Below are 72,089 nucleotides of genomic sequence, written 5' to 3'. Positions count from 1 at the left end.
TATTTTTTCCTTCTAATTCTTTATTCTTTTCTCTTCCCTTCCCTTCTTCCTTCTTTGCTCCCTCTCTTCCTGTTTTTCTTCTTTATTTCTTTCAAAAAATGAAGGAAACTTCTTTCTTTCTCCCTGCTTTTTCCTTATTTTCTTTTTTTTCTTTCTCTCCTTTATTTTTCTTTCACACATTCATCTTCCCTTCCTTTCTTTTTTCATTTCAAAGAATGGTGCAAACCTTTTTTCATTCTTCTTTTATTTTTTCTTTCATTTTCCCCTTAATCTTTTCTTTCTTTCCTCTCAAATCATCTCTTTTCTTTCTCTTCTTCATTCTTTTGTTCAATCACTCTTAATTCCTTTCTTTATATTCTTTTACAAGTCTAACATTGTGTAGAATTACCTTTATTTATTTTTTAAACAAAAACCTGGCTCAGTCTATCCGCTCGCGCATTGTCCCGTATTTCATTTTGTGTAGTCACCCATGGCCGATTCATTCGTGGCAGATGCGAACAAGGACCACTGACAATAAATAAACTTTGTAAAGATCAAGTCCACGCACATGCATACTCTTATTCTGAAGTCACGAGACATGAAGATTCATAATGGCTTCCAGAATTGAAAAGGGAAAAATAATTTCGTTAAAGGAGTCTGGGGCGCGGGAGATCAATCAATCAAGTGCTTGCTACACTGCTAGCTAGTACGGTACTAGCATTGCAAACGCAAATATTAATGAATGGGACCGCACGAATTACAGGCGCTTACAGTATTTCGTTTTCGCACGTCTTCGTTTCCTTGAATTTCAATAAAACGCAGTTATATCTGCTTTATAATTCATTATTGATAGATCTTGAGAATGAAATCATATGAGACAGGAGCAAACCACTTACCAAACAGACTGGGGAAAGACTTTGCTCCTCCTACATTCCTATCTCAGAATCACTCTGGACATACCGGTATACAAAGCACGATCCTCACGTTATCGGTCGCCATCTCTTTACCGACTCTGTACATACACCATTACCGTAATCGGTAGTTAATATCAGTCATGGTGACCAATAACTTACTAATCTGAATTAAGCGAATATTTTATATTGCTGATGATCAAGTACTGTAGTAATCAACGTTATAATAACGCAAAAGAAGAAAAAAGGGAGTGCTCGAATTCGAGAGGATGAAATAAATTAGCTAATGAGTAAACTTTCAACTTCATAACCTACCAACCTGTGTTAAAAGTCAATGGCAGAAATTAGACGAACCTTAGTTTTCAGTTTTTACCAGAGTTTTCTCAAGTAAAAACTTTTATGCAACAGACCTCTGGTGTTACAACTTGCAAGACATTTATAGGTCCCAGCAATCAGTTATAGATTTTGCAATTAATGATTTCTGGTCATGGTTAATTGATCTACAAATGGCAAATTTGGAATTATTGTTCATTGATTGGCTAAATGGTAAAACTTTTAATAGGGTAGGAAACCTTTCATTGTACAAGCTTACAGGGTCGTGTATTTGAATTCCACCATGTCCTAGCATCATTTGGCAAGGCATCAATCCAAACATTGCCACTCTCACCCAGGTTCTAATTGGGTACCGGTAGAAAACAACCCTCATCGTGGTTGGTTTAGCAAGCTGCAATAAAAGCTGAGAATCAAGTGGAATCGTGCAATATAAAAGTCTTATTATCAATCAAAGCAGCCCCCCACACCAACCTGCACTTTTTACCCTCAGCTGGTATGACTGAAACCTACATTTATAAAGGCAGGTATATGGATCAGTAATTGTAATGAACAATTTGTTGTTGCAACATCTTGAAATAAATTTCTTAAACAATGGCCTAAAACAATAAATACAAAATATAGTTATATGGTTGGCTGTTGGAGACCTGAAAATTTACATGATTTGGATCTATAACACGTTTATAGTTAAGATCATTCATTTACAAATTTCTCCCAGAAAGAATATTAATAATGTACATCCACGGTTGAGGCTGCATAAATTGACCTTTCCTAAATGGAATTACCACCCGAGTAGATGAAAATTTTCAGAATAGATTATGGAATTGATATTCTATTTATCTCCACCAAGTGAAAAACGGGCCCGTTTTATAGAGACTTGCACAATTTTTATAACAAATGATTTCAGTAGCTTTTACTGTTAATGCAAATTCATCACAAGTTTAATGAAACAGGCCCTAAGTATTTGTGTGGTCCAAAAATATTTTACTTAGGCAGACACAGCAGTATATACTAGTTCAAAAATGGAATAAAACAACTAAACAAGCATCAAGGTGACTATCATGTATAATTAATCATTTATTTTTCTTCAATTATTTTGTTTCCAACAAATGCAATCACAAAACATACAAATTTAGTATCAAATATGCTCTCTTTGAAAGTTAAAACATAAAAGACCGTACTAATCCTCCAAAAAAGGGTGTACACAAATCTTTGATAAAACAATAACTGTTTTCAAACACCAGTATTGCTTCAAGCACGACATATTAAAAACATCCCCCATTCAGGCCTCACAAGGAAAAAATCTACACACATAACTTTATAAACTGAAATGGTACATGAAATAAATAAGAGATTTTTCGTGGAAACTCATAAGTCTGGAAACATACAAACATGTACTACCACTACACCCTCCACAGGAATATTAGAAGGTTCAAGAGCAGTACTAGATTACAAAATAAGAACAAAAGAGAAAAGAACAATTACCCAACATAATTCACATATCTTGTCCACATGACACTTTTATAATTCTAGTTAATGAACCTGTATATCCACTTAGAGTGTTATATTTGTTAAATCAGAACGACTGCATTACCATCTGCTTCGAGCAGAAAAAAAACATACAACCAAGATCTTCTTTGCTTGGAGTGTGAAAAAAAAGGGTCTTTACATATGCAAGTGAATTGAATCCCACTGCATAATCATTCACAATGACTGAGGCAACAAACGTTTACAGGTTTAAACCAATGCATTCTATACGATTAAAGCATACATATTCAAAACATGTTCGGCTCTCAATATGAGAAGTTTCATGACTGTGGATAGTCATCTTGTAGAGGTCTGATAAAATGATTCTGATATGAAAAAAAATACTCAAGCTATGAAAATGATAAATGATATATTTGTTGCTCAAACTTTTAAGTGAACAGAGAGTGAAATCAAGAAAGAAGAAAACAAGATGAGAGTTTTTCTTTTGATAAAGACATGAAACATGAAAAGTATACATACAGAATAAAAAATATATTGGTCAAAATATTAGACAAGTCCTACTTGTGAACATAAATTCAAATTTCAAGTACTACCTAAGTGATATTCCAATCTTCATAATCAAGTTTTAACATTCTGACTGAGATAGACATTATACATTAGATGAAATGAATAGGTAATCAAATTAGACATTGATTTCATTGCAGAAAGATACATTGCTATCTCATCATAATTTTAGAAGATTGTTAATGCAAATTCCTATAAAAATAACATGTTTGAACTTTCAAAACTGTGATTATAGAATCCAGTTGGGTTTGCCTAGTGAGAAGAGAAGGCCAATGAATAATTATCCCCCAATACATAATTGGAATAATTATGTTCGGAGTGCATGAATCTTAGAATAGCCTATTTTAATATGGAAATAACTTGTATTTTCTTGTACACTGCAATGAGTGAGAGCTTTAAAACACACCACAGAGTTGTTTTTTTGTGTGTGATTAATTTTATTGAAACATCCTCATCTGGAATATACAATTAAATTCTAATTCATCAACTCATTTATTTCATTTTTCTACTTCTTTCAAAATGAAAAACCAGGAGGACTTTCAATTACATGATTTCCTCGATTAAAAGATCTGCGCAAGAGTGACCTTCATGAATATATCTAGTTTTACTAAAAACTCTTCCATTAACATAGGTAATATACTTAAATTTGTCATATTAGTTATCCCATGAATTAAATGAATGTCTACAGGTGATAAATTCTGTTTACAGGTGGATTTACAACTCGGTCTTTCCTCCGGTGTTGACAGGCTTTCTTGTCGCTTCCTTATTAATGAACTTGACAAAATCATCAACCTCACGACCACCCTCATATTTCTTTGGACTTGACTTGCCGTTCATTGGTGCCCAATATAGAGTTGGGAATCTGAAATGAGTAGATATAAATGCAATTAGTCATGAAATGCAAGTGAGCCATCACCATCCTCATCATTATACATATCATTATCATCATCATAATCATTATCATCATCATCACCACCACCACCACCACCATCATCATTAACACCATAATAATAATCATCATCACCATCATCATCACCTCCATCATCAATATTATCACATCATTATTTTTACTAGAAGAGAAATGAGGCCTTTCCCCTAGAATAGCTGTAGGTTAGGATGCAGAGAGAACTTAAAACATCATGCAATAATGCTTGAGAGCACAGAATACAGGTAGAAGCCTACATGACTAGATTATTATAGTAGTACTATAATTTACCTACAATGTACTATAAATATGATAGGAAAAAAGGTTCTTATAAAAATCAGATAAAACTATTTTTAAGGTCCCAGCCCTAAATATTTTTAAAAGTTGAAGTTTCGTCCAAGTATTGTAATTTTGATAGTCCCAAGGGCACTAAGTTTCAACTGAAAAAGAAAGATTGCTGAAAGAGTTGATCTATTGTCTCACGATAAAGCAAACTGTTATTGTGACGTTTTGGCTGCACCTGCTAGTCTTCATCAGGCAATGTGGACAATCGACGCTGCGCGCGCCTTTTATAGCATAAGCTGCATGCCGACAGTACCAAAACCGCCGCGCTGTGATAATCAAAGGAAGATTTACAGGAGACACTTTGTACATAAGCTGAGCCCTAATTAATCACATTTCATATATAATTTATCTTTACTGTCCTCAGATCCTGGAATTTAGTCATTCAATAATGTATTGCTATTAAGGAATAATACATAATTCAGTGTTTCATACTGACGGCATCATTCATGAAATATGGCACTGGAAAGATTTCATGAAGTATCTTTTCAATGATTTTCACCAACCTATTTGGCTCTCATCCAATCATATGAGAGTGTTTTAGTAGCTTATAACATTTGCCATTTGAATTCTCCCCTTGTAAAGCTGTGAGATACTTACCCTTTGACGTCATATGGTTGTGGTACATCATTGGCAGTGGCATCCATCTTGGCTATTACAATATTTTCATCTCCACTAAGCTATAATAATAAAACAATGAACACAGTGAAAATTATCTAATTGTTTACAAAAAAATGTATGAGGCGCAATATGTACATATACCATTAAATAGTTATGGCATTGGATGTTGTCTTTTTTTTCTTCAAACTCTTCATCTATAAAAACAAAATACAACAATACATTTCAAGAAGGTCTGAACACAAAATAGAAAATGGAAATTAGAGAAATCAATCAACATCCCTGACCTAGAGACAATACATCTTTGCTGATGGTTGGCTGAGCAGTCAGTATCTCAAAGGCTTAAAGAGAAATTCTAGTAGTTGCAGTAAACACTGATTTCATGAGAAAATCTGTAAAACAAGGCTCAATTTTCAGTATATCGAGGATCTAGATCTGGTACAGTTACATTAACTGAACTTTGTGAAATCTTGAAATCAACGCTGAAAAATGTTCACACCGAAGATCCCCAACACAGATAAGCGCACGTGGGGCAATGTATAATTATTGCTTAGAGCGTCGGGTCGACGCTCTACCCCAATCCTGTGCTTATTTGCTGATTTCTCAGCAATTACACAATTTCTTCCAGAATCCTTCGGCACATGCGTTTTATTTATACAGACACTTTGGTGGTCATTTCATTGGATTCTGTACAAACTCATTTTGATATCGTTACCAAAACTAGCAGTTACCTTTGAAGTGGTGATAGAAGATGGGAAAACAGTCTACCTGTCCATTTGATGCAACAGAGGTGTTAAAATAAAAGCATATTTCTCTACAAAAATGCAGTATAAACATTTTTGTCTGCATAACCAGAATTTTTTTACTCTTTCTTCAATAGTTAGGTGTAGTCATTAACAACTGATAACAAAGCAATAACACTTGCAATGAAAATTGAGGCATCATCATATTTGCTAAAAAAAAGTACTCAATAAATGTCTAGATACGATTCTATGCCACACAGAGTGACAAATACAGCAGAGATGTGAGTGATGAGACAAGTGATTCATACTACATCTATTATGCACAAAATACACATATTCATACCAATGGTGGAACATGGCAATGTATGGCCATCACCTAATAGCTGCATCCTGTTCCAACCACACTCTTTAATAATGTTCTCACCTTTTCTCCCAGTTCATTGTATTTTGGTTCCAAGCTCTTACAATGTCCACACCAAGGAGCATAGAACTCAATAAGGACGTCTTTTGTTTCATCATTAACTATTTCATCAAAGGTTTTACCGACAACCACCTGACAAACGAAAAGGATAAAAACATGAAAATGAGCAATGAAATACAATGACCCTTATTCTGAAATCTAATTTAACTTGGTCTAGCTCAGTTCTCAAATGATGGGTAAGCAAAATATCTAATTTTGGGGGGAATTATTATGTGCTTGTGTTTACTTTGTTTCCCCTTGCTTAGAAATAAAAAATCATTTTAGTTACCAACCAAAGACTATTATGAATGAAGTGAGTACCAAATATGATGACAAATGTGTATCACAATTTGCTGGTCATATTCAAACCACAAATTTAGACCCCGAGTTTGAATTAAATGCAAGTTAAGAGAACAGCCCATTATATTTCAATCCATAGTTCTTCCAAGTAGAAATATAGACATATACATGCTGAAACCAGAACAAAGATAAAACTTGTACCAAACTTTACACCAACCCTAATCAATATTACAATATTGAAGACAAGAAGCCCTGTTATAACCTTACATATTTGGATGAATTAAAACAGAAGCGATTGGTTTATGAGCAAATTTCAGGTCATTTTCTGATAAAGTTAAGGAACAATCAGGAAATGCAAAGAATTGATGATATTCAAAATAAGCCTTTAATCAGCTGGAGAAAGTGCATACATTGTGTGTGGGAAAAAGAAGTATCTGGATTGTAATACGCAGTATCTGTTAAGTGCTCAGAAACATTTTTTTCCAGTGTATTAAATGGTATATAAAAGCGCAACATTATCATTGACAGTTAACTACATCATCTACTACTTAACACTTAAACATTTTTTTTTTGCAAACAGTTTATTTTCACAAATTATGCAACTTACTGAACTTAAACAAGGCAAAAGCGATTTTCTGTCTCGCCCACTTATGAAAATAACCAGAAACGTGATTTGCGAGGGCAAGCAACAGCTGCAACAGAATTGTATCAAAACTTCATTGTGAAATGACTGGGAAGGAATAACACTTGCCATAAGAACCTTGCACGTAAACTTTAACGTTGACCTGAAAATGACCTTTGACCTTACCATGTGACCTCCGACTGCAGCATAACATGCAGGTCCCACAAGTCCATCTACCATCCAAGTTTGGTTGAAAAGCGACTTATGGTTGTGGAGTTATGTGTCATTAGATTTGTGATGGACGGACGGGGGACGCCGGACGGAAGGTCGACATTTGGATCTCTAAGTCTCACCTTCACCTCTGGTGGGCGAGACAAAAATTGTCACTTTCTGATATTTCTGTACATAGTGAATGCAAATACACTAAATTATTATAATTAATTATCATACTCTTGCCATTCCCCACCATGAAGCAAAATCACTAAACTAAGGAAGCAAAATTTCTGGCGTATGTAATATCATTAACCGGTTTTCATATTCAAAAGGTTGCCTTTATACCTTGCCCCTCCCCTTGTAACGTGATAGGTGGGAGTGGGAAGGGGGAGGGATGTACTCACCTTAACTGGGCCATCATTGGAGGCTGGTATAGGTTCACTCTTGATATATGGCTCCAACTCTCCATCCACGAAAGCCTGGATGAATGTTCGTAACGTTGTTAATCTGTAAAAAATAAAAATAAAAACATACAGGTGATATTATGGTAAATATGTCAGCCAATATCTTCTGTAATCTTACTTATTTACAGAAGATAATGGCAATGGTAATTTACTCTTTTTTTACATTTTCACCACACAAATATTCATATCTATTTTTTTTTACATTTCAATATAGAGCTGGCAACCTTAATTGTGAAAAAATCCTATTCTTTATTTCTTTCATCCTATTTTCAAGCCTAGAATCCTATTTTCTTTAAAATTGGAAAAACACAAAAAAATCATTATTGTTACAAGTTTAAAAAATCATATTTTTAGGGGAAATCTAATTTACTGTCACTTTCCCCCTTAACCCTAAAAAGACTGGGGGGGGGGGCTGATTTAGCCCCCCAAAAAAAATTTTCGGGATAAAGCCGATGTGCAATTTTTTCAACACGTTGCTCACTGACTTTACTTTCAAGTCTTGCACAACTTTTGAGACCAACACTGCGACCCCCGGGTATGTACCGAAATTCCACAACATTTTGTAAGTGCATGCAGACCCAAAATTGCTCAGAACCATGAATTCATGTAAAAATCCAATGCAAATAGTGTTTTTAGCCAAAATTCATAAATGTATCATGATTTTTCATTTCACAGATTAAAATTAATTAGCTTTATCGTTTATGGTCAAAATAAAGTTCCCAACAACTTCCATTGAAAAAAACAATGAAAAAATAAGTAAAAAAACAAAAAAAATACATAAGAAATTTAGAAAACAATAAAATACAAAGGTAGAAAATATAGGTGATGTTGAAATTTTTTTAAAGTGCATTTGATCAGATTCCTTTAAAGACTCTGTGAACCGACAATTAGCATTTTAGGGGCATTATTTACTTAATTAGAATTTACTAATTGTTCCATGATAAATTACATAATATAATCAGAAATCACCTCACAAATACTAGTATCTTAAATGATTTCTGATTACCTTCCAGAAGATATCAGTTATAAGCTCACCCCTTACATTTACCATCAAGAAATGAACAAAAAAAAAATCATCCCCCCACTGGCCATGCACTTCCCGAGACATGAACACTGCTATACACTCCATTAAAGTTTGGTTCAATTTTGTTCCAAGCTTACAGAGTTATTACAGAAACAAACACGAATACGATCCTATAGTGACTACCTCCATTAATCTGAGGAATTAAAATACTTGGAGACAACAACATGATTACTCACGAGAAATTCTCTGACATGACAAACTTTTCGCCCTTTGATCCCTGAATAACAACTTTTGGAGCTTGTTCACCTTTGATGGGGCTAATATCATAGTCATCCAGCTGGCGACGAAAACTTTCTGCTGATGCGATGGAAAGGTAGATCTGACCCGCAAATTCTTTACCAACTTTCATTACTCTGGAGTGGAATATCAAACATTAAAATTGAAGAAAAAATATATTAAGCTTGATTTCATGTTTGTGAGTTTCTATGACAAACATTAACTCATATCAATATGAGAACTATTCTTCAAATTGTAAAACTAAGCATAATTATTCTTTTACATCGTCTAGTGCATTACATTCAATTTCATATATATGAGGTTGAAAAAAATAATTCCATTGATTTCATAGGGGGTATGCGAAATGAACATAACAATTATACATGTACTTCCATATATTCTGACAGAAAAAAACCACATCTAAATGTATGAATAGATTCATGTGATTAGTCTGAGATGGAAAAGAATTCTCTGTGAAAAAAAATCTTTTGAAAGAAATTTTTTTTCTAATGACATACAAAAAATTTATGGCAAATTATGAAAATAACAACACCAACCTGTTTCTCCAATAATTGGTTCCTGTACATGAAAGAAAAGGAAAAAAAATAAGAACAATTATTTTTTTTCATTAGCACGATTTCACAACACAATAAGCAAAAAAACAAAAATGGACACCCATACATATTCACTGGTTTATGCATTAAATCAGTAAAACAAGATGGATTCCAAACAACCGCAATAAACTTTATGCTGCAGCAAATGCCAGACCAGAAATGAATTATGTACCTGTTAGTATAACGGCTCAACTGTTTTTAATAATGAACTGTCAACTTTGAACTTGCGGCCCAAACCTACTATGATCCTTACTCACATATACTCACAAATACCCCTACATGGTCAAAGTTCATTGACCCTAAAAGACCCTTGACATTGGTCATGTGACCTGAATCACAGGCATATAGTCAAGACCCCCCCAAATAAAAATCACCTTGAAGGTCCACCATGAAACTTGAGTTCCACAAACTAGTCTACTAACCTTTTACATTACGCGTATAGTCCACATCGTAATAAGCAGTCAAGAGTGGCCTCAAATTGGCAAACTGGGCTTCATTATCTGGTGTCATCACACCACACAATCCATGGCTGCAAGGTATTCAAATAAAACAGATGAGATATTATAACAATAACTGGACTTTATATAAAAGAATTTTTGGAATTTTCAGATTGGCAAGATCAACATCTTATACATGAATTTTCAGAACCAATAATGTAGTAATTTCTAATTCATTTTACTCAATAATACAGGGACCGATTGCACGAAAGGGTCTTTCCAACGACAGTCTTTCATGTCGCCCATCTTTTATGATACGATACAGGCGGGGTGTTTCTGAAATTTATGATAAAGAATAAGATTCGTTAGTTTGCTTTTAAAGATAAATTCCAGTTTTGGTAACGATCTCAAAATGACTTTTTACAGAATCTAATATAATGACCACCCAAGTGTCTGTTTGTATGAATAAAAAATATGTGCCAAAGGATTCTGGGAGAAACTGTGTAATTGCTGAGAAATAAGCAAAATAAGCGCGGATTCGGTCACTTCCGTCGGGTCTTTATTCCAGCAATAATAATACACTGTCCCACGTGTGCCTATCTGTGTTGGTGATCTTCAGTGTGAACGTTTTTCAGCATAGATTTCAAGATTTCACAAAGTTCAGTTTATGTAACTGTACCAGATCTTCATCCTCGATGATATACTGACAATTAAGCCTGGTTTTACAGACTTTCTCATGAAATCAGTGTTTACTGCAACTACTGGAATTTCTCTTTAAATCAAATTTTATACACTTTCATGATATATCACATCATTTTATAAACAAATATTTTGTTTAATTTAACGGACGAATGAAATATGTTTGCAGATGATTTATTTAAAATGCGGTTCACATGGCGCATCATAAAAGATGGGCGGCACGAAAGACGGTCCTTGCAAAGACCCTTTCGTGCAATCGGCCCCCGGTTCATTAGGTGTGATAAATTCAGTCTTGGAGAGAGATGCATGCACTCACATTAAAATGAGTATATAGGACAAAGCACAAACATACATGGTGGGCAGGGCAACAAAGATTAATATAAAACAGACCTCGACTTTCTGTTCACCAGCATAAATGCACCATCAATCAATATATAATTAGGTAGAAATGTTTGCTCTTGAAAGGTCAACACTTCTAATGTTTTATCAGCTCAAAGCATGGGCCCTCCAAATGAAAATGGCAGAAGGTACTTGGGAAACTTGCTTGCTTTTACACACCTTTCAAGGGAAAATGAAATTTTATAGAAGGTAGAAAAGGGGTATTTTAAAGGGATGATCCAGGATGGAAATTTTTATATCTCAATAATTAGAATAAAATTCACAAAGCAAAATGCAGAAAATTTGAGCAAAATCGGATAACAAATAACAAAGTTATTGAATTTTAAAGATTTGTTTCACTGAACATTAGTTCAGTGAAACAGTTCTAAGCAGGTAGTTATGAATATTCAATAGATGGGCTGGTGATGTATTTTCCCCATTTGTTCTTTTGTATTTTATTATATGAAATTAGGTTTATTCAAAACTTTTCTACCAATTGAATTGACAACTAATAAAGTGCAATAGTTATTTATTGCTGCAACTTATTTCATCATAATGGAGACATGCCATTTAAACATGTATGAAAAAATGAAACATTTATCATTTCATGTAATAATATAAGAAAAATGAAAGTGGGGATATGACATCAGCCAACAAAATGTATATTCATGATGATGTGCATGTAACTGTTCTCACAAAATATTCATAAACATCAAAATACAATAACTTTGTTACTTGTTAACCAATTTTAATGAAATTTTCAGCATTTTGCTGTGCAAATTTTACTTCATTTATTTAGAAATAAATATCTTCAGCCTGGACCATTCCTTTGAAGGACAAGTCCACCCCAACAAAAACTTGATTTGAATAAAAAGAGAAAAATTCAACAAGCATAACACTGAAAATTTCATCAAAATCGGATGTAAAATAAGAAAGTTATGGCATTTTAAACTTTCGCTTATTTTCAACAAAATAGTTACATGAACGAGCCAGTTACATCCAAATGAGAGAGTTGATGACATCACTCACTCACTATTTCTTTTGTATTTTATTATATGAAATAGGATATATTTTTATTTTCTCGTCATTGTCATGTAAAATGAAGTTTCATTCCTCCCTAAACACGTGGAATTCCATTATTTTAACATTATGTGCTTGAAGCAAAGAAGGTCCTAACTGTCAAATTTGTAAAAATTGAAATATTGTATAATTCAAACAATAAAAAACAAAAGAAATAGTGAGTGACATCATCGACTCTCTCATTTGGATGTAACTGGCTCGTTCATATAACTATTTTGTTGAAAATAAGCGAAACTTTGAAATGTCATAACTTTCTTATTTTACATCCGATTTTGATGAAATTTTCAACATTGTGCTTGTCTGATTTTTCTCTATTGATTCAAATCAACATTTTTCTGAGGTGGACTTGACCTTTAATTAGGCAATTTCATAGAATATGTATGCCCGACCCTCCTAATGATTCATCTCCACTTTCAGATTTGTATGAAATGTACAATGCCCTCAAATTGGCAGAGCTCAAGAAGGTCAAAAAATCACAGGAAAATAGGGGGTTGAACGATCAAAACAGTTAATTATATTATAGCACATCCATTAGGTTTTTTTTTGCCAAATAGGAATATTAATGTGAACTCTTGTAAACTTTCATTTACTTACATACTACTTTTGACGAATTTCTCCATCTCATTCTTGTTGATAGGTCCATCATACACCATCTGACTATCTTCAAATTTATTGTTTAGTTTTGAAGGTCTGAATATGATGACTTTACTGCAAGACAGAGAGGGTGACAGAGTAACAAAAATATTTATATATATATATATATATATATATATATATATATATATATATATATATATATATATATATATATATATATATATATATATATGTATACATATATATGAACACAATGATTCCTATTTGATACACAATTTCAGATTCTATATATGAGGAATGCACTTGTTATTCAAACCAAACCCTTTGTTTCAAAGTCCGGAGACTAATCCACTGGGCAAAAATGTTCCATATTTGTACTGTAATATAGAAATGTACCCTCGCTAACGTGGCCCTATCATAAAAATACTGAAGCAAAGGCTCTATCATCAATGAGAATATAAATGGATAAAGTGGAATTTGAAATTCTTCTATTTTTCTCTTCACTGAGAGCATCGAATGCTACTAGATAAACATTACAAAATACATACAACTACTTGTATTAGATCTGAATTATTATGATTTGTTTTTCATATGACTAAAATCAAGGGAACCTATTAAGGAAATATTAGACATTAATATGTGGGGTTTTTTGCCACTAAGAATACTTAGTGGGGAATTTAGTTCGAATGGCAAAGAAAATTTTCATTTGTTATTGATAAGCAGTTTTATAAGATTGAGGTGTTTAGCACCATCGTATTACAAACTTACCCAACTCCAGAGTATTTATCAGCAAGACCAGAGTCCAGGGTGTAAGCAAATCTGAATTCCTCAAAGAGTGCATTAGACAGTTTCTTGAATTCTTTATATTCACTGCTAGATTCATCGGTAAAAAAACCTGTTAAAATTCAATGGGGAAAGCAGGAATTAAATGTAGGAATGAAAACATCATCCACAATTTTAGCAAGGTATTTGACTTCATCTTTTCTTCTCTATCCATGTGTAATTTATTCCTCTGGATTAACCCTATCTAGGCCGGGGGGAGGGGGGGCCTCGGAGGCCCCCCCTCAACGAATCACGTGATATTTTCGCCGTGCAAAATTTTTTGACCACGCCGCTCGCTGACTTTTTACTTTCAAGTCTTGTGCAACTTTTGAGACCAATTTTGCGTCACCCGGGTACGTAGTTCTGAAATTACGCGACATTATGTAAGTGCATGTCAGACCGAAAATTGCTCAAAAACCTGATTTCGTGTACAAAGTCAATGCAAATTGTGTTTTCAACCAAAATTCATAAATGTATGATTATTTTTAGTTTTCCTCTTCTAAATGCATTCATTTTATGCTTTTTATGATCACAGAAGAGTCCCCAACAAATTTCATTGAAAAAACAATGAAAATCAAAAGGTCAAGAAAATCAAAGAAATACATAACAAATTGCAAAAAACAATATAATACATAAGAAAATGATTTGATATCACAATTTTTTCATGTACACTTGCTAAGGATACCACAAAGAGTTTCTATACCAAAAATTAGTACATTTGGAGCTCTATTTAGGGAGTTAGAGAAAAAAGTATGATTTCGCATACTAATTACGCATAAATTAGCATAATCACTAAATATAGTGATTCGCATGAAAAAAATTACTATACAATCTTGTAGATTATGTCCCAGGCAACCCGCGTGCCAATTTTCAGCACGACCGCGCGGTCGACGGCCAAAATCTTATGGGGGGCCTGGGAGCCCCCCCCCCCGGCCATAGGAACTCCCAAAATACTCCGGCCTAGATAGGGTTAAAATCCCTCCCTTATCAATTTGTCTAGTCTGATATGCACCTGGTGTTGATTCATCACCTCAAAGACATTCAAACTTTCTTAAACTTTGAAATATTAACCAAACAAAAATCTTCCTTCATCTGTATGGAAACTTGCAGTATCCCGTTTATCATTTACCGGTAATAACAAAAATTTCCTTCCATACTTGACTGAATGAAGAAATAACATGAAAACAAAGGTTTGAAGACCCGCCAATCTTTGAAAGAACAAATCACTATTACTTCTCTGTAACTTCATAATTTAGGTGTTGTTTTTTTATATAGGCTTTCCCAGGGCTGCACATTCAACCCACTCACATATATGAAAACGATAAAGAAAAAATAATTTTCCAGATAATCAAAGACTTTCTTACCAACAGTCACTGCGAATTCAGTTTCAGAGAGAATATTATTTAATTGTTCTTCTGATGTAATGACGGTAGACTTTGGTCCAGCCTGCTTCTTCATGTATGTGACAATGCCAGCTGTTATAAACACACAAAGTTTGGTATTCATAATTTAAGACCATCAGCTCATTCTGCAATGGGTTGATATGCTCAGCTATTACTGGCCTCTAGATTAATTTCTTTAAAGGAAAGTATCATTTTGCATTTATCATTTGGTGCTTTTACATTAGCACAATATATCTAAGCAAATGTATGTTATAGATTTCTAGCTTGCCTGCCTATCTAAAACTGTAGTGTTTTCCTTGTATACAATTCCAGCAAGAGCCTCTATGTTCAAATGTTTGTTTGAGAAAATGCCTTCAAATTCAACTTTCTTTATCTAGAGCATCTCAATGTGCTATTCATTATACTGTATCATGAATCTTGTACAGAGATCGCCATTAAGTAGAATATCACATCTCGGGATTGGACGAAAGCCACATTTTTAAACAATAAGAACAGTTCTAAATGAAAGACAAAGTAAATTTTCAATGGCAATTTTATGAAAGCAGTAGTCAATAACATTAATTGATATATTCTCCACTGTTCAAATTTCATGGAGTGGAAAATTTTGAATACACTTTGCTTTATCACCACAAACATATGTGCAGCGAAAATAAAACCAGAGTCTGCGATTAGACTAAATTCAGATTGTAAAGGTTTTAATTCCATTTATTCCAATGCAAAACATTATTAAAAGTCCCTTACTACTTCAGCTATTATCATATCAGAACTTCTATTGCCCTCAATGGTACCATAACAATAGGGGTAAATACAACCAATCAAAATGAAGTTTTCTGTGGTTAAATAAGACAAAAGTATTTAAGCAATGAAGTCAGCCATTTTATCAACATCAAATGAGAAGTGTTTGAAAAGTAAGCGAATACTCACCGGAGTCTCTGGGTCCTTGGTAGTCAGATGGTGATCCTTTACGGAAGACTTTAAGAGTTGGGTATCCAGATACACCATGTTTACCACATGATTGCTTCCCGCTTTCTGTGCAGTCAACCTGAAGAAAAAAAGGAATGGAGGGGAGGGGGAGGATAAGAAATTTTATATAACGCACGTTCAATAATGAAATCATGCCATTTGTGACAGATCTCCTTTTCATTTAATAGGCCTACTCCTTCATGGGAATTGTACAGCAGTATCTAGTAAACAAGTAATGGCAATTATTTTTGAATAAATCACAAACAAAAAGATATGAAAATCACCAGACACAATTACAATAATGAAAGCAAGCAACAAAAATGAAATTTCCTGCAAGACAGGAGATATAAAATAATTCACACTGATGTGACACCACAAATGTTTATCAAACCTGAATAGGTTCAGTACAACAGCATATACTCCAATTTAATACGAAGTATGTGTACCATTATTGCTAAAACTGTTTTAATACCCAAATCATTGATTTCTTCCCTGGGTGGAGTGACAATGGGTGATTTCAAGTACGGTGTTGAAATCTGGTGCTGTGACAACACCAACACAGACCTTCATTTTTGAGGAGCATGATTGCACTGGAGCTCCTACCACGCTCCTAAAAAAAAATAAGGAGAGCAAAAAATCACGCTCCTAAAAAAAAAAATGAAAAAAAAATTGCTAAAATTTCACATTTTTACATCTTTGAATCCATGAAATTGCCATCTGTTTTCCATAATACCTTGAAATTATTTTTGATTTCGTTGAAAAAACTATCAATAAAATAAAGAATATTCACCTCTTTCTCGACCCTGATTTGATTTGAACTCTGTAAATATTGTAGTCCCATATGTAGATTGTCATGGCAACACCATTGAAGTCTACATGTGGGACTACAATATTTACAGAGAGTAAGTTCAAATCAGAGTCGGCAAAGAGGTGAATATTCTTCATTTTTCTCGTTTCAGCTAAATCAAAATAAATTTAAGGAATTATGGAAAACAGATGACCATTTCATAGATTTTAAGATGTAAAATGTGAAATTTCAGCAATTTTTTTTTTCATTTTTTTTTAGCAGGAGGGCAATATTTTGTAAACGAATTGACCCAGGCCAAGTTTCACCACAGATTGATTAATAGCTACACAGCTATTGCATCTACAATGTTACGAAAAAATCTACAATTTATCATGTTTATTGTATTGAATTAATTTGAGCTCCTAAAGGAGAGCGATTCTGAGGAGCTCAATTGAGCTCGTCAAAAAATTAAGGAGAGCGATTTATTGAGCTCCACGAAATTATAAACCTGAAGGACTGCAACACCAGCCACAACACCGTACTTGAAATCAGGCTGGTGTTGGGATTGACCTCGAAAAAATGACGTATTTCCGGCAGTTCGTGTTGAAAAATGGTGTTGAATGTCGTCTGCTAAACCCAGCATTGCACCTGGTGTTGACGATCTACGTGCAATTTCCCCATTCACCAACACCCACCCCCAATTTTCTTACCTTTGCCAAAGGGATTGGTGGACTTTCCCTCTGAAGTTTTGTGGCAGCAGTTTCGTACTCGGGTGCCAGTCTCTTACAGTGACCACACCTGAATTTAAAAAAAAAAAAAAAACATTTGCAAATGAATTTTCGGTACAATGGCAATATGATTGAAATTATTATTGGAGAATGCTTAAATTCAGACTAGATCAGGTAAGTGATTAAAGCTCAGTTACAAATCTGGGTAATCATAATCCTTCCCCTGCAATTCCAGACATAACTGAAGACGTCCTCTAGTTTGAACCTTCACTTTAGCTTTCTACAATGGCTATAGGGAAAAGGCAGTCCTTCACGTTTATAATTTCTTGGAGCTCAATAAATCGCTCTCCTTATTTTTTGAGGAGCTCAATTGAGCTCCTCAGAATCGCTCTCCGTGAGGAGCTCAAATCAATGCATTACAATACATATATGATAAATTGTAGATTTTTCTTAACATTTTATATATGCAATAGCTGTGTTAGCTATTAATCAATCTGTGGTGAAACTAGGCCTGGGGCACGTCAATACGTTTACAAGATGTCGAAAGCGCTCCTGCTAAAAAAAAAAAAAAAAAATGCTAAAATTTCACATTTTACATCTTTAAATCCATGAAATGGGCTTCTTTTTTCCATAATTCCTTGAAATTACTTTGATTTAGTTTAAAACTATCAGAAAAATGAAGAATATTCACCACTTTCCCGACTCTGATTTTAACTTACCTCGGTAAATATTGTAGTCCCACATGTAGACTTCCATGGTGTTGCCATGAAAATCTACATATGGGATTACATGGGACAGCAATATTTACCGAGATTAAATTAAAATCAGAGTCAGGAAAGAGATGAATATTCTTCATTTTTCTGATAGATTTCAACTAAATCAAAGTAATTTCAAGGAATTATGGATAAAAGAAGGCTATTTCATGGGTTTAAAGATGTGAAATTTGAAATTTTAGCAATTTTTTTTTTTTGAGGAGCGCGATTTTTTGCTCTCCTTATTTTTTCTAAGGAGCGCGGTAGGACCGCCGGCGCGATCGCGCTCCTCAAAAATGAAGGTCTGAAAAGGGCGAGCTTGCCCCATCCTCTTCCATTACTCACTGCTAAATCCCACTTTTAATGGGGAAAACTGCAAAGTGCATGAGTGAAAAGTACTCTTTTTTTATGAATATAATTATCTCACCAGTTTATTGAAATATGTGATGTAAAGTACAAAATTTTGATTCCAAAGAGGAAGATGCTCTATTTTGCTCTTTTCATATTTTAGGTGTTGAGGAAGACAGAGGAAGTATTGCGGTCCTACTCCTATCTAACCCAAGGAGCTCCCTGGGTTAACTCCTACCTACATCTACCTTCACCGACTAAAAGCTTCAGTCTCTGTATTTTGGTTGTTCCGCTGAACTGCGTTGGCTCACTCACCAATACATAGACTGAAGAGCTTGGAGGCCCGTACGTACAGACAACGTATTAGCAGTAACGTTACATCTAACATTCGGAGGAAACCCAATTTTCCGATCATTTTTTTGTACATAAAATGTCACATTATGAAAAAGAAATCACATCCACATTTATGAAAAAATGTTTAAAATTCAGAAATATCATACCTTACACCGCTAATTTCTTTCAAATGATGATCGAAACATCGTCATCTTCGATCCTTTCATTGGTCAACGTAAGTTGCCATCTTGGATGACGTCATCATCATTACAGGCGAATTTACCAGTCGCTATATATCGCGATTTGCGCCGCTGCTTTGCGCTTGTAGATGTGCGTGCATTCAGAACTTGTCGCTAGGATATCTAAAATCTAATCGGAAAGCCTTGATAAAAGCACAACTCGTTAAACGTTAAGGACAACACAGGGCTGCCATTTTTTCCTCTCCAGCAGAAAATAAAAAAAAATAAGGAATAACTCATCGGTAACATATATTTTCGATATATTTTTAATATTATCTTAGAACGTACATAGTAATATCATAAGAAAGATTAGAGTCTAATGAAAATAGTGGGCCTTCGTTCAAGATAGAATTACTGTATGTCATTTAGAATCTAAAAAAAAATTAAAATCTGGACAAAACCCGTCCTCCGAATGGGTGACATGATTACACATGCAGGCTCGCACTAACACACTACCGTCTGTGAATGGGGATTATAGTAAAATGTCAGAAACTGTTGAATAAATCCCCAGAAATGATGCCATCAATGGATATTCCTGTCTACCTTCAATTGGCAATACTTTTGATTATTTTTTCTGTTATTTTTACAATAAACTTTTTGTCAGGGTGAACTTCCCCTTAATTGTGCGACAGCAATTGACAGCTGAAAATGGGTGGTGATCATAAAATTCTCTTGTTGAATGTCCATTTGAAGTCAAGTAACGTACCCAGAAGGGCAGACCATGGTACCTCGTTTCGGCATCCCACTAACTTTCCTCACTCCATCCACATCTATGCATGGAGGTCATTCTCAGAAGATCCTTGTTCCCTTTGCCAGAACACTTGTCTACCAGAGGAGCTTCTTCCCAGGACCCAGATTCGATAAGACTTTGGAACTCCCTCCCCCAAAGCACAGTTAATTGTACCTCTCTACACATCTTTAAACAAGAGGTACAAAAGACCCAGCTACGTTAATAACGGTGGTTGTTTTTACTTGCACGCTATAAGCAATTTTTTATCGGATAATGTACATACACTTGCACGCTGCACTTCACCAGTACGACAATACACCAGACGGTGGACTGTACTGTTTCCAGAAGAAGGTATTGCCTATTGCCTTGGTAAACTTAAGGCTAAGCCAGCACAAACACAACACACACCAAACACAGGCACTATTGCTCACAACATGCAAGTGCCGATTTGAACTCCAAAAACCCTTTTACTTTTAATTTAATTTTAAATGTCAAAATTTCCCATCAGAAATGCAGAATCTGTGCCATATTTCCAGAGCGCACAGCGGGCCTAAGTAAGGGTAGGGTGTCTGGAGAAAAAAATTATTTTTCTTATTTCAAGACAATATCACATTTTCTTTGTGAATTTGAAGAGAAATTACCTTCACTTCAGACTGACAGAAATGTAAAATTTTTGAAAAAAATCCAATTATTGGCTGCAAAAAAGAAGAATGAAATTAGGTCAATTTTCAGCATTTCTCTGCCATAGACTGTGTAGTTAACAAATGGACACACACAAATCAATTTTTTTGCTTCCGAGAGCTGTTATAAATTTATTATTTATGCCAAAAACTTGTCCATAATTTTTATGCTCTTTCTGATGGTATAATTTTTATAAAGATTTGGAAACCAGGGGCCCGTTTCTCAACACATGGACAAGTTAGTTATATCTTTATCCACCAACCACGGAGTTAGTTCCAATCTTACTAAACCCATTTCTCGAAAGGCTTCCTAACTAGACTACCTTGATATCGATACTATCGGTAAAAAGAGGAGACGAGACGTAGCCTTAGTCACAAAATAGCATGATTTTCAAAAATAAAAATTATGACAAAATTGCAAATATTGTGATGAATTGGGAAATACATCTTTTCAAAATAATAGCACGGGTAAATTATGCATCATACATATTTAGGCCATGAAGACTGGAGCAATCAATTGCTGAGAAAATGAAATTATGAATAATTCATTTCATGACTAAGAAATCACATATGGACGTTGAGATGGGTACCCCCGGGATATTCAATTTTAATAGTTTACGAAAGTAAACCAAAACGGTTTTCTTTGTAAAATTATGATAATGATGCGGTATTTTATGATTCCAAACATCATCAAAAGATAGTTTAACATAAACTTTTTAAATATTTGATACCGAAGCATACGATTTGACGAATTCTATGCATGAATTAGAGATATATTTTATCCAAATGGTAATAGGGGTCTGAAAACGACGAGCGTAGTTATGGATGGTCTGACGTGGTAGAATCTTTGATTAAATTATTTTACTATTTCAAAATGAATGGTTTTGTGGTGTTTTACCAACAGTTTTTATAGTTTCTTTGCATTACAATTATCATTGAATGCATTATCCCACTTGTTTTGTGATGTAATTTCAACCTCTATGATTGATTACGTAAGATTAAAATTTTCAAATTTCTAGGCACTTTTGCACGTCATAGTCTAACCATGTGATGCCACTACGTCACTAAGAAAGAAGTTGTGACAGGTTCGGAGTTGTCATAAATATTTAGTGAGGTTGTTGTACCCGAACTTGGCAAAGAGGGCTTCGTGAAGCGGTTAGCGGACAAGTAGCTCACTATCTCCGATTTAGTCAAGAAGTTAGACTTATGACGGTGTTGAGAAACGGGCCCCAGATCACAATGAAAAATTGCGACAAAGTGAAAAAAATTGTGCAAAAACAGAAATTTCATTTTCCCATAGAAAACGCATGGGGAAATGGCAATCTCAACACACACAAAGGGTTTGCAATTTATCTCTAACTTGTCCTTACTGTCAGAAGAAGCCCCTGAATTTTCTCTTTCCATACATGCCAAACACAAGTTAATACCGGTAATCGATTCAGATCATCTTTTTCTAGCAGCCTGAACTTGCCGAAAAAAATGGGCCATATTTTCCCCTAAATCAGCCTGTTTTATGCTGACACTTTTCAGTGTGGCTTCAGACACCCTAGTAAGGGCTAAGGCTAAGCTCAGATCTATTTAACTTAGTTTAAGTCAAGCAGGGTTGCTGAAAAATGAAGAAATCTCTCATTCTCTGGTTTTGTTCAGAGTTCGCTTACGTCCTCACAAATTAGGATCATAATTCATATCTTCAAAATTAGCCGGAATCATGATTAAACTTACATTACGTCGTTAGTTCAAGTTGTCTGGTAATAAATTAGGCTTAGCTGAGCTAGACAACATCTAACCCAGGGTTATTGTTACGATTCATAACAAAAATGGCCGATCGAGACGGGGGTAGGAGAGAACTTTTCGTTTTTTTGAGGTTCCAGTTTGTGCCCAGATGTCAGGAAACTGCCACTCGTTAGACCTTCATCCATATAATCGTGTTTAGGGCGCTAATGCAGTTTCGCACCGGCCGGTTACCGGCATACCTCATCACCAATATTTGTTCCCAAATGTCATGACAAGTCTCTCAGTCACATTTCGATGTCAATGAATATATCACCACTTTTCAAAATATCGTGATCGGGAATGGCTGTATTTCGGCTTCGATCTTAACGTCGTTGATCGACACGGCGTAGACATCACTTCGCAGATCGCTTGGATTCACCGTGCACCGTAATGTTGATATGAACTGAAGTTAGCAACCAAATCATGAAAAAATGTGGCGAACAAACTGCCAGCATGCCGCATGCGAATCTATGTTCGCATGATTTGGTTGCTAACTTCAGTTCATATCAACATTACGGTGCACGGTGAATCCAAGCGATCCGCGAAGCGATGTCGATCAACGACATTGAGATCGAAGCCGAAATACAGCCATTCCCGATCACAATATTTTGAAAAGTGGTGGATATATTGACATCGAAATGTGACTGAGAGTGAGAAAGTGAGATGAGACTAAGTGAGAGACTTGTCATTTTGGTAACATAAACAAGTATTGGTGTTGTAATCGGCCGGTGCAAAACTGCATTAGCGCCCGTGGTAAGTGCTTGATTTCTGTTTTAACTATTTATTCGGAGAATTATTTTGACCATACTTCAAGCTAGTCACTCCTAGTACCAATGAGGTCCAAACATTACATGTATGGACCTCATAGGCGACATCAGTGCTAAAATTGGGTTAGAGATTTATGTGGATCTAAATTTATTGTAATTTCAACAAAAGTACTAGCTAAATTTGAGGCTTTTGTTGAAATTTTGCTTTAATGATACATTAATGCTTCAATAAGTAACAAAAAATTGAAAGAAATGAAGGGGAACTTACATTTTGACGACTTTTTCCTGATTTTCTTGGCAGTTGTCCTTCACTTCTGACTCTCGATCGGACCTGATATGCAGATCACGTATACGCGTTCTCGTCAGGTGATCGGTCGGTTATTCTTTTCGCCAGATGTTGATAATTATATATTTCATAACGCAGCGTTCATCGCAAATTTAGCTGAAAGAGATTGAAGTTGAACAGCGCAAGCTTTAATTTATTCAGAAATAACGTTTGATTGCACAAGTTTCGCCTCGGACATTTAGGATCATTTGGTCCCATATTGGCGTAACTACGGGGGGGGGGGGGGGGTGTCCCTACCACCGTCCACACCGGGCGTCCACAAGCCAGCAATTATCTTTTTTCTCTTTTTTTAACCAAAATGCTTCCCCCCAGAAAAAAAGAACCAGGGTTAAAGAGAAAGACAATTATGATAGAGGAACACAAAATACTTTATTTTTTCAGCTTTTAATGCATCGACTTATAATCAAATATTAAATGGGGCTTAGAACATTTTTTTAAAAAGTCAATTAATAAAAATATTCCGCTCTTCGGGATTTGAGCTTTCATGAAATATCCGATCTTTTTCATGATTACCGAAAATACTTCAAATGTCAAAAAAAAAATTATCGGTGTAGTAGCTGATACCTTGCGCCCGCCTTAATTATTTTAATGTTGAGATACTTTGCTTTAATTTAATGAATTCCTAAAAGCATTAATTCTCAGATCATTTGTCGCAATCGAATGATTCGATTGGTAAGCTAGTTGTATAATTATTATGATTCATGAATTGTTTAAAATGTGTCTCTCTATCAGTTTGGAATATTTAAAAAAATGTCAGCTCGTGCTTTTTGCTCGCAATATTTTGATTAGTAAGAAATTCTTGTGTATGCGAGTTTGATACATAAATAACTAGAGAGAGGGGGGGGGGGGTGTCCCTCAGCTACTTGTCCTTGCTTATTCCAATTTTTTTTATTATGCTCGTGTTGTGAGTATTTCAAAGTCTTTTCTTTTTCTCACCCTTTTTATTGTCTCGGAGCTTCCCTCTATTTCTTTGCTACGATGTATAGCCCATCTTACTTGTTTCATTTTTTTATGTTCTCATTTCATTGAAAACATAATTATTAAACTGACGTAGAAGACTTTACAACAAAATTTTGATATTGTTTTTTCTTGTTTGTTTGGCTTTCTTTTTTCTTCTCCTCAGTCCTTTTTCTAATTAGTTTCCCTTTCCTTATTTTATATTATTTCATTTCATGAGGCATCCGCCAACTTATATACAACAACAAACGTTAGAGGCGGATATCCAGTAAGGGGGCGTGGTGGTGTGCCCTCTAAAAAGAGGAAAATAGGAAGGAAAAAAAGCAGGATTTATCTTGGTGAAGATGATAGTGGTGGTGATGGTGGCGGTGATGATGATGATGATGATGATAATAATGATGGTGGTAGTGGTGATAAAGATGAGAATGAAGTTGGTGACGATGATATGATGATGATGTAATTTTGTCTTTAAAAAAATAATAGTGCAAAGGCGAAATCATTTAAAGTTTATTATGAAAATAGCAGAAAAAAATAATTTGAAAAATTGTACGTATGCGTATGGAAAATCTATCCCCCACCAAAAAAGAAAAAAAAGTGAGATTTTGTTTTGTTATTTGTGACGGCGTAGGCCTATGCGAACAGCTGTGTGATATAATTATGGTAAAAAAAGTAAATGAAATGCCAAGAAATACATGATAATGACTTTTATTGTACATTCAGTATATCAGTAGATAAATTCATACTCGTTCCAAAAAAAGAAGAAAGTGGGTATATTATGGACCATTAAAAATGGGCAGTTGCTCTATATATTATATTACATAGAATATATAGAGCAACTGCTCGTGTGTAGCGGTAAGTTATTCACCTGATCTACATAATTCATGCGGCGCACGGCGCGTGCGCAATGTTTAATAATTATTGTTGTGAATACAATGAATGTCATCAAAAACATAATAACACAGATCAAATAGTGCCAGCTCGACGCGCAAAATGAGAAAAAAATATATATTTTCTGCCCTGATAATTTGATAACCCTAACCTAACCCAATTTCTAAGTATTTTTATCATAAACAGGATAACTATATACAATGATTGAAATTAACTTTATATTCTTTTGCGAACAAAATGAATATGAAAGACAGCTTTTTGATAAAGAACACAGTTTTAGAGCGTTAGAGCGCGATTTATACCTACAACCGCTAACATAGGCGGATCCAGGGGGGCCGAGGGGCCCGGGCCCCCCTATTGGAGAAACAAAAAAGGAAAAAAAAAGAAAGGAAAAAAGAAAAGGAAGGGAAAAGAGAGGAAAAAAGAAGAAAGGCAAACATAAGAGGAGGAACATGATTAAATGAAATAACATTAGGGGAAGACTCTGAAAATAATTTTTTTTTAAATCTATTTGTTAGGATAAAAAATTTTCGCTCGCGCTTCGCGCCTTATTGTCTTTTAGGGTATTTGCATATCTTGCTCAATATGGAGCTTGAAAAATCAAACTTTGAAGTCATTATACAAAACATATTTCAGCTGGGAAATTGAACTTTCATTATTTTGTTTCATTTACAAATTGATTTTTAAAAAGTGCTCTGTAAAAATGTCTGTGATATCATCTGAACATTATCATTTTCTGCTTGCGCTGCGCGCTCGCAAAATTTGAATTTTCAGGTACGTATTATTTTCCTGTATTCCATAAAGTTCTCAAAAAGTTCCCTATTCAGGTCAGATTGTTAAAACGTATCAGCTAGCGCCGCACGCTATAGCATTTGGATTAGTCGGTTATGTATATCCCAATATTAATTCTAAATCAAACTAATTTGATGACAGTTTATCAAAAACTTCGACTCGCGATTTCTGCTCGCATTGATAGATATATAATGCCTCTTATGCATAATTACAAAGTGCTTTAAATGTCCAGTTTTCAGGCCATAAAATTAACACATTTCGCGCTCCCATGCGAGAGAAATAGGAAGATGGTCATCAATTTCATATGATGACATAATGCCCTCATAGCATGTTCCGGTCCTATGTAAAAACTCAAAGTAATAAAAATAAAATACATCAGCTCTTTTTTAACTGTGATCCATCACAATTCACAATTTTCCCACAAAGTGTTTGCATTACAGAGCTTAAATTCACCCTTTGTTATATCATATATTTTTAGCTCACGCTTTGCGCTCTCTTTATTGATTTTCATGATAAGAAAGTTACTTAGAATACCCAAATTCTAGGTCGAAATCTAAAACACACGTTAATTCAGATACGCAGATTGTTCTCTATTTAAATCATTATCCAGTTTCAGATCACAATATCAAAAAGTGTCTGCTCGCGGATAAATAACTTATCCTTTTCATGATAAAACATGAATAGTGCGTCCAGAATCTTTCCCCATAATTTTGTTTACCCATCACATTTCTCCTATTTTCTCCTCCCTTTTATTTTCCATTAATTTTTCTTTCGTTCACTTTTTTTCTGTCCTCTTTTCCCATAATTTATTTTACCCATCACATTTCTCCCTATTTACTCTTCCCTTTTATTTTCCATTAATTTTTCTTTCGTTCACTTTTTTTCTGTCGCCTTTCCCCTTCTAAGTTCTATTTTTTTTCTCGTCTCACCGCTTTTCCTCATCCCCAGCCCTCGATCGACGCCCGTGCAGATTCGCAAACAATATCAAGAGTATATGTCTACTTGCAAGGGCGGAAATCTCTCCCCAAAGGTAGGGGGACCAGGGGCTGGAAAATTTGACAAGCAAAAAACAAACAAAAAAAGAAGGTTTATCACCCTCTAAAGAAGGTCATCTTGACCAAAAGAAATTTGACAAGCAAACAAGCAAAAAAAAGGGGGCATGCCAAAAGTAAGATCGTCTCTTCCAAAATACATTTCGAATTTGAACGACATGACCAAAAATAGTAGGGGGACATTTCATAATGTGCCCCCTACTATTTTGGGTGAGGGGACATGTCCCCCGGCCCTGGGGTTTGCGCCCATGTGGGTGGGGGTGTTGCGCCTCCCTATCGGGATCATATCACAGCGAGTATACACTCTTCCATATTGGAAGAGTGTTTACTCGCTGAGATTTCGATCTCACACATAATTTTATAAAAAAATATAGAACAGCTACGCCTTGAACACAGGCCAAAATGCCTAACGATTTCTCCGCGGCATTAACAACTCTCGTAAAGGGCGCTCCATTTATAAATAACGTTGCATGAACAGCTCTCTATGGCGACGAAATTTACCGCGGAATTGCAGCCAGCAGCGTGGGAAATTGGCAGAAAATTCAAGAAGAGAACCGGTGAGTACCGATTTAACAGTATTCATGTATTAATTAATATTTATTTAATCATAAGAATAATTTTTTTTTACGGAAAGAAAGCTTAGTTCTAAGCTAGGGCGGCCCAAATGCGCGTGAGTGGAGTCCCAGTTTCTTAACACGGGTAAGTATTGCGGTGTCGCCTAGAGTGAAGCTAGTCAGGTGAGTATGGTCAATTACACGTAAGGTCCTGGGCTCCCGCCCGCGGGTTAGACAACATCGAGTCCAATTAATGGGACTACATTATAAGTTACAATTTCTAAAGGCTAAACTTCCTTACCATGGAGCAAAAAATTCCACCAATATCAATTCAGCATCTTGAACATGGTCATCGAAATCTGAGTCTGATAGCTCTATAACATCACTACCATAAGCAACTCCAAATAGGAGCAACAAAAGCAAAATAGCGTTCATTTTGAAGGTTTTTATTTCACTTTCGGGTTTCGTACCGAACCAAAAATGATCTGTCCAAGGTCTGTCGATGGAGCGATCGCGATCATATAACGCGTCAAGATGGCGATCCACGTGTACTTGTGTTGGCGGCCTGTGATTGGTCGAGAGCACCGAGTGAGACCCCCCCCCCCTCCCCTTTTTGATCGATGCCCCTCTCTTGGACCCCGATATATCTGCTTATGATCTGGAGTTCAAAGATTCTGTAAATAAACACTACACACTATTTGGGGACCAAAGTAGAGGTCAGTTGGTCTGCTGTGCAATTAAACCCTTCACTCGAGTTAAGGGTCTGAATTGCAGCCTACACATGCCTCGTGTACGGACAGGCCCTCACTTTAGTCTGCTGGGCAAACCCTTCACTCGAAATAAGGGTCTGAATGTGCAGCCTACTCATGCCTTGTGTACTGAAGGCTCTCTCGCTCAGGGAACAGCAAGTTTTGTATGTGCTAGTCTTTGCGTGGAGGCACACTTGTTGATCAAAGTTCCAATGAGGGTCTGTGCCTGCAGACTACCCTCACTTTGTGCTAGTCTTTGTGTGGAGCATAGAGATGATATACATCTCTATGGTGTGGAGACACACTCGTTGTTCAAAGTTTCAATCAGGGTCTGTGCCTGCACACTATAGAGGCCCGACTACAGTGCGTATAAAAAAAAACGGGACAGTTTTGAAAAGTCTATAAAAAAATTGTTTCAAATTATTATAGCTATATTTTGATGTTAATAGATGCCCTAAGATCTTATCTTTGAATGCCATTTAAAAAATGAATTTTGTTTATGCTTGAGCGAACACGGGACGTTTTTGTCGGGGGTTCAAAAAGAAGCTGTTCCAAAATGGCAGAAATGAGAAATTTGATGATTATACTTTTGGCTAATCAGCAGACTTCCTCTTAATCTTTTCATTATCTTTGCCAAAATCATGCTGTCAAATTTCATTTACAAATTAATTTATCTACCTGAATTATATTGTTTTTCATTTAAACTCTTTTACCTTTCCTTCAGAAGTAAGAAAAGAAGAGACTTTTTTGTCAACCCAAGTAAGAAGATTTGCATTATTAATTGAAAGAATTTGTAATTATTCAAATCCTTTTATTATGTGAAACAAATTATGTTATGGTACCTTTAGTAATTATTATGTGAAACAAATTATGCTATGGTACCTATAAAAGACATGAGGCTATTTTCAAGGGGCTATTGAATCCTTCACCAAGTTTAATTATGTGCTTGGCAGGACAAACAGGAAAGGATTCATGTCTTTCAATGGCAATGGTGTATTGAGTCAATTTTGAAGGAGCAAGGTATGGCAGATCGGGTAAAATGTAAAAAGTTGTGAAGCGAGCAAGCAAAAAATTAAACTTGTTTATTAAAATATCAAATCTTGTGATTTTGACATGAATGATATCATATTTCACTTTCTAAGTTTTCTGTTATTTTCTTTTCCACTTTTTCCTTGGTCATAATTGTTTATTGGGGGGAGCACCCCGAGCCCCCACCCTCAGTATGTCACTGTTCAAATGCACCATATAACCTTTGAAACACACAATGAAAGGATTTGAAAAAAACACGCTCTCCCATACTTTGGGTAAAAAAATGTTCTTGCCTAAAGAAGGAATTTTAAAAGCTAAAAGAGAACATATTAAAAAGGAACAACAGCAGAAATATTCAAGCAAATAAGTAGATTTGGAAATGAATTTTGACCGCATAACAGTTCGAAAATTATATGGCAAAGATAGTGAAAAGGTTAAGAGGAAGTCTGCTGATTAGCAAGAAGTCCGACCATCATATTCATCATTTTATGCCATTTTGGCGCAAGCCTCATTTTTTACCCCAGACAAAAACATTCCGTGTTCGCTCAAGCATGAACAAAACTAAATTATTTTAATGGTATTTGAAGGATAAGACTCCAAAGCAAGTATTGACACCAAAATATAGAGATCACAATTTGAAACAAAAATTTTAGAGACTTTTCAAATCTGTCCCGTTTTTTGATACGCACTGTAGAGGTCAGTAAAAAGGGGCAGGGGCCGGGGTGTATGGTGAGAATGGTTACACTTCGTAATTCCGAAACACGTAAATTGCCTTTATACCTCGATGTTCGTTAATCCGAAAACGTAAAAGGGTTCGTTAATCCGAACATTTGTGGCGCCAGGTTTGATAATCCGAAAACGAAATAAGGTTCAATGTTCCGAAGGTTCGTTAGTCCAAAAACAAAATAAGGTAATTTGTCGTTACCCAGGACCAAAATCCAATTGAAACCAGTTGGATTTCCAACTGGTTTCAATTGGTTTCAATTGGTTTTAACTGGAATTTAACAATTTCCAGTTGAAACCAGTTGGGCAACTGGAAATCCTAACTGGAACCAGTTGGGCAACTGGAAATCCTAACTGGAACCAGTTGGGTAACTGGAAATCCTAACTGGAACCAGTTGGGCAACTGGAAATCCTAACTGGAACCAGTTGGGTAACTGGAAATGACTTCCAACTGGAAATGATTTCTAACTGGAACCAGTTGGGTAACTGGAAATCCTAACTGGAACCAGTTGGGCAACTGGAAATCCTAACTGGAACCAGTTGGGTAACTGGAAATGACTTCCAACTGGAAATGATTTCTAACTGGAACCAGTTGGGTAACTGGAGATGACTTCTAACTGGAAAGATGGGTAAAGAACTGAATTCTAATTGGAACCAGTTGGGTAACTGGAAATAAAACTGGAACCAGTTGGGTAACTGGAAATCCTAACTGGATCCAGTTGGGTAACTGGAAATGATTTCCAATTGGTTTCCAATTGGAAATTTTCCAGTTACCCAACTGGATCCAATTGAAACCAGTTAATTTGCATATTTTCTGCCAGTGTGCACAGATTAATGTTTTATGAGATTCATCATAATTTACAATGTATCTATTTAATATTTTTCAATTTGAAGTTCCACACTTTTTTCAGATAAGTGTTTCCAATACTTAGCAGTGAAAACCATGTTCATAAATGTTAAAGATTATAATTAAAACAGATTCAAAGATAATTAGTACACCACTAACTGTTACCAAATTACATCAAATAAAAATACATATATTTGAAGAACTCCAATATGAATATAAATATATGAAAGTCTGCGCCAAGGGTTAATGCAGTAGGACTTAAGTAAATAAACTAGACAACTTTGAGGTTACGTGTGAATGTCTTTAATGACCATGGCCAAGAGACCAACACAAGGTGGCGCGCTTACAATTTGCGGTTGCAACATCAAATCATCATTATTTACTAATACAACATACTGGCGTAACTGCCTTTTACTTTTCTCTCCCTTTTTACAATATAATCTGTATAACAAAATCGTGATGACTCGTAACTAGCTCACTATTGAATAAAAAGGTTAGATCTCCGTTGGTGTAAGACTCTGATAAATCTAGACACCAATGTATCATAACGAGTTGAATGCTAAACAAACATATTAATAGATCAAAGGTCACAATTCAAATAACACTACATGGCATCACCACTTCCCATCTCCCTCCATCATCCAGAACGGGGAAAAACACATTAATGGGCTAAAAAAAAGTGGCTAACAACATCATCCCTATCTAGGCAGCAAAAATCCGACCCAAATCTACTCAAAAATACAAGGCGTAATTAAGGTTGTGCACTAAAAACAATTATATACACAAATCAATCGACCATAATCCTGCCACAAAAAAGAAAACATACACATTGGCGAATACTTCAAGTAATGAAACAAGAGCAATATAGTGACCTCAGAATAACATGTCCACATAACAACTAAGTGCACAGTTCGACAGTCTCACCCTAATAGCAATGGCATTATTTTGTGGATCATCAAAAAGAATGGCACAAAAAGACAAAAAATACTAAATTATAAGCAGTCTCATACCATCTCAATGAATTCAAAAAGCTTTAAAAAAAGGGAGATAAACCAAATACAAAAAACAGTGACTTACCCACATTTTATGATTGTTCAACATTACTAGGCATAACGCATGATACACATAAACGTATACACAATGTATGTCAAGCATATAAATCTTTATGTAAAACAAAAGTACAGAAATATCAGGACGAAACAGAAATCATTTTCTCAAATATCACTGAGGCACATGTATACTGTATACATGAAAGGATTATATTAGCAAATGTCAAATAATCATCACCAGCATAAAATCATAAGAACATACATTCATGAAATCAACAAAACTCACAACTGGCAAAATCACTCACCCAAAATACACCACACAAATCAACGACAAACATCATGAAGCTGTTTATTGTGATCAACCAAAATCATTATCAAAATGCAATCCTGTAACATAAAATTACCTGAAAATTAAACATTTCGACATAAAATCACAATCAATAATATAAAGAAAGCATTTTAAAGCCAGTTGATCGCAGCGAAATATACCTGCAAATAAACATAAAACAAATCAACATGGTAATCTGTAAATAAAATCAATTAGGCATCAGTTGACAACTCAAAAAGATAATCCAAATAAAGCGATAAAACTCCTGTTAGTCCATTCCTCATGATCACATGGTAAAATTGAAAGTCCAATCAAAATAAACACATATTGTTCACATCTGTAATGGTCATTATGCAACACATCACTCTGTCAATTCTTGGGAGGGCTAGCCGAGCGGAAATGGACTAATGTATAACAAGTCTTTGAACCGTTGATATTTAGGCGAAGATGGCCTAAACCGCGAAGCGCTTCCACTGGGAGAGACAGACCAGCAGGACCATGCCCTAGGTTAGCATGGGGCCGGTCTGGTGGACGAGTGTGACGACAACCTCCAGGGACCAAGGCAGACAGACCAGCAGGACCATGCCCTGGACTAGCATGGGGCTGATCTGGCGGACGAGCACATCCTTCAGGGACAGACAGATCAGCAGGACCATGCCCTGGAATAGCATGGGGCTGATCCGGCGGACGAGCATGATGACATCCTTCAGGAGTGGACAGTTCAGCAAGGCCAAGCTCTAAGGCAGCAATGGGCTGATCTGGAGGACGAGTATGGCAAGCGACATCCACCCAGATGGACTGAACTTGCTTACTAGCGATCGAGATGCTGGCCGAGTCTGGACATTCAGTTGAAAGTGACGCTTGCAGGGTGAACGACTGAAAGTTCTGCGAAATCAACCCTTCCACGACAAATGGTACCCTTGCAAGATAGATAGCTTGCGAAGTAGAGCTACTGCTGCTGACGTTAGCCGGGCACAGAGGCATAGCGGTTACCCCAGTGTTTGCTCTGTGGCCGTGACTCGCGACGAAGGGTAACACCGAATCGACCGATGCTGTAACGGTAACGGGCACGCTATCAACACATCCAGGAGTGTCACACCTTTGATCATGAGGCAGCACGGTACCTCCACGGTCAACGACACGGTTGCTAGCAATGCAATGATCCAGTAGCATATCAGGCGACATGTTAGGCAAAGTCAGGTTAGGCAATACTGTCACGTCAGGCAAATTTGTCACATCGGGCAAAGTCAAGGTAGGCGAAACTGTCACATCAGACAAAGTCAAGGTAGGCGAAACTGTCACATCCGGCAAAGTCAAGTTAGACAAAATTGTCACATCAGACAAAGAGTGAGAACAATAGTTCAGACTAAGATCAAAATCAAGCGACTCAGTGAAACTATAGATCACGTTGGATTGGCAACAATCCCAAAGTAACAAAGACTGAAAATCATCGGCAGAAAGTGGAGAGCGACTCGATCCACTTGAAGTAGGAGAGGCAACATTGCCATGCCAACAATCAATGCAATGAAGTGAAGAAGACGTTCTGAAATCATGCAAACGCAAAACTGGATGAGGACATAACCTGCTTTCATGAGTGTCTGCAACTCTACACTCTTGGAACAATGAAGGCTCACTGGCCTTGATATCATGACCAGTTACTTCACTGATATTCAACACTATGACATTTTTCTTTGTTTCATTCGCACCTGTTATGTGATCAATAGGCACATCATCTCCATTAGCATTATTAATCACACCGACATTAGCTTCATGTCCATTTTCCTCATTACGTTGTTTTACATCACCTCGGTCACTTTCATAAACCAAACCATCACCAGCTGCATACTCAACCTCTTCATTCCATCCTTTCATGTCAGCATTGTTTGTTACATTCACCTCATCACTAGTCATGTATCCATCATCTGCATTACATTGTTTCACATCAACTATGTTCGAGTCATGACCTTCACCATAACTACTCTCATAACCATCATCTACATTGCATGGTTTCATTTCACCTTTGCTAGTTTCATGCACCTCACCATCACTAGTCTCATCTCTTCGGTCTTCATTCCGAGAATTACAACAATTACTTTTAGCTTCATTCATCTCTCTATCACTAGTCTCAAATCGAACATCTTCTTTGTGTATGTTAGTGTTTACTGGTGTGACCGTGATCCCTAATGTAACATGATTGTGAAATCCATGACTATCATTCATTTTACTCTCATTCTCTTCACGTTCCCGATCAATGAGAGTGTGCATTGGAATTGAATGTATGCCGGCGAGATCAACATCACGAAAACATGGCGGAGCCGCTTGCGATGAGGAAGCATAGCAGAAAGTAGCACTGTCTGCAAACATGATCAACTGCTTGGAGGGGCGAACCGAAATATCGTTCCGCTCCATAAATGGAGCCCCAGCAACAATACTGCGAGAACCATGCAAGTAGTCATCATGGACTACCACACCATCAAACCAAAGCTCACAATCATCATACAATAATGTGAACTGAGTCACACCAACAATGTGGGTCTGATCGACGAGACTAACAATGGAAACATCGTCAACATAGTAATCATCAAAACTGAAATCATCAATAAGAATCTCAACACCAATATCATCTGCTACAGATTCCGTGATTAAATTGAGCTGTGATCCGCTCTTCAATTCCACATTAATCCGCAAATTATCAATTGTACGGGCACAAAAACAAGGTTTAAGCAACATCTGCCTGTTAGCAGAAAACTGGCGCAACCCTGATGGTTGCGACGACCTGCTAGCCGCATCGTGAACGGCTGCCGCGGTGGTCAACGCGGCCCTGGCCATGGTATATGTGGGACTACACAAATTTATCTTCCGACTTCGGGAAGTAACCCAACCTCTCGTCTACCACCGATAATATAAAACACGGCGTGCCTAGCCCCTATTTACAGGATTGAATTAAACTTAGGAAGGCCTATTCATCATCGATGGGTGGATAGAATACAGCTGCCACCACGCCAAGGGTTAATACAGTAGGACTTAAGTAAATAAACTAGACAACTTTGAGGTTACGTGTGAATGTCTTTAATGACCATGGCCAAGAGACCAACACAAGGTGGCGCGCTTACAATTTGCGGTTGCAACATCAAATCATCATTATTTACTAATACAACATACTGGCGCAGTATTTTATCAATGCCCTTTACATTGGTATTAATAGACAAATAACATTGCTTCTGTGTTGGCATGAACAATAGTTAGTGCAAATGCTAATTAATTTGTAACTAATTAAGTTCATTCCAACTGGAAGTTCCAATTGGATCCAGTTGGAAACCAATAGGTTTCAACTGGTTCCAGTTGAAAACCAGTTGCCTCCAATTGGTTTCAACTGGAACCAATTGAAACCAGTTGCCTCCAATTGGATTCAACTGGTTTTAATAGGGAAATTGGAACAACTGGAACCAATTGAAAACCAATTGAAACCAATAGCCAACTGGTTCCAGTTGCCCAATTGGTTTTAACTGGAACCAGTTGGCAAATGGTTTTCAATTGGAACCAGTTGTTCCAATTTCCCTATTGAAACCAGTTGGCCAACTGGTTTCAATTGGTTTTGCTCTAATTGGTTTCAACTGGATTTTGGTCCTGGGTAATCATTACGTTTTCGGACTAACGAACCTTTGGAATTGGAATGCGGGTAAGAATGATGATGTTTCCAATGGGCGAAATCTGACAATTAATATTTTTATCTCATGAAAAGGCGCTGTATTAAAAATGTACATAAACTAGATCGAGTACTCCATTAACTGATGGTTTTATTTTGTGGTATATGTATTTATCTATTTATTTATTTCATAGAATGGTTAGTCACATGCATTTGAGAGTCCGAAAGTCCACACACACAGCTTCAACACAGGAACAGTGCATGGTTTGCATATTTGAAAGTGTCCATGTTCTCAACTCTTATTAATTGCTATATGGCAAACGGTCTGAAAGCACCCATATTTTCGAGACGCTCGCACCTTTATTTTCCCACTGGAATATCCCTAAAGGTCAAACAGGTCGAGATTGATTGTCACTTCAATGCTATAATAGATTACCTACAGTTTGATATATAATTCTTTATGACTGGTATAATGGTTACATCCCTCATTTTTCTCCCAAACTTTGAGATCAAGCAGGCAGAACATGGCATATTTCTGTGTACAACGTCACGTGACTAACGTATGGTAGTTTTTATTCCTATATAGACCCTTTTCGTTTGAAGCAATTAATACAGTCCAAACAAACTTACCGCATTTAATGTTGAATGTAACAATGTTTTTGTACTTAAATCTTTGCCTACTGATATTTATATAGCTACAGTTTGAGGAAGCAAATTATCGAGTCCGGAATTGATTTTGATTTGCAATAGGCTAGGGTCTGCGTATATACTGTATATACTGGCAGGCTAGCATCGTCTGCTACGTAAACCAAATACAACCATGACCGAAACTAACCATAATGATTTATTTATTCAATAATGTATTTATTTATTTTTTTATCTATTTTGTTTTATTTTTTTCTTTTATTTATTCATTCATTCATTTCTGATATTTATACAGGGTTTCACATCAAATAATTCACAAGTAAAGCAGTAATAAACGATGTACAGACACCGTTAATTGTATGCATGACAAAATGAGAAACTCATCAGCTTTCCATTGATATCCTATTTGTACCATTTGTGCCATGCATGACCAAATCAATCGGTGTTAAGAGACCACTTTTTCCTAGTTTTGGTAAAATGGGTAAAATGTGCACTTAATTGATAGATTAAAAAATAAAATTTTGAGAAATTGGAGGGATCGATCCACTAAAAAATGCGAAGTACATATCTATATAAAAAAAAACTTACCTGAGAAACTGGACAGTTTGGCACTTTTTGTAATAATATTGACTCAACCAAAAATTATTGAGAACGCGAAGCTCGAGCTAAAACTTTTTTTAGAGTACGGGAATAAGCACCTTATACTAATTTTATCAACCATGACACTGAGGATGCGTAGTTATAGACTAAAAAAGTTAATGTGACTGAAAAGTGGTTATGGGAATAAATCAACTTTATATGCCTACAAGTAAGCAAAGCGCGAGCTTGAAACTTTGATATTTTAGCACTCTTTTGTAATCATGAACAGCTAGAATGCATATTTCGCTGATTCAAAATAATAAAACATCTCTCACTCCCCTAGCTGAATAAAAAAAAAACTAGTGTATTTGTTGGTCTATTTAACATGCTTAATTTATTTTGTACAGGACAACGGTAATTGCTATAGCCGCTCAGAACAGGAGCCGCGGAAGGCCCGGGGGGGGGGGTCCAAAACTGTGTACGAAAACGTAAAAATTACCATATCATAATTATGATTTTTTTTTGCATGGTGGCAGCCCCCCCCCCCCCCTCCCCTCACTTTGTTTGAAAACCTTTCCGCGCAGGCCCCTGCATCAGAATGTGTGTATTTATATGCTGTTATAATACAATTACTTTTAATTTATTACATAGAAACTAATATTCACAAGTTTTTTTTTTATAAACTTTTCTGTAGTTTCCATTTTTCTTGCATGAGTAAACATTATTCCTGTATTGTATTGGCCTCTATCATTTTTATGCTCAGGCTGAGAGAAAACACTAAAGTGAACTGAATATTGTCCCGGGATATTGTCATGTTAAATTCATCATGTTGTGAGAGAAATGAAAAAAAAAAAATGTGTAGAAAAAAGAGTAATCAGACACCTTTCATAGTACCATTCCCTCCCGAATTTTCGTCGGTTTTTTGTCAAATACTAGTACGTTTTGTTGAATTTGAATATAGGACTTGTTTGAGTCCCTGTTTCACTGTATCTCGCTACCTCGAGCATCGCGATCTCTCCAGCGCTAGAACTTTTTTTCATATCGCCATCTACGTTGAAGAGTCTCTTGCTTCAACGCTGTTATCAAAATGGTCAGTGGAAATGAATTCCAAAGATATATCCTTGTAATCAGAATTATGCTGACAGCCCACATTTTTTCAATTAGTACTGAAATATCAATCGATATTTCAAATACCCTTTTATTCTGTCTTTGTCATCGTTTTATTTAATGTTAATGAAAATTTTCATTATTGTGTAGGTGGGTCGCTACCAAGTGCAGAAATGTTATTATTCAGCCCCATACATAGGAAACGGTGTTATGCCTCCTCGTCATCGCTAGTCCTCGGAGACGAGATCGCGAGACGTGCCCCAGTTTCAGGGTTATCACTGTTTGGACAGATATTCTACTATCCATTTAATCGTTCGGTCAGGAATTATTGTGAAGGCATAAGAATTAAGATTTTTGTGATGGTTTGAGTCAGTGATATGGTGACGGCTAATTCGTTTAGGGCTAGGCCCATCTCATCTGAGCTGAGGAAATCAAAATTGCATGCTCAGTCTTTTGAACTTTACCTCTGGCTCAATTATTTCAAGTTTTCAACTTGATGTTCGTTCGTGGAGGCACCACCCCACTTCTACTACCACTACACTATGATAGTACGTTCGACCTACTCTAGTCGGTGAACCACTTCGCCTTCGGATACTCTGAGTGGCAAAGGTGGAAAATATTAAAAGATGTAAAAATTATAGAAAAAAAATACAATGAGCAGTAGAGACGCACGGCCAATATGGGAGACTCTTTCCAAAATGGGAGACAATCTCCCATATTGGAGACTTTGCAAAAGGACAAAAGAAACAACACCAACAAAAGCATGATTTTTTCCACCTAAAATTTTGTATCACTGAGCTGAGTGAGGTCAGAAGCCCATTTGTTTTGTGTGTGATCGACATAAAAAATCCTTACCAAAACAAAAGTAGATGGTGAATTTTTGAAGTAGACAGTGAAAAGGGCCAGGGGTAATTTTTCATGAGGAATCTGCTTATCACATTTTTATTTGCCGCCAAGGTAATCCTTTTGCAGCAAATGTAAACAAAGGAAATTGGTCTCCAAAACTGGAGACTGTCTCTGAAATTGGATACCCAAATTCTTTACAAAAGTCTCTGATAACAGTGATAATGGAGATAATCTCCCACATTGGAGACAGTCTCCAATATTGGCCGTGCGCCTCTACTGATGGGAAGGAATAAAACATGTAACAGCTTAATCAATTCTCAATCTACACCCTTGCCAAGCCTTCACTCCGTGCCCATCCCCCAGTTGTCCTCAAAGTGGTGATACTAATTCCTCGCAAGTATTATTCACGGTCGATTTCAAAACATCGCATGCGCGAGGGTCGCAGGTCAAATATAGCATGAATATTTATGGATGGCTCAGAATGGAATTCCAGAAATATTCCAAGATTTTGGGAAAGTATTGCACAAATCAGTGGAATATTTTCCCAATCTTATAATATATCTGGTATTCCATTCTGAGCCATCCAATATAATATAAATATAAATATTCATGCTGTTTTGCCTGCGACCCTCGCGCATGCGATATGTTTAAATCGGCCGTGAATAATACGAGTGAGGAGCTTAACACTGGCCCAAAATTACCAATTGTGAGGATAACCGGAGGATGGACATGGAGTGACATAGGGGTGTAGAGTAAGAAATTCAGCTTTATTCCTTCTCATATTTTTTTCTATAAATTTTACAATAAATATCACTTTTTCCCCACCTTTGCCACTCGGAGTATCACTGACTTGAGTATGTTCACCGACTTGAGGTTCGGGTAGGTAGAGCGTAGAGTAGCAGTAGTGAAGTGGTGTGGAGCCTGCATGAACATCACTTGAGGTAGCTGTAGCTCTCATTAAGACTCCACTCAAAAGTCACTCAAATCAGCTCAACCAAAACTGCTCTAGGATCAGCGATTAATGCTATCAATATCAAACGTGTTTCAGAGCGGCCGTTGCTGTGTTTGCCGATGCATGGATATGCATCATGACGTTTCTGCGCGATGAACCAATTAGCGGTCTCGGAATAATTATGTACTAAGCTGTCCGTTGAATTCACGCAGTCTGCAATTTGCCATCATGCTGTGCTGAGTCTGAGCAGGCACTGGAACAAGAAATCTCTGGAACGAAGGGGGGGAGTAAGACTAATTTCTAATTTTGTAACTGATGCATAGGTTAATTTCCAATTTGTCTAATACTCTAATGCCAATTCATCTGATTGCCAACTCGCCTTCTACCATTTGGTCTATCATCAGTTCGTCTAATCACCACATGGTCTTCTTTCATTTAGTCTAATGCCATTTTGTCTAATAACCAGTTTGTCCAATAGCCATTTAGTCCATTTACCATTTGGTCTAATTAAACTAAAGTGTTAATTGTGCAAAATGAATGAAAAGAAGATGGGTATTAGACCAACTGGTTTTTAGACAAAATGGTAATAGACAAAATGGTGATAAGAAGAAGTGATGATTGGACCAAATGGTTGTTAGACAAAATGTTGGATGGAATGGCATTAGACTACATGAAGGTAGACCATGTGGTAAGTGGACAAGTTGGCAATTTACCTCATATATGTATCATACTGCATATATATACTATTACTAAGTACCTTGCCTAGGGGGAAGTTCACTCTGAAGGCCTGATGAAAAGTTTGTTAACAAAACCAGAAAAAATAGCCCCCCCCCCTCCATTAAAGAAATATTGATGGTTTGACGAAAATCCATTAAGTTGAAAATTAAGTTTGTAATTTGTGACATCACAAGCAACTGCAATGTATACATTACATAAGTAAAATGTATAGCTGAGATCTAAATTTCAATTCTTTTAATGGTTCATGAAGATTAACAAATTCTATTAAGAGCAGGTGCCAAATAATTTCAATTTAATTTTTTTTTTTTCAGATCCAATTTTGGTAGAGCAGTTTATAACTGGAAGGGCTTACACCCTGATCCCTAGACCTAGAGTCCCTGTTAAAATGAAATGAAAAAAAAAGGTCTAAAATGAAATATTGTGACGTTCACATCTGTAAATATAATTTACTCATAAAAGTGTCGTAGCTTAGCCTTGACTCACAGGCACAGCCATAGGCCTCTTCATTTTCAGAAAAAATAAAATTTCATTTTTTTTTTAGTGTTTTATCAATCCATGATAACAAAAAGAATATTGTTGGCAATAAAAATATAACCTTTTTTATATCTACATATTATAAGCTGAAAAAAAAGAATCATTTAAATTTCTTAGAGCAAAGTTTGAGACTAAATGGTTACATGTCAGATTCCAAGATGGCTACTGGCATAAAAAGTTGATTTCAAGTGATGCTTTGGATTTTTTTATGTGGGTAGCATAATATTTCAACTGTCACAAAATATTTAGGGAATATTGGATGGCTTTAATGGGATGCATAGAAAGATTGTACAAACTGGATTCGTCTCTGACTCATCCAGTATTGTTCTTCAGCGAGTAACTATTTCTACGCATCCCACAAAAATTGGTCATCCAATATTATCAAGCTAAACATAAATTAATAAAGAAAACAAATTGTTTTTACTCGCCATTTTATGTCAATCCTGTAAATCATGGGCACGACGACTGAGTATTATAATTTTCTTTAAGAAATCTCTGTAAAGATGCGCTAGTTTATAGTGCAAGCACATTTGAATTCAATGAATTATACCAATCTGTGTGATTTAGTTTTATATGTCCCCCCATGCTCATATTACATTTTGGTATTGTAGATGTTAGATGTAGACTTGAAAATGCAAATCTTCCGTCTTTTTTGGACGGAAATTTTTCATAGTTCACTTCATTTCTATTTAGATGAGAATTATTTATTACTGAAATATACATTCTAGATCCATTTCAAGATGGTATGATATGAATTTGGGAATATTTTGGCAATTATAAGGGTGTTTTTCAGTGATTTCATTTTTCCTTTTTCCACTTAGGCTTAAAGGTTAAACATAAGCTCCCAATTTATTTGAAACATATAAACTTTTTTTTAGATAAGCATAATGACTCTGTCCTTATCTCAACCACTATCTGGACGAACCCCTGAATACTCAGTGCAATTTTTTTTAATGGCTACTTGCTATCTTTCCTACTTGACAATTTGCAGGGTCGTGTAAGGACAAAGACGGTGAAGAAAGCCTCCCGGGTGATCATTGAGAAGTACTACACCCGGCTTACTCTTGATTTCCACACAAACAAGAGAGTATGTGAGGAGATTGCTATCATCCCCAGTAAGCGTCTACGAAACCAGATTGCTGGGTAGGTAAATCTACTTAGAGATGAATGGAAGTTGTAGATGGGAGAGATGGAAATAATCATCATGAACCCAACTCTGTTAGGATATTTAGGAAAATGTCATTGGGAAAGGGATCCACTGCAAAGAGGAATTACTCTTCTATATCTTCACTCAAATTAAAACAAATATCAGGGACTCTGTTATAAGGGGAGTGAGAGTGATCACTTGCTACCACTCTCCGTAATCCATTTTTGGTAGAGCGATTAATCACTCGCCTCAGCAATTGCTGAACAAGATTGTCGGTGGGTGACCAAACTGTTCGAGTCATCTTTGAAAACTTCATTCGCTGTCAAGGCTGTGTAGATAACACAATTATATTGTAAGCAATTAAACACAGTTCAAGAATGACATCAAATAATTCAATGAGATAAATATTGCATAGATCTATATCTGATTGTTTGTCTCCTTTAGTTGTGGGTTGTAACTTAGCATACGTTCCTCCATCCATTTTGAAATCGGACAAGAGAGCTCCCCTTGTATGTTAAAGAAGAGCTTTTTATAGTGCTCCGCTAATGCTCCCCTTGAAAGTTTTGGGAGAGCTCGTAATTATGAAACTGAGTCCCTGAAATAAGAGCTGATTTGGGTGTAGTTCCAATGTGTGTGCCATTCACTCAGAAGTCTGTATTCAATATCATCTTGCAGATTTGTAACACATCTGATGAAGCGTATCCAGAAAGGTGCTGTCCGTGGTATCTCCATCAAGCTGCAAGAAGAGGAGCGTGAGAGGAGAGATAACTACGTTCCTGAAGTCTCCGCCTTGGAACAGGACATCATTGAGGTTGACCCCGACACCAAGGACATGCTTAAACTTCTGGTAAATTGCTTCCTATGTGGTATACCTTTTCTGTCCTAAAAGCTCTCAACATATCAATAGTTCGGCAAATGTGTCTTTTGGGAAAAAGTATTTTGGTAATATTGTCCAGACTTAACTGGAGGTCATGATTCTCCAAGACTAAAGTCAAAGATTATTTTCTTGTGAAGTTTTTTTGGCACACAGTACATCCATGTCTGTGTCAAAAAAGGGTCTCTTATCTTAGGTTCTGCGGACCCTTGGGTGAGAGAAAGATTTCCACCTGGAGCGATTTGTTAAGAATGCAGCACATTACATAACTTTTGGTATTGGTCTGTAGGATAAGACCAATATCCAATCAAACTTGCTTTAGCAACCACGTGCCAATGAAGAGATTTTGTTTTCCCATCAATTTTGGTTCCTTATTAGATCATGTACAAAATCAGTCTGTATTTAAATAAAGACTATTTTCTGGTATGTTCCTTGGGGCCAGAGATTTAGCCCCATGGAATCATTGTAAATTTGCCCGGTTCCAAATAATTATTAACCAAATTTACATTTATTTAACGGGACTAATGTGGCCATACATATGGTAACCATGGACAGTTGCATGTCAAATTTGATATGTGGGGAGCCAATTCTTCATGCCCTTATCAAAATTGTTATTTAATAAAAAGATGTCTCACCTTAGTTCTTTAAACCATTACTAAAATATTATAGACTTTTTATTATATCAACATCTCTGGACATGCATATAGCCTGTGATATTTTATGGTGGTTTTTCTTGTTTTCCTCTCATGTAGGATTTCAACATCACCAACCTTCAAGTCACCGAGCCAGCAGCCCCTGGTATGGCCTTCCGTGGTCCTCGCCTGTAAAATACATCTTGCACTCGATCGCTAGCTACTCAAACTACAGTAACATGTCTAATCTCAAACATGGACTGCTGCAAGCTGTCTCCATGAATCTCTACATCCCAGCACACCCGATAGATACCAAGCGATAAAGCGTCTAACTCATTTTGTCATCGGTAGTTTCCACCATGTCATTGTCATCTTAAAGGTGTTCATGAACAAGTGAAGAACTTTGTGATAAGAATCTACCATGGCATCAATATGGAATTCTCACATGTAATAAAGTGAAACTATTCAACAGCAGTACTCTGGGTTGAAATTAGTATTTATTTGTGTTTTGGTTAGACTTCTGAGGTCGAGTTCACCCTGATAAAAGTTGATTTGAATAAATAGGAGAAAATCATACCAGCATTAACACTGAAATTTTATCAAACAAAGATGTGAAAAAGAAAGCTAGGTTATACTTATACAAAACAGGGATAGGCACATATTAGGGGAAATTCAAATATGGGAACTAATTACGATTAGACACTCATTTCATGTGGATTTCATGATATGAAATATGATTAAACCAATATACTCCAATGATGTAAAAAACTATGGTTCCTCATGTAAATCTTCATTATCATAATTTACTGTAATTTGATAAGATATCCTCTTTATCGTCGAATCTATGAAAATTTATTCGCCCCCATATTTTGTGTGAAAAATGATATGATACAAATACGAGTGTATGATATTAAATCACTCATTTCCATACTGATCTCATTGTTCTGTAAAAAGAGGTGAATCTTCAAAATGCCATAACTTCTTTTATACATCCAATTTTGATGGGCTTTTTGTTTTAGTGTTGTCTGATTTTCTTCTTGATGTCCATTGTCCAAATCAACATTTTTTAAGAATGGACTCCTCTATTGAGTCAATATCTGGAGTGATTAGACCGGGATATGTTGGTCATTTGGCCATCTAAACTGATCTGGGTTGAGGAAGGTTCATAATTTGCAGTAGATGCGATTCAAACAAGGTTGACGGTATATGGAATTACTTATGGAATGATCAGTAGAATTTACATGTGATTCATACTTCGTGACTTGTGCAATTACTACAACAAAAACTTGGAAAAGATGTGAATACAGTGAAAAGTTGGTATTGCTACACAGGCACTCAGCTGGCTCCTTTTCATAATTGCATATCTTTTCTAAAAGTTCATCTAATTTGAGCAGCTATTGTGAAAGATCTGCAATATCTTTTGCTGAAAACATAATGATGCAATCATATCTCATGTAAAAAGATGCATCTTAATTGTCTGAATATCAGAACTTTTACATTTTGCTATACCAAGTTTTCACTGTGATTGTGTATTCATGTGTGAGTGAGGGTGTGGGGGAAAGGGAGGGTTAGGAGTCCTCAACTATATGCACTTTCCATGAAATAACGGGTATTGTCTTGCAAAAGACTGCTCAAAGACCATTTGACCTGATACTTTGGAGGCTGGGGTTCGTTTTAAGTTAGTTTGTTCCACGAAACAAATTTTGCAATAACAGTGAAAGCTATGGAAATCATTCAGTCTGATTGGCTGATAGTTAATTTGTGAGAGAAATCGTGCATTTGTTATTTCAACAAGTCCCTGTAAAATAGGACCGGGGTGTGTTTCACAAATATTGAAGTATGACTTAGGGGGTGTTGCAAGAAAATATTTGCAATCTATTGCAAATATTCTGTTGCAATTTTACAATTGGTTGATCAATTCTAGCTATAGCAAATCAGATTACACTCCTTGTTTCATGGAACAGATTAGCAATCAATCGCAAATTTGCAATTAATTGCATGGCATATGCTTGATTTCGGGAACAAAAATATACTTGCAATTTGATCACAAGTTTCTTGCAATGCCCCATTAGAGTCGCACTTAAATGCCTATTTGCATGCGGTATAAAAAGGCATGACCGCATTGGTCAGATTATGCAAAGAGTACGCACACTACTGCGTATTGATCAATTAGATTGCTTGTTGCATTTCAGATATACGTCTGCATTTAAGCGCATTTTAAGTCATACTTAAATCTTTGTGAAACACCCCCAGGTATACAAATTTTGTTCATTATAGGCCTTAACTATAAACCATATGTACAGTATCCCTGTCGGGTCAGGGTCCCATTTTATAAAGATTTGTTATAACAAATTCACAATTTTATAACAACTTTACTATTATCAGCCAAATAAATTGAAAAATTTAGGTAGCTTTCAACTGCTATAGTAAGTTTTATGAAATGGGTCCCAGATCTGCTCTCCATTATTTTACTTATTTCCTATCTGGGTCTATCTCTTAATAAAATTTGCTATCAATTTAAATATAGATAATATTATTTCATGGTTAATTCTCCCTTGGCTAATTCCAAGAATACCAAAGTGAATTAGTTCCATTTTAGATGAACAATGGGGTATTATATAGTTACATGACATTTCTTTTCCATTTTCCCCCCCATCTTTTTCTTTCTATTCCCCTTTTTATTTTCCAAACTTGAAGAAATATAGAGGCAGTCACTCAAAAACTCCACCAGTACAGTAGCTCCCCGGGGAGGGGGGGGGGCACTTACATTGACGAGTTGATACCATGCGCGACCAGAAAAACATGTAAAAAGGATGTCTGTTTCAAGATAAGGCATTTTCAATTCGTCTAATGCCAATTCGTCCAATTGCCAACTCATCTGCTATCATTTGGTCTACCATTAGTTAATCCACTATCCATGTGGTCCCGGGGAAGCCACTTACATTGACGAGTAGATACCATGCGCGAACAAAGAAACACGTAAAAAGATGTCTTTTTCACGATAGGGCATGTTACGTACGTAACGTGATAAGGGTGTCAAAAACACAAAAATAATGAAAAAAGGGTATCTATTTCACTAGGAAAATTACGTGTTTAGGGTCGAATTTGCGGGATGATAAAACAAAATTAAAATGTTAGTAAAGGATGTCCTTTTTGCCCCAACACTTTGTGTTTAGAGTCCGATTTGCGCGAGGTGTAGAAGGTGGGGTCGTACTAAACCAAATAAGGTAAAGCCGACGCCGAAGGACCCGTAAGAATAAAACAATCCTGTACTTGTTTAGGGGTTCATTTCAAGGAATATTTGCCAAGAACGGTTTTGTTTCCAATACTTGTTAAGGGTAGGGTTTCACATGCCAATCCTTGTTTAGGGGTGCATTTTCAGAATATAGAAATTACGTGTTTAGGGTGCTCAGTTTTCGAGACTCCATGGTCGCGCATGGTATCCACTCGTGAATGGAAGTGCCCCCCCCCCCCCAGGATGTGGTGTCATTTCAAATTCATCCATTCACCAGTTGGTCCAATAGTAGTTGGTCCAATATGGAAATATATGGAAATATAAGCATTTATTTTATTTAGAAATTCAGAGCATCAAAATCTTGAATGTGTTCCCAAATGAAATCAAACTTGTCTTTATTGACTTGCATTAAAATGAAAGTCCAACCAAGTCTCACAGTGTCTCCCAATGTCTCATCTGGGGAATGTTTCAATTCATCAACATTTTTATCAGCTGACAAGATGACAGATCTGATAATTTTCATTGATTTTTGATGGTTGACAAGGATCATTACTATCGTTAATGTCGGATAAAATGTTCGTATCGATACGTACTTTCATAAAATGTGCCACTAAGCTAGCTGTGTACGAATTGCACCACCTGCCTGAAATATCGATCGGCTAACTTCAGTTTTCCGCAGCAAGGGGGCACATGCATGTCGTTTTTCCACCTCGAGTTTTCGTAGTAGAAATTAAAAATGCCCGAAGCTAAGTGTCATTATGAAGTGTTGGGTGTTCCTAGAGACGTTGAAGATGATGACCTAAAAAAGGCCTACCGTAAAATGGCTCTTAAGTGGCATCCTGGTAAGTAAACTGAAAGCAATTTTCCCCGTTTTGTTATTACAGTCCCACCCCTTGATTTTCTTGTAATGTGCAAAATTTTTATTGTGTGCAGGGATGATAGAAAATAAAAACGTTTTAGGACTAGTGGATTGTATTTCAGGATGACCAGACATCCCGTATTTCCCGGGATCGTACTGTATTTTGCTCCTTTCAGAATATTGAACAAAATGTAGAACTAGAAAAGTGACAAATTTTCATCAAACAAGGAACAGATGACGAAGCAGAGACAATAAATTTGATAACTTTTGCAAGTTCTGCGGTAATTTTCTTGCTAACCCAATTTCAACTAGAATTTAATTCGTCATGCGGACGAATTAGGTGGTCTGTCATGATTTGTCATTCAGTGTCGGCTAATGTATGAAATGAATCATTTAGATATGATTGATAATCTTGATCGTAGACATCCAAAGAATAAATTTTGACCATTGCCAAATGTGATTATTAATGTGGTGATGACAATCGTCAGACATACATATTCAAACAGATATATAGAAGATAGATCATGATTATATATATATAGATGGATGGCGCGATGGATGGATCAAGTGATGGATAGAGAGATAAATGATAGGTGGTTATATTAATAAAACATAGATAGACAGACATATAGATAGATAGACAGATAGATAGGCAGATAGATAGATAGACAGATAGATAGGTAGGTAAAGAGACAGATAGATTGATATAGAAAGATAGACATATTCAAATAGATATATATAAGAGAAATAGATAGATAGATAGCCAGACAGACAAACATATAGAACGATAGATAGACAGGCAGATCAGAGATGCCAACCCTCCCGATTTCATCGGGAGGCTCCCGAAAATTCATCCCAACTCCCGCCCTTACGATTACCATCCTTATCCTCCCGAAATTACGATTTTTTTGCATTGATCAAATTGGATTGGAAGGACATGTATCGTCTGCTAACTTTAGCATGTAGTAACTCCATTACGTTCGCTGCTACTAAATTCTGTGTGAAAGGTAGACAAATAAGGAGCAGCGAAAAGCTGGTGCATGTGATATGCCCAACGGAAATCCACTGTGCACCAGGCCGGTAGGCCCGGCTAGCTTCGCGAGGCGTGTGCGCTCGCGGCCACTGGATTTGTCGAGTCGTGCGGTGGAATATCGGTGTGTGATTTCGGCGTATTGATGGGTTGATATTGACACGAAATGGCGGAAAATCGACAAAAGAAGACCAAGAAATGGTCTCAGAAGTATAAGACTGAATACAGTCTCCAGTACCTGTGTGTTCGGAAGTCGGAAAGAGGAATTTACCATGCATTTTGCGCAATTTGCAGCGTGGACATTTCAGTTTAGCACGGAGGTCGTGATGATAATTCGGAAGCACTTAACGTTCGGGAGCAAACGGCATAGGCCTACGGACATTGCGAAGACAAGATCTTCGAGCTCCACTAGTACCCTGTTGTCTTTATTTCACCAAGCAAGGGACCAGCGCTGAGCTTTTCTTTACTGGATTTATAGTGGAACATAACCTGCCTATAGCCGATAGTGATAATTCCTCCTTATTATTATTGTTGAACAGGTACTTCTTTTGTCCCCTCATTTTTTTTTACATGTAAAAATGCATATTTGATATTTTTTATGTTAAAAAAGTGGAAAAATTGTTTATTTGAAAACATGTGAAATGCCCCAAAATAAGGGTCAGATTGCACCAGAGAGCATCTAGAAACCCAGAGCTTCCAGGGCCCTAAAGCGGGCCCTGGACCCCGGCCGCAAGGGTCGAGCGCTCCGCGCTCGAGATGTGCGCTATGCGCACATAATTTGTTGGCGGTTGCAAATCCTCCCTAATTCTGATTTCCAAAAGTTGGCATCTCTGGGCAGATAGATGGATGGATATATAGAAAGATAGATAAATATATATATCTAAACCGATAGGTATATTATATTAGACAGAGAGAGAGAGAGATAGACAGATACATATACAAAGTAGGTAGATAGACATATTGACATATATATGGATAGATAGATAGAGTGAGAGAGAGAGACATATTCAAACATGTAGATATATATTAAATAGAGAGATAGACATTTATGTCATGTAGGTAGATAGATAGACAGACAGATGGATAGATAGATAGAAATATAGATAGATTTATAACAGATAGCGGATGGACGGATATGATTAGATAGATATATTACGAAAAAAAAGTAATTATAACCTGTTTTATTTTGCAATATTTAAGCTATTAATTATTAGAATTGTTTTATCTTGCTAAATTTAAACTTTTATACCTTTTAATTATCATAAAGGATCATGTAAGAAGTGGCAAAAAGAAAAAAAAATGAAAAAAAAATCATCTTGTTCACCGCAGGACTCGAACCCGCGCCCTTTAGAAAGCAGTCAAAGCCACGATATTCCCCATAGAGAATACACGTAAGCAATTTTGAGAATTACAAGTCCAATTTTGCAAGTGAAATACGGGCATGATCCCGGCATCTGATCAAAAAATGAAGGGCACACTTGCGAAAGCTTAGAATCTCAGCTACAACATACTAAAAGCTTAAAGAAAACTGACAAGAAACAATGGAGATATGGCTCACGAAATAGAGGAATGTCGAATCTAGTTTTGAGAAAAGGTCATGTCCCATAGAGATTACACGCAAAATACATGTGATATGAAAAAAAGTAATTATAATCTGTTTTATCTTGCTAAATTTTAACTTTTATACCTTTTAATTATCATAAAGGATCATGTAAGAAGTGGCAAAAAGAAAAAAAAATGAAAAAAAAATCATCTTGTTCACCGCAGGACTCGAACCCGCGCCCTTTAGAAAGCAGTCAAAGCCACGATATTCCCCATAGAGAATACACGTAAGCAATTTTGAGAATTACAAGTCCAATTTTGCAAGTGAAATACGGGCATGATCCCGGCATCTGATCAAAAAATGAAGGGCACACTTGCGAAAGCTTAGAATCTCAGCTACAACATACTAAAAGCTTAAAGAAAACTGACAAGAAACAATGGAGATATGGCTCACGAAATAGAGGAATGTCGAATCTAGTTTTGAGAAAAAGTCATGTCCCATAGAGATTACACGCAAAATGAGGAAAAATGACATGCCTCTTTTCATCGCTGTTTTACGCAATGATGCGTTTCTCAAAACGAAAATTCATGTGCACTTAGGAGAAAGAGTACATTCTTAACTACAACATATCAAAATCTGGGCGAAAAACGATCTATATTCGAGAAGTTACAACCAAATTTGCATAAATTTGATGACGTCATTTTTGAAAAAATGAAATTTTTAGTTTAGGCGCCATTTTGATGACGTCACGATATAATTTAGGGACAACGGTGACATGAAATCAAATCTACAACTAATACTCTATCGATATATGAAAAAAAAATTGGGGGTCAATGGACTATTTAAAGAGCTACAGTGAATTTTCAATAGGCATGTTTTTGCCCATATATGGCCTATAGTGAGAGCTCGCGCGCACACGTGCTGCAGACTTTAACGGGTGTTAATTTCGTCATTAATGGTCGTAGAAGGTTGATCAAGGTATCAAATTGTTCAGAATTTTATTATCAATGCAATGATGTAAAAAAAACGGTGTTTCTGCGTTGCGTTAAGGCGTTACGCGCGGAAGCGCGCGTGCAAAATTTTGAAATGCTTAAAATGACCTGAAACGTACTCTCGTTTGGTCAAAAAGTGATTTTGAGCATTTTTAAATTTTGACGCGCGCGTCGTGACCTCCAGGTGACCTTTGATGACATGACCTGATGACCCTTGACCTGAAGTTGATGTGATGTTAATTTGATTGATTTTTGATAATTGATAATGGAGATATGATTGATAATGTGATTTTACAAAATGGCGCCTAGATGACGTCATCATGACCTGATGATCTTGAAAAGCTTATTTTGACGTGTCCATGACAGATCCTATGGATGACATGAAATTCAATGAAATTGACCAAGTCCATTTTGAGATAACTTGGTGACAAAAAAAGTCCGTAAAAATAAATAAAGAAATAAATAAGAAAATTCTAACGAAATTAAGAGGTGATCTGTCAAAGACAGACCACCTAATAATACACTGCAAATACTAGCTAGGGCAGGCATGTAGGATTGGAGCAGATTCTCAATGGTGCAAACAATGACTTGATAACAGTTTTCCACCAAAATAATCACAAAAATCGGCGGGAAATTTGTATAAATATATTACGGATTCTCAGATTACTGATTTGGAGATGTAATCAGAGTAGGCCTAACAAGTTATTGAGTTTTCATAAAGTTCTAGATCTAATTGTTTCAGATTTCGTTGTGTATGATGCCGCGATGTTAATTTTTAAGTTGACAATGTTTCACTTTGAAATTTTGTTCATTTCTAAAATATTTTAGTTTTTAAAAATTTTGAAAATATATTAAAAAACCCCAAATATCTTGATTTTTGTTAGATGATTGGATTGTTTTTGTTTTTTGAAGTTTGAACTTTTTTCCTCTTTTATATCCTTCTTTCTTCATCCTATCCTGGCTTCTTTGTTCCATCTATATTTATGTCCTATTTTTATTTCCTGATCCTTTCTGTGTTCATTTTTCTTTCTTTCTTCTTTCCCTTACCTGTCCTCCAAAACCTTCTTTATTCTTTTTTTCCTTAAACTTTCTTTGCTTCCTTTTCCCTTCTTTTTTTAATTTTTGTTCTTTCTCCCCTTCCATTATTTTTTAAAAATTCTTTCCTTCTTTCTTTCTTTCTTTCTTTCTTTCTTTCTTTCTTTCTTTCTCTCTTTCATTCTTTATTTTTTCCTTCTAACACTCCCTCCTGTCCTTCCTTCTATTTTTCTTCTTTCTTTCTTTGTTTCAAAGAATGAAGGAAGCATTTTTCTTTCCTCCATTCTTTCTTTCCTCCTCCTTTTTCTAACTTTTTTTCATTCTTTTTTTTTTTCTTTCTCCTTTATTTTGTCTAAACATTCATCTTCCCTTACTTTCTTTTTCTTTCTTTCTATATTCAAATCAAAGAATAACGGAAATCTTTTTTGTCTCTTTTATTCTTTCTTTCATCCTTCTTTTATTCTAAATTTCTTCTTTTTTCCCCTTCATTTTGTCCTTCTCAATTCATCTCTTTTCTTTCTCTCCTTTCTTTCATTCACCCCCCTTCCAATTCTTTATATTTTTTTCGTAAGTCTAACACTGTGTAGCCTTCTTTGTTGATCTTTTTTGTTGATTGTCCCGTATTTCATTTTGTGAAATCTGGTCACCCTGTTATATTCTATGTATTCTTCCCAGGAAGTTCCCAGATATTTTGTTCTTCAAAAATAAAACCAAGCTTGGAATGGGTTGAAAATTTTGTGATGTAATCTTTGTTTTATTGTAGGTATCTTTCTGATATTTAATCACTGAGTTTGTAATGTACGATGCAATCAGATTGATGGAAGCCTTTATACTCTGACTGATGGATAAAAATTTTGTAAGATACATTACAATAGAACTTTGATGGGTAATTTTCAAAGAAAAATTACTGAGAGAGGGGGTATATATCTGAAAGGAGTTACAGAAAGATTACACATTTGTATTGTTAGAATGTTAATGATAATAATGCATAGTATTTATGATGCACCGATTTATCTAGTTTCCTATTCAATGGCACACTATTAACCTGGCTGTACATGTTGATGTAGCTCCAGCTGCTAAAGGCGCTTGGTGCATTCAAGGAATTAATCCTGTGGGCTACCCATTTGCCTCACCTGGGTTGAGTGCAGCACAATGTGGATAAATTTCTCGCTGAAAGAAAATGCCGCGGCCGAGATTCGAACCCACGTCCCTCTCATTGAAAGACGAGATTCATAATCATTAGTCCAAGAGGCCCCCCCCCCCACATGGTAGATGCCTTTATCAAGGCTTTAGACAGACTTTAAATATTATGTGTGTTCAATACATGATTTTTCATATTTTTTTCTTTGCTTGTAGTTTTCAATGCACAGGTTATTGTGCTTAACTGTCGGTTCGTCTCAGTGATTGTTTAAATTTTTCGTCATAGAATATCCTAATTTGTATCTTTATTTGATTTGAAAACACGGAAAACATCCGTGTATATATATTATTCTTTGGGCCTGATGTTGCAATAATAAAATGGTGAAAAGTAGCCCATGACTGCCACGTAATAAACCATAATTAATTCAAAGGACAAGTCCACGCCAACAAAAAGTTGATTTGAATAAAAAGAGAAAAATCCAACAAACATAACACTGAAAATTTCATGAAAATTAGATGTAAAATAAGAAAGTTATTACATTTTAAAGTTGTCCTTATATACAAGGCAGTTATATGCATATCCTTGTTGGTATGCAAATGAGGTGACTGATGGCATCACACACTTCCTATTTCTTTTGTATAACTATTTTGTGAAAAATAAGTAAAACTTTTAAATGTCATAACGTTCTTACTTCTTATTTTACATCTGATTTTAATATTTTCAGCATTATGCTTGTGTGATTTTTCTCTGTTGATTCAAATCAGCATTTTTTGGGGGGTGGACTTGACCTATAGTACAAGGTTTTACATCAAGCTATTACTGTAAAGGTTGAAAAAAAGCCTTCAATATTCCATTTCAAACAAGACAGTCTAATGAAATATCCTTAGATTGGCGACACAATTGTTCTTTTTAGCTGTTTTTAACTAATGTTTTTTATTGATAACTGAATTTTCATTCTGTTGCAGATAAAAACCCAGATAAAGTAGAAGAATGTACCAAATTCTTTGCTCAGATCCAGACGGCTTATAGTGTTTTATCAGATAAACAGGAGAGAGCTTGGTATGACAAGCATAGGGAAGCCATACTCAAAGGAGGTAAGCTTTGATTTCATAATATAACTTGGCATTGTACAGGAAGCCATTTCTGCCTTTATGTTTCCATGATTGTTTGCCAATTATTCATTGTTGTTATCCTCTTTATTTTCATCTTCATCTCTTTACACTAATCATTTATCATTATCCTGCCTGATAAAATATATCAAAATAAACACTAGTACAGTGTTACCATTACTGTTGTTATCCTAAGAAAAACAATAGGAACATCATTCTTATTAAGATGAGGCATAAACACAAGTTTTATTAACTGATGGCTAATTAATTCACATACATGTACACCCAACTTGAATTTCCTGAATGATTAAATTTGTAAAGTGGCAGCTCATTAAAATCTGTACTTGACATTTTTATTTATTTTTAAAATATGCTTTTGTAAATTTTTGTGTCATTTTTTTCTTGCCAGGATTTGGAAAAGACTATGAAGATGATTTTATGGATGTTATGCAGTATATGACACCAACAGCATATACTGGATTTGGAGATGATGAAAAGGTGAATAAAATACTATGTATAATGTTTGGTCGATACCGTATTTGAATAATATTTATGTGTTTTAGTTATTAAGTGATTACTAATTGTTCCCAATATTTTAATTTTGTATCATGTCCGGTTTGCATCCATTTAGTTCTGTATGTTAAGAATTTGGTGTGATATTCCAGAATCATGTTAAAGTTGAATGTTTAAAAAGGATACCAGTTAATTTTATTGTAAATAAAATGTTAGAAACTTATATTTAGTTAGTTGGAAAATATAGTTTTGATGAAATTTCAATTATGAGAGATATAATACACTCCTCTCTAATAACAGTTGTTTAAAATTCTTTTATTCAAATACATTCATTGTTATTTTCTAAAGAACCCCCCCCCAAAAAAAAAAAAATCAAAACATTCAACTTATTCAACATATTATTAAATGGAATTAAGAAAAGCTTTCCTGTATACAGTGATAATTCAACATTTATAGAATCCATTATTTATTGTTGACATTAATATACAATCATGAATTACTGCTAATAATTATTTTTTCACTCTCCTCTAATGGCAGAGTTATTACAGCGTATACAGAGATGTATTTGCCAAGATTGCTGATGAAGATATCCGCTACATGGAAGACAAGGATATGGATACCGACATCCCATGCTTTGGAGAGTCACAGAGCTCATATGAAGAGGTATTGCTTTAGGACAAGTTTTTTTTTTTGTCATTTTCTTGGTGGTTTCACTTTTTTTCTTTTTTTTTTTCCTTTTTTTAAATTTTAAATCTTATAGTCATTTACTATTTATACCATATTCATGAGAGGAATGGAGATGTTCTTTTAAAACATCTATTTTTTATTGTCTTTTTCTAATGGACTAGCTGTTGAACTAATTTAACTAATTCTTTGCATACTTTAAAATGTGAATTGTTCCTGACAACTTTAAACTTGCCAGTCACTTTTGAAATATAGCAACAGGTGACAAATGTAGGATAAATTTCAAGTCAAATATTGTTTAGTTCATTCAATGATTAGTAAAGTTAAGAGAATATCCTGTCTTTTAAGAGAGACTATTTTTTCTTTTTGACTGCCCTTTGTTGATACCCTCTTTATACCCAGTTCCCACTGTTACGATTCACACCATGATTGAAACGGTGGTCTTAATCGCAGAGTAATCGTAATGATCATACCAAACCATATAAGATGTAATCAGATTCGTCGAGGCAATTGCATTGATTGCAGAAATATTTCGAATTTTTCAAAAAAAATTCGCAATCAGTGATGAAAGGCCAATCGTGGCGTTCCTAACGGATCACAAAATAGTGGGAACAAGGTTTGTCTGTAAAAATATGTATTTCAACTGTTACATGCCATTGTGGTTGAGATTTTGCAAGAATTTGTTGAACAAGCACAAGTCTCTTTGTGTACAATAAGTCTTTGTCTGCGAAATGAGGGAATCACCAATAATTTCATGCAATGCCTTTCCAGGGGTTCAGATAATTGTTGATAGTATTATCCCTTTCGTAGAAGTTCCCCAACATTTTAGTGAAGTAAAACCTTTGTATTCATAAGTCATTTGAGACTTGGATGTTCTATTTTTAATTCTGTTTTTGTTGCTGTTGAAAGGTTGTGCATGCATTTTATGCATACTGGCAGAGCTACCGTACCTCCAGGTCATTTGTATGGGTAGAGGAGTTTGATACTCGTGAAGCACCAAACAGACGTGTGGCCAGACTCATTGAGAAAGAGAACAAGAAGAAAAGAGAAGCTGCCAAGAAGGAATGGAACCAACACGTCCAGGTAACCTTCATGCAATTATGTTTTAATCATCATAATAATAGCTGGATTTATAAAGCTCTTTTTGCCAGAGGACACAAAGCGCTGCTATTATTACCCCAGCTTTTACCCTACCATCATCGGTGCTCAGTGCATGTGGGTACCCATTCACCTCACCTGGGTTGAGTGCAGCACAGTGTGGATAAATTTCTTGCTGAAGGAAAACATGCCATGGCTACGATTTGAACTCACGACCCTCTGTTTCAAAGGCAAGAGTCAGAACCACTAGACCACGACGCACCCACAATGTGCAAAAATGGTCAAATCATTTTTTTTTTTGTATTCATTCCCAGTTCATTAAAAAAAAAAGCTGACTTGAAAAAATAATGTATAGACAAAATTAAAACATTTCAATGGAACTTATGCAAAAATAATAAGTAGTAATTAATGAATAAAAGTAGAGTTGGCAGATAGTTATTACAATAATAGGGTTGAGAATAAAGAATGGAAATGAGACATGTGCTAAAAACCAAGAGAAGCTTCTTTAAATGCATGTATATTAGAGATATGAGTGCTAGATTTCTTCTTTTTTTTAATTGACTGGATAAGCAATTGTGTTAAGAACATTACATTGTAATTTAATTTTCTAATAATTGACTTTGTGCTCTGGAAAAGTAGACATGCTTGTGATATGTCTTAGAAATCAGAATGTTGGCATAAGTTAATTTCTGTTTGCTTCTGATTTATTCATTTAAATAGAATTATTACAGAGAGGGGATTTTGATGAAAATTTATCACTTAGATATATGTGAAAAATGAACAAAATAAAACACTCCATTCCAATCTCAATCGACCATTTCCAACCTTGATTAACTGACAAATTAATCTTTCAATAATCCTTTTATTCCTTTATCTCATTTATTTAGCTTCTGGTATCATATGTCAAGAAAAAGGACAAGAGAGTTCAAGCTCACCGGGTGAGTAATTCTTTAAGCATTGGAAAACTAATGAATTTCAAGATTTTTTGTTTTGTTTTGTCGCCATAATATTTTTTTTTCTTTCCAAAGGCAAGAAAATAAATCAAATAAAACCCTGTATTTATGGGGTCTTATGATGTAGGGAAACCTAGCAAGTTATTAGACTCTCCTGCATGAAATTGAAGATGCAAAACTAGTTTTACCTCTGATCTTGTGAACCTGTTTAAATTTGTGTGAATGTACAAATAAAGGAATGAATTACTCAAAAGTTATAAAAACTCAAAGATTACTTCAGATATTATCTTGTTGAATCGAAGATATGACATTGCCAGTTTTTTGTAGTGATCTTAGATAGAATGAAGTACAGTATATGTTACAAATATTTTTTATTTTTCATATTAGTGAAAATAATATTTGGATATCTTATTTCTTGTATGAAATTTTTGATAAATTGTGATAACATTTACTGTTTAAGCCTAATCCTGAGGTTCAGATACCGTAAGTAACGGTGTATTAACCGCACCTGTGTATTAACCGCACCCCCAACTTTGGACTAAAAAAAAATTCCTCTCACATTTACATGCATATTTGAGGTACGAAGAAACAAAATCTAAGTTTTTAAGATTTCAAAGTATCCAAAGAGATTACCAGTATGCAGAAATCTGCTGTTCTTGATCAATTCATCTACAAATGTTAGAAAGAAAGAACGGTCCCGACAATATTGGCAACTTACACACTCACTCACCTCACAGTCACAGTGTACACACACACAGCACTGCCATTACATTGCAAACTACGATACAGTACCAGTCATGCCAGTACATCTTATCAAATTATGATCTGTGTCTTTCCCAGCGTAGGAGGAAGAAACATTCACATTTCTTGCATCACAACCTCACAATCACTTCTCAGAAATTTGATGTCTTAGCATGAATTTTGGATACGGGATTACAGGAAGGTTCGAGAAACAAAGAAATTGACATTTTTTCCAGTTGTTTTTTACGGCTTTGTGCCGTCTCTCTCGTGCGTGGTTTACATGGTATCTTATGAAAAGCAAACAGGAAGGAAAAAAAACAAGCTGGCGCGAAACGGGACTTTGAATAGCGCCAGCTTAAGTCGCACTATAACCACATTACAACGCAATCTCTAAGCTCACTCAACTCTCGCTCAGCGGTGACAAAATATTACCGAGTATGCTTGGCGTCTCTTTTAAATTAGCCAGGGAACTTCACTACTTTGAATCGAGAATAAAGTCAAAATTAGTGTCATGAAGGTGGGTGCGTTTGTTATGGACAACATTTAATTAATATTGTAATAATCGCTTTCCATTACCCGCGGCTCATACCCCTCTAAACGACATTGCCTGGGCGGCTACGCCCGGCCACCCGATGTGTTGTGAACTGGCAGACATCGAACATGTACGGGAGGGGTTACGGCGGGCTGGCTCAGACCCGTCACCGTGTATAAACCGCACCCCTGACTTTTGCTTCTATCCCGCCGAGAAAAATGTGCAGTTAATACACCGTTACTTACGGTATTATGAATTTTAAACTCGTCTTTATGCAAAGTTTCTTGTGTTGTTTTAATGTGCAACAATGTATATTGTATTTATAGAAATAAACAATCTGGCTCTGATAGATATAAGAAACTAGCAAAATGAAATGATAACATTTAAAGCTGCTGTAGTTTGTTCATATTGATTCTCATTACAATGCAATGCATTTATTTTTGGATCAGAAATTAATGGAGGAAAAGGCTGCTGAAAGGAAACGCTTAGAAGCAGAAAGGAGAGAAAAAGAACGAAAAGAAAGAGCAAGGTTAGATGATACACCATTCTTAGTAATTTTCTGTTTCTATTGTACATGTGCAATGATTGTCCAATTTTCAAGAAAGTTTCATCCCTTAAAAGATGTCTTAGTTAGTTTAACCAGAGTTTATTTTTATCTAACCAGCCCACCCAAAAGATATTAAAGAGAAATGCCAGTAGTTGCAGTAAACACTGATTTCATGAGAAAGTCTGTAAAACTAGGCTTAATTGTCAGTATATCATCGAGGATCTAGATCTGGTACAAACCAAACTTTGTGAAATCTTGAAATCTACACTGAAAAATGTTTACACAAAAGATCACCAACACAGATAAGCGCACGTGGGACAGTGTATTATTATTTGAACGTCGGCCCGATGCTTGACCCAAATCCTGTGCTTATTTGCTAATTTCTCAGCAATTACACAATATCTTCCAGAATCCTTTGGCACATATTGTTTATTTATCCAAACAGACACTTTGGTGGTCATTTCATTGGATTGTGTACGAACTCATTTTGATATCGTTACCACAACTGGCATTTACCTTTAATTTGAAATTAAAGACATATTTGTTTTAATGATGCTCTGTCAGTCACTAAAACTGCTGATTATTATTTAATATTCTATGATATATATGAAATGGGTCTTAATTGTATTCACACAGCATAGGAAACAACAACATTGTGATTTATTGTGAATAATTTGATCAAGCATCCTGCAAGGTCAATGCTCTGTACAATATACGGTACATATGGAATTATTGAGAATTTTCTTTTAATTTTTTTTTTTTTCACTTTACCTCAGGCTTCATGCAGAGTTGGCCGAGCAGGGTCAAAAGTTCAAAGATGAGATGGAAGAACAGCTCAAGGCCATGGAAGCCACTTTCAACAATGAATATGGAATAGATAGTGATGATATTGATTCAGGTAGACTTTACTTTTGTTGTTGTTGAATAGTAGTTGTTGTTGAGTAGTAGTAGCTGCTGCTGCTAGTATTAGTAGGAAAGGGAAGGATTATCAATATAATAATACTAATAATAATGGTATTTTATTTCAAGACTGTTTACAAAAAGAGCTGAATTGTACAGAACTTTTACATGAAAAACAAAATGAAACATAACAGTATAAAAATAGAATTATAAAAATACACAAAGCATGAAAAAATATATTATCATTAATACTTTTGGGGTTATTAGGAATCAACAGAATGCTTTCAAATATAAGTAATTGCAGAAGTTTAATTAAAGCATGATAATAAAGGACAGATTTGTATAGTGGCTTTCCTGGAGAATACAAGGCACTGTTTGTGGGGTAAAAGATTAAATGTCCTTTAAGCCAGTATTTTTTCTGTATAGATTTGGGAATGATGTAGCAGATTTGTTTTGAAGAGAATATTTTGTCATTTGTCATTTTGTTATTCAAAATGAGGAAGGGTGATTGGCAGAGATTAGTTGATCTGAACAAATATCTGGTAATGTATTCATTCAGAAACTTGCAGCCATATGATTGGAGTTCATTTAAGGAGTAGCAGTCACATCTAAACTTTTAATTTCTTGCTTTGAATATTATAGAGAGAAAATAAGAATAGTTCCTCACAATACCATTTTTTGTGTATCTCTTGTAGACTCCCAGGCAGACAGTCTTGAGGATGAACTGGATGACCTGTTCTGTATTGCCTGTAACAAGGGTTTCAAAAGCCCCAAGGCGTGAGTATTTATTCATTTCTCTATATGTATGTATGTATGTATGTCTTTTTGTATTGTGTTTGAGACTCATAAATCTGGTACAAGTGATTGATTTGTCTCTCTATTTGAGGTTGGTAGGACAATAATAAAGATGCCAAATTTTTGTCATTTAGTCAAATTTACACAATGATTAAATCTTTTTTTTTTTTTGATGCAGTTGTACAATGTTTGAATTTTTATTAATCCTTAATCTTACAGTAGTCAGAGATTAAATCCAAATGTTTTTTTTTCTTAAATGAGGAAGAGCTGCAAATTTAACATTCTTCTTTCATCATGTTCCTTTCATTATCATGATATATTCTTTCAAAATTCCATCTTATTTTTTCAGGTTTGCAAATCATGAAAACTCCAAGAAGCATAAGGAAAACATGGTGTATCTGAAAGCCCAGATGGAGGCAGAGGAAGAAGAGTTTGCTGGGGAGGAGAGCCTTGAGGAAGATTATGAGCTGGAAGAAGGAGATGAGGAGGAGAAGGAGGAAGAGATTGAAGATGAAGAGGATGCAGAGGAGAAAGATGAAGAGGAAGATGATGAAATGGATGGATTAGATGGGCAAGCCAAGATGGATGGATCGGAACCACAAAGAAAAAAGTGAGTCTAAATTTTGCATAGATTATATATTTCAGAATTGTCCCTTGCCGGCCTTAGGTATTGATATTTTTAGAGAAAGGCAAGTTTTTCTATCACAGCATATATAGGAAGTATTTAAACTGGCGTTAATGATCAAAGGTCAATGTAAGAGGCATTGGGACCAATCGATAGGGCATCCAATGCCAGCTTGGGATTAATTTAATCCCTGCCCTTAATTTCCTAATTTGCATGGTTTGATTTTAATAACGCTAACAAGTTTTGTGACCAATTGTTGTGTAACATTTGTATATATGTAATGTGTATCCTTACCATTTTGATCACCCCTTGGCTGCCGCATATTCACCATTGTCATTCTTATGTTTATTTTCAAAATGAGCCATGAATTGATTCAATATCATATCCAAATTATGGACTTCAGTACCATAGCATTTCAACGTTTTTGTAAGCAAACATAAAAATTATCAATTTATATTTTAATGTAAATTATTCCATGATAAAAATTCATAAAATGGAGATTATATTAGTGAAAATGATTAAAGTTTGGTTTGATTTAATGTACATAAGAATTTTGATTTTTTTTTCTTGTACTGAACACCCCATTTTAGATACCATCCTCAATGCATAACTCCCCAACTGTCTTAAACAGTGAACATTCTTATGGGGGTTGGGTTTCAACTCTGTTTTTCTAGTTTAGTCAAAACATATCTACAGTACTGGTAATATATTTGGAAATTGAGGAAATATCCTATTTCAGTGTACATATTTCTTTGTTTGAAAAATGTTGGCTTTCGGAATGAGTGCATTAGCAGTAAAGCCATTATATTATATACATAAAGAGAATACTAAACTTTGAGTGTTTTTTCCCCGATCAGGCTTTCTAAGAAGCAAAAGAAGAAGAGGAGACAGCAAGCCAAACTAGACGATTCAGAGAATCATGTGGAGGAGGAAGAAGTAATTGACATTGCACAACCCAGTGACAACGAAGATGAGGACTTTCCTGTTAAAACAAAGTAAGATGGCCAAAGAATTACATGTTACCAAGTCATGGATCATTTACTGCCAAAATGTACATTGTTGTCTGCTTCCATTCATCACATGTATTCAAGATTGTGAAGTATATAGATTAAAAATGAATTAACATTAGAAAAGGTAGAATACATTTGCTTTGGATGGAATGAGAGATATAAAGTATATTTTACTTGCAATAATTAACAATACACGAAGGTTTAAGATGAATTGGAAGTCGTAACTATGTTTTAAAAAGGACAAATAATTGAGGTTTGTCGTACCCACTGCCCAGAGCATGCCTGTTGGCATCGTTGATTAACATAATGCAAAGTTGACTGTGAGAGGAATGTTCCTATTACAAACCAGCAAAATTAACCTTCTGGGGAAACTCATCTGCAGTGCTGTGAGGTGAATTAGATATGAGTCATATTATGTTGATTGCATAGTTAATGATTTAGAATGAATGTTAGGATAGGATCAGAAAAAAAAGTTGTCTTTTCATGATTGTGTTTGATACAGATTGTCTAAGGAACAGAAAAAGAAGAGACAACAGACAAAAGTTGATGAAGGTCTGCATGTGCTGCAAGCTCCATTAGACCTTATTCAATGTAGATTGCAGAGTTAATGATTTAGTATGAATGTTAGGATGGGATAAGAAACAGAGCTGCCAACCTGGAAAGGAACATTTCAGTATTTTTGAAGCTGAAAATCAGTATTTCGGTGAGGAAATCAGTATTTAAAAAAATACCATAGGACCACACATACAACTGAAACTTTAGAAATCAGTATTTTACATGAAACTATCAGTATTCTTCTCACTTTTCAGTACTAAATACTGAAAATCAGTACTATTTGGCAGCTCTGAAGAAAGGTTTTTCTTTTCACCATTGTCTTTGATACAGGTTGTCCAAGAAGCAGAAAAAGAAGAGAAGACAGCAGATGAAGGTCGATGAAAGTCAAGAACAAGAACCTTTAAAGGATCTCAATATTCAACTCGGTGGTAGGGAATCAGAGGAAGAGGAATCCACCAAAACAAAGTAAGGATTGTGAAGATTATCATGAGTGATGTTTGAATATGTGTACAATCAGTGCAAAAGGTTAACCATTGTTGTTTGCATTGTGTGTATTGCCTTAGTAAAGTAAGCTTCTTCACATTTGATCATGTTAAGTGCCGAGAATGATTTAGACGGTATAGTAGAAGGGCAAGTATGTACATTTGCCGCCGCCCCCCCCCCCCCTCCAAAAAAAAGACTCAGTCGAAATATTTGTCTCTGATTTGTGCTTAATTTGGAAGGTGTAATGGTAAATATAGAAAAATGGGGGTCAGACTAACAAACATTTCATGATTTCATGGTATCACCCAGAATATCAATGGAATTCTATACCACCACCGACATTACAAAATATTACCCGGCTTGAGAAATTCAAAGTACATTTAAAATCCACCTCTTTCAGAATGTTTAACTTAGATACATGTAGGTCCAATCTATGTTTAATATTCTCTGATGTTAAAATTATTTGATGTGTAATTTTTTAATTTACTATTCTAACCGCATTTCTCGCTTTCCTCGCGCATAGAGACCTGTAGGTGTTATGCACGTTTAAGAACTGTACTATTATTATTATTAATATCTTTTGTGAAGCTGCCATAATTCAGAAACTCTAATCTGCTTTTTAAGATGAAAGCGTTCGTTTTTTACATAGATTCTATGTCTAAGTCTATAAAGAAGAAAGATAAAAAAGTGTGGCTTTTTCTCACAAGTAAATGATGCAGTAGTGGTTCATACAAAACTATGAATGATGTAATCACATAGCAAATGCTCAAGTGGGAGCATTACACTGCAAAGGCGGATAAGGCTGGTATTATTATTCCACTTCTTTCTTTAATTCATTATTCTAAAGTGAAATGTATTAGAAAATGTATTATCTCATTACAATTTACATATATATTTTTTTTCAATAAGGTTGTCCAAGAAGCAGAAGAAGAGGAGAAAACAACAAAAACAGATGGTAGAGAAGGAAGAAGAGGAGGAAGATGTGAATGACCTCTTATCAAAATTAGAGACGGGGTAAGTTTTGTAGCTTTACCAAGTTTACAGCCAATTGTAGCAGCAGTCACATTATTAGATTTCCCTAAATTAAAGATAAATTCCAGTATTGGTAATGATCTCAAAATGACTTTTTACAGAATCTAATATAATGACCACCCAAGTGTCTGTTTGTATGAATAAAAAATATGTGTCAAAGGATTCTGGAAGAAATAAGCAAAATAAGCGCAGATTTGGTCACTTCCGTCGGGTCTTTATTCCAGCAATAATAATACACTGTCCCACGTGTGCCTATCTGTGTTGGTGATCTTCAATGTGAATATTTTTCGGCGTAGATTTCAAGATTTCACAAAGTTCAGTTTATGTAATTGTACCACATCTAGATCCTTGATGATATACTGACAATTAAGCCTGGTTTTACAGACTTTCTCATGAAATCAGTGTTTATTGCAACTACTGGTATTTCTCTTTAAGAATCAGGCTCTAATGAAAATATGATGTAGGGGGGAAAAGAGAAAAAAATTCTCATGTTCTTGAACAGTATCAATACTGTTCTCTTTATATTTGGAAATAATACACATACGGGCTCATCCATTGTGCATCATCCTCTTTGTAAATTGAAATATTTATGATGCAGGGGACCATGCTAATGTTATGAGCAGATCATTACTCTCATCATCTTCTTCACCATCAACACCATAATCACCATCATTAACATCATCACCAACGTCATCATCATCCCCATCACCAGCAAAAATCATCATCGAGAACCTCATCGTGATCATCATAACCACCACCACCACCACCATCATCATTATCCCTATAATCATCATCATCATCATGACTGCCAAGACCACCAGCTATCCATTTCCTCATCTTATCTTCATAGTCTTTCATGCATCATTGTCCTTTTCTGACTCTGTGCCTTAGGAACTCGAAACCAGTCCCAGATGAGTCAAGGCCCGAGTGTAAAGAGAATGAGCCAAGTAGTTTATCAGCTGATCTTCAAGAGAGATTGACATTAGAAGATGAGCAAGATGAACAGTCCAGTTCACATCATAAATCTAGGTATGAAAACTACTACTGTATGCCCGTTTCCTCACCCGTTTTTACGTGTCTTACAAAAGAAACGGAAGCAACAGCAGTTGGGGTAATTGTCGAATACATTTTGCATAAATAAGTATAAACAATATTCAATAATCTTCATGACAAAAATTTTATAAATAATGTTAAATCATTTGCCTTTGCCCAACGATCCGTACCTGAATGAAATAAACTCCCTCTTCAAATAGTTAATGCAGTTTCGCTTGACATCTTCCAAAAACTCCCGCAAAATCACCTTGAAAATATCCCTCACTCCTAACGTGCGTCCAAGTCTTGTTTCATCTTCGCGATAGGCTGCAGAGCCCTTTGAAGATTACAGCAGATGATGATGATGATATATCTCATTGAAACATAAAGTCTGTTTCCATGATAATCAAAATGAAGTCTCAATTATTATTTGCAAAAATTGATTTTATATACAAAGAGATTCTATTTTGTCATGCAGTTTCTTATATCACTCTTGTCACTTTATTATGCCATTCCTCCATACTCTCGATTTCTATCTCGCATGCACAGCAGAAGTGAGACATAGGTGCCTCTTTTCTGACAGCATCAACATGAAATTTTAGCCAATATTAAGTTTTTGAAATTTCATAAATGTGAAACCACAATCAAGTGTCACTGGCCATTTTCCATAGGTTTGAGTAATATAATCAAGGTCCTATTGAATTACATATGCAACGGGTTTACTGAAAGAGAGAAAATGTTTGATACTGATATGTCAAAACCTCTGCTATATTGAATAGTGTAATGCAGGTAAGACAGCCAGGGACATTTCATTTATTTTGTATAATGTACTTTTGTCACGTATATTTTCTTCTTTTTTTCTCATAATCTCATTCATTTCAGTGACAATGTCAGAGGTAAAACAAAGAATGGGGATGTTTCTTCAAGAACCCAGGTAAGATATTTGTAAGATGAACTGATATCTTTATCAAAATTTCTAAATCAAGATTAATTCTTAATTATATATTGTACTTCGTCTTACGGACGAATTAGGTGATCTGTCTGTGAATCTCATGATCACGATCACGATCTATTTTTTTAATCATGATCATCATTTCAGTGCAGATCAATATGAATATCATCACAATAAACGTAGTTTTATCAATGAAAGGACCTGTTAAATACTGTTGAAAGACATTAAAATAAAAGGTTTTATAAATCTTGTTTTTCTAAAGAATGTCAATTCCAATTTAGCAAGTAATAACACGAAATAGTGAGCATAGTGTTGACGAAAGCAAGATTCTAGAATCCAGTTTTGAAAAAATAATTAAACCAGTAGGCCTATGCATTGACCAGTATTTAGTTGCCTCATGAGCAGTAATGACTAAATGACATTTAATTTCTTACATGACGATATGTAGATTTCATTGCAAGATATTATACAAGCATGCCTTACATAGCAGGTTGGAGCAATTGCATAGACCAGGTGAATAGAATAGCAAAGCAATGAACACTGACGGAGGCATTTGTTGCATTTCTTTCTGGAATGCAGCGTTAGCCGTGTTCTTATAACAATAGCCAACTCTGAAATACCAGTTGCTAGTACATGCATTGTTGTTTTTTTGCATGTATTGAATCGCACAATCTAAAAGAATAATCAAGACATCAAGGTTGTTACTAATATCTCATTAAATATAAAACAATCATGTCACTTTAGTACCAATGAACTTTTTCTTATCATTTGCAGAATGAACCCCAAACTGGCTTATAGGGGTTACACGCAAAATGAGACAAAATTTAATTTAAAAAAATAATAGATGCTGATGGGTTTCGATCCAGGGACCCTCGCATTACAAGGCAGATGCACTAACCATCAGACCATAGTAACTGTCATACACTTGCAAGGCAACGATAAAATATAACCTCAAATTGAATTTTTAAGGTGAAAGTTATATCATAAATTATACTTCTATACATTGTTAATATTTATGATGATCTCCTGCTCAAAATGATACAAATGTAACATAATTTGGAAGAATATATAATTAACTACAATATGTCGAAAACCGGGCGAAAAACGACCAATGATTACGGAGTTATAGTCATATTTGCAAAATTATTAAAACGACATGAAACAAAAATTGAAAATTTTGGTTTTGACGCCAATTTGAAGACGTTATGATAAAATGTATTGTCAAATGTGACATGAAATCACATCTACAAGTCCTACTCTATCCGAATATAAAAGAAAATTGGGGGTCAACGGACTATCTGAAGAGTTATATAGAATTTTGTAAAAGCATGTTTTTGCACATTTTTGGCCTATTGTGAACGCGCGCTTGCGCGCGTAATTCAAACTTTGACGGAGGCGCATTCCTTCATTACTGGTCGTAGAAGGTCGGTTAAGGTATCAAATTATTGGAAATTTCATAAAGAATGCATTGATGTAAAATAAAGTGCAGTTGTATGTTGCGTAAGGACGTTACGCGCGTAAACGCGCGCGAAAACCTGTGAGCGCGCAAATTTCTGAAATGCTTAGAATGACCTGATTCGTACTCTACTTTGTCCAAAAAGTGATTTTGAGCATTTTAAAATTTTGACGCGCGCGTACATGCGCGTCGTGACCTGTAAAATGACCTTTGATGACATGGACAGTTGACCCTTGATCTGAAGTTGATTTCATGTTAATATTGTTAACTTTTGATGACTGATAATGAAGATATGATTGATAATGTGATTTTACAAAATGGCGCGTAGATGACGTCACGATGACCATTTGACGTTGAACTTGTTTCGTACACATCGTATGATAACTGTCCATAATTGATAACATTTTGATGAAAATTGATTGATTAGTTTTGATGATTTTGGTGGAACAAGAAAAGGGTGGAAAAAGAAAAATAAATAAAAAGAATAAATAAAGAAATAAATAAAAAAGAAAATTCGTAGAAACATAAGAGGTGATCTGTCAATTGACAGATCACCTAATTATATAATGTACCAACATATTATCGTGATGACCTTTGACCCTGTCACCCCTATATTGGCTCAGATTTGTCACTCCGTTCGCATACACAAGCCAAATAACTTTATCTTGATCATTGCCTCCATTGATCCAAAATATTATCAGAAGCATAAAAAAATGAAGCTTGCATGTATTATTATATTGAATATTGTGTGAAAAAAGGTCAGTGCCTCATATATTTTGTTGGTGTGTATTAGACGTGATTATGTAACCTATATAAGTCGGGTGAATTGCCAATTCATCTACTGCCTACTCGTCCACTCACCACATGGTCTACTTTCATTAAGTCTAATGCCATTCCGTCTACCATTTCGTCTAACAACCATTTGGTCCAATCACATCATCTAATCACCATTTCGTATATGACCATTTCGTCTCATAACCAGTTGGTCTAATATCCATTTCATTTTCATTCATTTTGCACAATTTAACATTTAGTCCAATTAGACCAAATGGTATATGGACTAAATGGCTATTGGACCAACTGGTTATTAGATGGAATGGTATTAGGCTAAATGAAAGTAGACCATGTGGTAATTGAACTACTGATGGTAGATCAAATGATAGAAGACAAATGGCAATTGAACGAATTCACATCAGACGAATTGGAAATAAAATCGTTTCAGTAATTAATTCTTTTAACATTAAGACTTGAAATATTATTTTTCATCACCTGTGAATGTAATCATTTGCATCTAGGTACTTCAAAACAAAGGCAAAACAATTTATCTCTAGGAAGTTACACTATATTTGTTTGAAGTTATTGGATCAATTACCTATTTAAAACAATGAATGAAAATCATACTTTTATATGAAATAAAAAAACTTGCTTTATCAGATTGAAAAGAGTTAAATAACTAGTTTTTAAAGAAAAATACCAGTAGTTGCAGTAAACACTGATTTCATGAGAAAGTCTGTAAAACCAGGCTTAATTGTCAGCATATCGTTGAGGATCTAGATCTGGTACAGTTACATAAACTGAACTTTGTGAAATCTTGAAATCTACACTGAAAAATGTTCACACTAAAGATCACCAACACAGATAGGCACATGTGGGACAGTGTAATATTATTGCTGGAATAAAGACCCGACGGAAGTGACAGAATCCGCGCTTATTTTGCTGGTTTCTCAGCAATTACACAATTTCTTCCTGGATCCTTTGGCATATATTTTTTATTCATACAAACAGACACTTGGGTGGTCATTATATTAGATTCTGTAAAAATTCATTTTGAGATCGTTACCAAAACTGGAATTTATCTTTAATAATTTCCAGTTTCTCGTGTCAATTCTCAATTGTATGAAGTAGATTAATCACTTGCTGGTCAGATGAAATTACATATAGATCGAATCAAGTAAATTCAATAGACTACAAAAACCTCATGTTGGTTACAGAGGAGCTCTTATTCATAATCTTTTTTTTTTTATAAATATCCACTGTCCTGAAACAACAATTCATTGTTGTTGGGTATCAGTTTGGCCAAACCTAAAACATTCATTCCTCTCCCTTTTCATATTTCAGTCAACATCATCATCTGAGCCTCAGATATGTCACACTTGTTCTTCACGGTTTCCTACTCGCAATAAACTCTTCAAACATGTCAAGACTACAGGACATGCCTTACGATTGCCAGAGGATGCAGCTCAACATCACAATGTCTCCTCAGCAAAGACATCAAAGAAGAAGAAGAAGCACAAAGGACGAAATGAACTAGAATGATACTTCATTTTTTATGTTATTTAAAATATTAAATATTTCTTTTTAATGTATCATCCCTTCCTTGGATCATACGACTCATGCCATGCAAATTAATAAAATAATGTCGTGCTTCACTACAATTATGAAAACAGTACAATCTTGTTGTCTTCAGCATTAGTATCCCTCGTGGCAATAGATGACCAGAATCTCCACACCCTCTCCCCTAAAAGCAAAATTAATAAGAATTTCCTCCATAACTGAAGTTATATTTTATTTTGGTATTTCTATTGCCAGAGGTAGTCCGGGTGCTGCTCCTGTGGCATAGGCATTGCTTTATATGGGCACAGGGGTGACGGAGCAGGGGCATTCAAGACTTTAGGACACGCTTTGCATTTGCCCAAGAGTCATCTTTAACACTTTACTGATCCTCCCTCTCAATGAAGGATGTACCCAGACAAAAAAAGCTTTTTTTTGGGGGGGGGGCTACTTTTCATAATCTACTGCCTAAATCTGCAACATTGGATCTATTTTAACATTTA

The 72,089-nt window shown here is 35.5% G+C and overlaps 4 protein-coding genes across 5 annotated transcripts in view; 2 read left to right on the top strand and 2 right to left on the bottom strand.

Annotated features, from left to right (window-relative positions):
* Nucleotides 1–1,125, bottom strand: part of LOC121415353 (ankyrin repeat family A protein 2-like) — a 23,455-nt gene extending 22,330 nt beyond the window's left edge. Inside the window, exon 1 of the mRNA XM_041608535.1 lies at nt 876–1,125. The gene's annotated coding sequence lies outside the window, so the exon portion shown is untranslated. The remainder of the gene's footprint in view (nt 1–875) is intronic.
* Nucleotides 1,126–2,277: 1,152 nt separating this feature from the next.
* On the bottom strand, nt 2,278–28,488 carry LOC121415355 (protein disulfide-isomerase A3-like). Its single transcript, XM_041608536.1, has 13 exons — nt 28,280–28,488; nt 17,750–17,837; nt 16,214–16,331; nt 15,251–15,361; nt 13,833–13,959; nt 13,062–13,175; nt 10,296–10,402; nt 9,817–9,838; nt 9,220–9,396; nt 7,900–8,002; nt 6,325–6,453; nt 5,140–5,219; nt 2,278–4,134 (listed from the first exon to the last, which is right to left on the bottom strand). Exons 1-13 carry the CDS (start codon nt 28,411–28,413, stop codon nt 3,987–3,989), a joined length of 1,458 nt encoding a protein of 485 aa, XP_041464470.1. The 5' UTR covers nt 28,414–28,488; the 3' UTR covers nt 2,278–3,986.
* A 10,075-nt stretch (nt 28,489–38,563) lies between these two features.
* LOC121415352 (40S ribosomal protein S17-like) lies at nt 38,564–44,877 on the top strand. Its single transcript, XM_041608534.1, has 4 exons — nt 38,564–38,663; nt 42,742–42,893; nt 43,573–43,744; nt 44,524–44,877. The coding sequence occupies exons 1-4, from the start codon at nt 38,661–38,663 to the stop codon at nt 44,596–44,598; spliced, it is 402 nt and encodes a 133-aa protein (XP_041464468.1). The 5' UTR covers nt 38,564–38,660; the 3' UTR covers nt 44,599–44,877.
* Nucleotides 44,878–48,279: 3,402 nt separating this feature from the next.
* On the top strand, nt 48,280–71,645 carry LOC121415350 (dnaJ homolog subfamily C member 21-like). 2 transcript variants are annotated; one of them, XM_041608531.1, is made up of 16 exons: nt 48,280–48,480; nt 55,204–55,332; nt 55,757–55,845; nt 56,398–56,523; nt 57,454–57,627; nt 58,530–58,580; nt 60,318–60,397; nt 61,192–61,313; nt 62,008–62,092; nt 62,460–62,720; nt 63,593–63,730; nt 64,631–64,765; nt 65,693–65,797; nt 66,707–66,844; nt 67,730–67,781; nt 71,374–71,645. In XM_041608531.1, exons 1-16 carry the CDS (start codon nt 48,375–48,377, stop codon nt 71,569–71,571), a joined length of 1,989 nt encoding a protein of 662 aa, XP_041464465.1. In that variant the 5' UTR covers nt 48,280–48,374; the 3' UTR covers nt 71,572–71,645. The 2 variants fall into 2 exon arrangements, with proteins under 2 accessions (XP_041464465.1, XP_041464466.1); XM_041608532.1 differs by having other exon boundaries at nt 48,281–48,480; nt 62,011–62,092; nt 71,374–71,644.
* Nucleotides 71,646–72,089: the final 444 nt, after the last annotated feature.

The sequence above is a fragment of the Lytechinus variegatus genome, chromosome 5 (assembly GCF_018143015.1).
Source record: "Lytechinus variegatus isolate NC3 chromosome 5, Lvar_3.0, whole genome shotgun sequence".
Lineage (NCBI taxonomy): Eukaryota > Metazoa > Echinodermata > Echinoidea > Temnopleuroida > Toxopneustidae > Lytechinus > Lytechinus variegatus.
Note: the sequence above shows the minus strand (reverse complement) of the source record. Positions and strands in the feature narration are given on the sequence as shown.

What these genes read in the sequence shown, in the direction of transcription:
- LOC121415355 (XM_041608536.1), bottom strand. Translation starts at nt 28,413, where the DNA reads ATGAACGCTATTTTGCTTTTGTTGCTCCTATTTGGAGTTGCTTATGGT. An exon ending in ACCAATTATTGGAGAAACAG is followed by an intron (nt 9,397 to 9,816) that starts GTTGGTGTTGTT and finishes ATTCCACTCCAG; the next exon opens with AGTAATGAAAGTTGGTAAAG. An exon ending in CCAATGATGGCCCAGTTAAG is followed by an intron (nt 6,454 to 7,899) that starts GTGAGTACATCC and finishes TTCGTTTGTCAG; the next exon opens with GTGGTTGTCGGTAAAACCTT.
- LOC121415352 (XM_041608534.1), top strand. An exon ending in CTACGAAACCAGATTGCTGG is followed by an intron (nt 42,894 to 43,572) that starts GTAGGTAAATCT and finishes ATCATCTTGCAG; the next exon opens with ATTTGTAACACATCTGATGA. An exon ending in AGGACATGCTTAAACTTCTG is followed by an intron (nt 43,745 to 44,523) that starts GTAAATTGCTTC and finishes CCTCTCATGTAG; the next exon opens with GATTTCAACATCACCAACCT.
- LOC121415350 (XM_041608531.1), top strand. Translation starts at nt 48,375, where the DNA reads ATGCCCGAAGCTAAGTGTCATTATGAAGTGTTGGGTGTTCCTAGAGAC. An exon ending in GACTTTCCTGTTAAAACAAA is followed by an intron (nt 63,731 to 64,630) that starts GTAAGATGGCCA and finishes TCTTTGATACAG; the next exon opens with GTTGTCCAAGAAGCAGAAAA. An exon ending in ATGTTTCTTCAAGAACCCAG is followed by an intron (nt 67,782 to 71,373) that starts GTAAGATATTTG and finishes TTCATATTTCAG; the next exon opens with TCAACATCATCATCTGAGCC.